The sequence below is a fragment of the Lutra lutra genome, chromosome 1 (genome assembly GCF_902655055.1).
Source record: "Lutra lutra chromosome 1, mLutLut1.2, whole genome shotgun sequence".
Taxonomy (NCBI): domain Eukaryota; kingdom Metazoa; phylum Chordata; class Mammalia; order Carnivora; family Mustelidae; genus Lutra; species Lutra lutra.
In genome coordinates, this window is record NC_062278.1 from 221,308,841 (window position 1) to 221,373,716 (window position 64,876).

Sequence of the window (64,876 nt, forward strand, 5' to 3'; positions counted from 1 at the left end):
TGCTTTCTAGGAGCTCACAGTCCAAGAGGGGAGACAGCCCAGTCCTCTGCTGGTGGCAAGGGGAGCACCAAGTCCAGTCTCTGGGAGTTTGCTCTGTGCGGGGCCAGGCTGAGGGCTGCTCAGGTACCATCTCGTTTAAAAATGGGCCCCGTCTCTGCCATTGTACAGATGAGAATACTGAGACCCCGAGGGGGCTAGGGCTCTGGAGCCTCCTCAGGTGTCCGCACCCGGCTCCTCCCGGTCCCCTGGGAGGCAGGTTTCCAGGCCTCCCCCGGATCTTCAGGTCTTAGCCCGCTCCCTCAGAAAGGCCATTTCTGACCCTAGCTGTCCCCACCCCATCACGCTGCTCCCCACAGCGGGCCCCCAGGTATTTCTACGCTTCCTCGGCTCTCTCTTTGGGGCCCTTTTCGGGAGGGAGGGGGCGGCGACGGGGGATGGGGAGCCGGGCGCGAGCCTCAGTTTCCCCACCGGGCACCGGCCCGGGTGGAGGGGCGGGATGGGTTCCCGGGGGCGCCAGCCGGAGGCGGCGGGGGCGCAGCGGGCGGGCCGGGTGGGCGGGCCGGGGGCGGCGGCGCCACCTTAAGGCGGCTCTGCCCGCGGCTCCCGGCCGAGCCCCGCCGGAGGGAGGCGGCTCCGCGCGGGGCCCGCCGCCCGCGCCTCCGCCGACACCCGGCCGCGGCTCGCGCGACCTTCCGCGCCGGCCCCGTGCGCCCCCCGCCCGGCCCGCGCCCCTCGCGTCCCCGCCCCCCGCGCGCGCTCGGGGGGGGCGCGGGCGCTCCGGGGTCCCGGCCCCGCGCCGCCGCGCCCCCTCCTTTCTCCGGGCGGCCCCGGGCTCTACCCCACCCCGACCCCGCCGCCTCCTCGCCACCCCCCCACCAACCCCCCTCGGGATCGTCGGGCCCCGGCGGCGCTGGGGGCCTTCGGATCGGCAGGATGTACCCCCAGGGGAGGCACCCGGTGAGTGGGGGGCCCGGGCTTCGCCGGGCGGGGGCGCGGGCGCCCGGGAGCTCAGACCCCAACGTGCCCCCCAGACCCCGCTTCAGTCCGGCCAGCCGTTCAAGTTCTCGATCTTGGAGATCTGCGACCGCATCAAAGAGGAATTTCAGTTTCTTCAGGCTCAGTACCACAGGTGAGGGGGGGGGGGGGCGCCCCGCCCCGGGGGACCCGGGAGCTCACCTGGGAGCTCACCTGGGAGCCCCGGGGAGAAGGGCGGGCCTCTGGGGGCCCCCGGGGGCGCTGCCAGGCGGGGGCGGGGCCTCCAGGGAGCCGGGAGGAGGGACGCCCCCCCAGGAGGGAGGGACGGCTTCCGGGTGGAAGGCAGGTGAGGTGCCTGGGGACACTCAGTACTGGGACACTTTGAGCCTGAGAAGGGGCGGGAAGGGACTGGGACCAGGAGGTGGGGCGACGATAGGGAAGTGGGGAGAGGGGAAAGAGCCAAACCCATCACTTTGGAAAGTGGCCCAGAGGGGGTGTCCCTGTGTCCTTCACAGGGTGGGGTGGGGTGGGGGTAGGGTGGACAGAGGCAGGGCCCAGTGGGACCCCATGCCCCATCTCCTTCCCAGCCTCAAGCTGGAATGTGAGAAGCTGGCCAGTGAGAAGACAGAAATGCAGCGACATTATGTCATGGTGAGGGGTTCATCATTGCCAGGACTGGGCATTGGGGGGGGGGGTGCTCAGCTGTGAGTAAAAGCGGGAGGGGTGTGAATGCAGCTCACACTGCCACTGCCGGCCTCATTTTCCCGGTCTATGAATGGGGCTGGTTGGGATTCCAGGCTGCCTTTATGCCTGCCTTCCCAACTCCTACAAACAATGAGACAAGGATGTCCTCTCTCTCCATGGGCATCTTTGAGGGGCCAGGGTCTCTGGGCACCCCCTCCTGTCCCCCTCCCTGCTTCCTCCCCTGGTCTTCCCTTCTGGGCTCCCATGGGGCTGGGAGGCTCTGTGCCCTTCTTTGATTCCCCAGCCTGGGGACTCCTGGAAGACCCAGCATTGGACTGGCCTAGTAGACATTCCCAACTGGCTTTTCCTTTGCAGTACTATGAGATGTCCTACGGGCTCAACATTGAAATGCACAAGCAGGTAACTGTGTTAGGGGGTCAGAGTGTCCAGTAGGAAGGGCAAGGGTCTTGAAGGTCCCTTTCAGCTCAGGGAGTCTGATGTTTGGAGATAGATCCTGATGGTCTGAGGTGGACCTCAAGCTTCTGTTGGTGCTTTGAAGGGTGTGACAAGGGCCCAAATGCTCTGAGGTTCTGAGATTCTTGTCAGTTTCTGCGTGGGATTCAAGGTTCTAAGTTAGACCAGGAGGTCCTGAAGTGGACTCCAGCTGTTCAAGATCAACTCTGAGATGGGGCGCCCGCATGGTTCAGTCGATTAAGCATCCGACTCTTTGATTCTCGGCTCAGACCTTATCTTAGGGTCTTGAGTTCAAGCCCCACGTTGGGCTCCACACCCAGCACAGAGCCTCCTTAAAAAAAAAAAAAAGAAAAGAAAAGATTAACCCCAAGAACCTGACGTTGACCTCAAGTTTCTCTGAAAGATAAGAGGGGCCCTGAAAGATTGGGAGGTTGATGGACTCTTAGATTCTGTCCCTTAGGATATGAGAATGATGGGTAGAGCCTAAAACAAGGTGGCTTCTGAGTGGGTGGGAAGGGGAGTGGGTGGGCTGAGAGTGTGGGCTGCCTGGGGGGTGCCTTTCTGGGTATATATGGGCTCTGTTGGCCCTGGTGTGGGCTGGAGAGGGGTGATCTGGCAGGAGTAGGTTGTGGTCCCATGGGTCCATGAAATAGACCTCCTTACAGGGCCCCGGGTAGTGGTCAGGTGCTAGGGCCCAGTCTCTGCCCTCCCAGTGGGAACTCAAACCCAGTCCAGCACCCCTCCAACCCAAGCACAAGCAAAGCTGACCCCACACACAGCTCAATGTGCTATACCTGTCCCCTTCCCCACCCCACTTCTCTCTGTTTGGTACCCCTGGCCCAGACCCAGTCTCCAGTGAAACCTACAAGTAAAACAGCATTGTCTCCACTCCACTCCCTATTCTAACACCAAACACGTGGGTTTCTGCATACCGATCAGTTCTCCAGCTCCCACACCAGCAGATGTCCAGCCTGATTTGGACCCTGTGTGCCTGGTCAGCCCAGACCCCAGCTTCAGGGCTCAGTCCCACTGGCCTGGCCTGTTTCAGATACCAAGCAAAAGTCTGGGTCTCTGGCCCAAACTTCTGACCACCCAACTCTATGTAAATTGAGGGTTCCCATAATTCCCACCTTGGGCTCAATCATTTGCCCAAACAGTCCACAGAACTCAGGAAAACAGTTGACTTACTAGGTTACCCACTTATTAGACAGGACGGAGCTCAGAAACAGCCAGACGGAAGAGGGCAGAGGCCAGGCACGGGTCGCACAGCGTCCGTGGCCTCTCTGGGGGCGTCCCTCTCCCAGCACCTCCATACTTGGACCCACCAAAGCTCTCCACCAACTCTGTTAGGGGTTTTTATGGCGGTCTCACTGCATAGGCCTGAATCCTCGGCCGCTGGTGATTAACTCCATCCCTCTAATAAAAGCAGGTATGGCTGAAAGGGGGTTACTGAGAGCTGCAAATGACGCCCTCCCCTACCAGGTCCCTTACCCATCACAGAAATCCCAAGAGTTTTAGGGGCTCTTTGCCAGGACCTGGGGACAAGGAGCGAAAGACGGATTTCTTCTTATGAACCCACCCCCACAAAGCCCCTTCCCGGAGGGGGGTGCGCTGGGGGTCTCTGCCTGGTTGTGGCCCCAGGTTGCAGAGGAGACCCAGAGAGAGCCTGTGCCCAGGGGAGACGGCCTGGGAGGGCCACTCCTTTGTTCATGATGACCCCCAGGCCCCTCTGAGTGGGGCGGCTGTGTGGCTGCTTCCCGGGAATCTGTTGATTGAGTCTGGCGGCTGGTGGATCTGTCCCCGCCTTCCGGCTCACGGCTGCCCTGGGCATCTGCTCAGTAGACTGCTTGCTTCCTTAGCAGCCCCTTGGGCTGCTCCGAGCCTCTGCCTCTCCGGCTGCAGCGTCCCCCGTTTGCACCTGCTGGTGACGGCCCCTGACCTCCTGGCTCTACTGAGACTTCTTATGTCTGGAGTGGAGGGTCTGGACGGAGGGTCGCCCCTCCAAGCTTGCTCCCCACTGTTTCCTGCCAGGCTGAGATCGTGAAACGCCTCAGTGGTATCTGTGCTCAGATTATCCCCTTCCTGACCCAGGAGGTGAGTGGGCCCTGCTGGGGCAGAGGGGAGCTGGAGGCTTGGAGGAGGGCGGCTGGCTCAGAGTGGTGGGCACTGGTTCCACTGGGTGGCCCGGGGGGAGGGGGGCACTGGGCTGGAGCAGGGGGCTTCAGGGACCAAGGGGGCTGGTGGCTGAGGGTGAGGACTGGGGTTCCAGCCCTGCCGCCAGGCCTCCTGGGTCCTAGTCCTGGCTGTGTGCCCTTGGCTGCCTGCTGTGTCTGTGCCTTTGTGGAGATGTTTAGACAAATGAACACACAGCAGGGTGATAGTTAAGTAAGCACCCAGTAAAAAGTTAGCCCTTCTGTGTGCTCAGTGAAAGCAGCTCGTCACCAAAGGACAAATGCTGTCCACTTCCTCCCCCAGGAAGTCCCTGGAGGAGACCCATGGTCCATAGAGACAGAGAGGAGAGGGTGGGAGCCGGAACTGAGGGAGGAGATGGGGAGTCAGTGTTTTGGGGGGACAGAGTCTCCATTTGGGGAGGTGGAAAGTTCTGGAGATGGAGGGTGGGGGTGGTCGCAGGACAGTGTGAGTCTGCTTCATGCCGCTGAGCTGTGGCCTTAGAGATGGTGACAGTGACAGTGACGACTCTTAAATATCCATAACCACAATAATAATTTTAAAAAGATAGAGCCATGGCAGGTGACGTAATAAAGCAGTATGAATACCTCCCTGAATCTTAAAAAAAATGTTAGTCCTTGTAACAATTCAAGTACCTGCCAGCCTTAGGACCTTTGCACCAGCTGTCCCTGCTTCTGTCTGGAGCATTCTCTCCGTAAGAGGTGTGAGGGCAGGTTCTACTGCAGGAGGGATAACTGGGGGGACCCTCGTTGTGATGGGGAACAGATGTTTATCTCGCTTTGGACCCCACTGAATCTGAGATTTTTCTGAAAGCTTGGGATGGAGGGATATCCTGGCTAGACTGAAACTGTAGAGATGATGTCTGAGGGCAAGGGTAGGGACAAGATGGCTGTGTGAGAACGGCAACATGGGAAGAAAGGAGGATGAAAAGACTAGGAAATGAATAAAGACACACACGTGTGCTCTGGCAACTCCATTCTAGGCCAGGAGTCAGCAAACCGTAGTCCGAGGGCCAAATCCCACCCTCTGTCTGTTTTGTAAATAAAGTTTTATTGGTACACCGTCATGCCCACTCATGTACGCGATCTCTGGGGCAGCGTTCCCCATCAAATGGCAGATAGAAAATCTGTGACAGGCTTGCAATGCTGAAAGTACCTAGTCTGGGACTCTTTACAGAGAAAGTTTACCAACCCTCGGCCTAGGCACACTTGCACACGGGTGTGCCACACACAGCAGCTTCCTGGTAGCCTCTGACAGGTCCTCGGTGGGGACAACGCAAGTCCCCGGCCTCAGGAGTGTGCATAAACAGCCGTATGTCGTGTGTTCCCATGGGAGCTGCCAGCCACGTGTGGGCCCTCGTTATACATTCATCTGTATTTCGATTTCAATATATTAAGTTTCTGTGGACGTTTGTATTAAATTAAATGAAACATTTCGTTCTTCACTTGCACTGGCCACATTTCCAGTGCTCAGTGGCCACGTGTGGCCGGTGGCTCCCTTACCCAGCAACGCAGGTCGGGCACCGTTTGTCATTGCTCCAGGTAGGGAGAGGCAGGAAGAAGGACGACAGGATGGGCAGAGGCACCGGGGGCTCTCGGGGCTGCCCGTTTCTTCTCTTTGACCCGGGTCCTTCAGCTGGTGCTGATTTAGACCCTGGTTCCTTGCTGGAGGGGGGGGGAGCGGCTGCCCCAGGGCATGCTGGGCAGTGTCTGGGACATGGGTATGGAGTGGGCGGGGGGTCGGGATGCTGCTCGGCCCCCCGCAGCGCCCGGGACGCCCCCCAGAGAACGACCCCGCGTCCACAGTGCCCAGGGACGTCCTGATCCTTCGGCCCTGACTTAACGCTGACTGGTTTTCACTGCCCCGTACATGCTTTGTTTCTTTGTCTCTGTGTTTGACTCACAACTTAAAATGGAAAAGGGGAGAGAGGGGAGAGAGACACCAAGTGCTGGGGACAAGGATGGGGGCAAGCAGGGGTGCTGGGGGTCAGAGGGCTCTGCCTGGGAGGCCGGGGGCAGTCAGCAGATGGGGAGCCCGAGCACACCCTTCCCGGTACCCCCACCTCCCAGCATCAGCAGCAGGTGCTACAGGCCGTGGAGCGGGCCAAGCAGGTGACTGTGGGGGAGCTGAACAGCCTCATCGGGGTGAGTCCCCCCTGCCCTTCCCCTGCCCTGGGGACACCCCACCCCCGGGGCCCTGGCACCCAGTAGGTGCTCAAGCTGGGGGTGCCGGGTGGGCAACCGGCCTGGGCTCTGGCCTCCCCGGAGACTCTGGGGCACAGACTCTGTGTGGGCTCTGGGCTGCCCCTGAGGCCAGCGGCACTGCTGGGCTGCGGCCTGGCCCTGGCCCACCCCTCCTCTCTCCAGCAGCAGCAGCTCCAGCCACTGTCCCACCATGCTCCCCCTGTGCCCCTCACCCCTCGCCCTGCTGGCCTGGTGGGCAGCAGCACCACGGGGCTGCTGGCCCTGTCCGGAGCACTGGCCGCCCAGGCTCAGCTGGCTGCGGCCGCCAAGGAAGACCGGGCAGGTGGGGAGGCCGAGGGACCCAGAGGTAAGCGGGCAGCACAGAGTGGCAGGGGCTGGGGGACAAGGGTGGGGAGGAGGACTGGCAGGCCACCCTGTCCAGAGCACCAGACTCACCGAAGCGTGAGGGAGTGAATGATAGGGCCTGTAGGGCCCTGGGGGTCAACTTGACTCCCCAGCAGCTGCGTGTTCTTGGGCGAGTTCCCGCCCGTCTCTGGGCATCTATCTGGATGGCTGGGGGGGAGGGACAACCCACTCCTTTGCCAGGGTGTTGGAAAGAGAAGGGAGGTTCTAAGCTGGGGAGAAGGCTCTAGAAGCTCTGGAGGGGTGTGCCCTCTGGCACCATGGGTTATGAAACCCTCGTCTTCTCTTCTCTCTCTTTGCCTCTCCTGCAACCTGCCAGTGGAGAGAGCCCCGAGCAGGGTAAGTTGAGGGCCGCGGGGAGCTTGGGTGATCTTTGCTTTGTACTGGCACGTGGCTGAAGCTGGTGGTTCTGAGCTGATGGGGTGCTCAGAAGCGGACCCACGTCGGGTCTTTCAGCTGGGCCCCCGGGAGCCTCGTGGTTGTGGGAGGTGCCCCTCAGGCGAGAGTGTTACGGATCGAAAGTTTTCTAGCTCGAGTCTTTTTTTGCAATGAATACTCGAATGCGGGCCAGCGGCGGCATTCCCTGCAGCCTTCCGTCCGGTCGTGTGTCCATCCTACCTGCAGCAGTAGCTGCCAGACTGCTGCCCGGTAGAGCCTGGGAGCCCTGTGTGGCATTTTTTTAAAAAAACTGTTTCATTTTGGAACAATTATAAATGCACAGGAGGTTGCAGAGAAAAGTCGCTTGGCCCGGCGCCCCCCACGGTGCAGTCTCGCATAAAACGCAGCATCCGGTGTAGGAAACCACGATTCCTGTCGGCCGGAGCTGTTCTGGTGCGCGTGCGCCCGGCGCGTCTACGCAGTTGCGTCCGAGTTTGCGCTTGCGGGTTTTCCAGGAGCCCGGTTTAAAAAAGGCAGAGGCTGTGAACTCGGAGTCTGTTCCGCTTAACGTGTCCAGGCTGTCTCAGCCGTCGCGCGCACCAGTTATTGCCGGCGCAGGTCACGGTCTTTTCGTGGTGCCGAAGCTCCAAGATCCAAACGCATTTTGCTCACAGAGCTTGTCCCAGCTTGCGCCCGCGCCCGGCAGGCACCACCATCCGTGGTGCCCGCGACCGCCTTGAGTCCGCCCTCCGACGGTCCCATTTCACAGAAGCGGAGCTGGAGGCCCAGATCTGGAGAACCGCGGTGGGGACGCTCCGACTCGGCTGCGCCCGGAGATGGGCGTCTGTCCCTCTCTCTGTTACATGTAAAACGCATGTTCGCACATGTTCAAGTCCAAGACAGGAGGTAGCAGTGTGTGCCTCGGGGGTCCTGCTTGTTTGACAGAATGTGCCGGAGACCAGGCCTCCCTCTCTCACGGCGATAGCGTGCAGTGGACATCACAGGAACCAATCACTTCTGCAAAGACCCTGTTTTCAGATTAGGCCCCATCTCGAGCTTCTGGCTGGACACGTAACTGTGGGGGATGCTGTCCAACCCAGGAAAGGGACCGTGGCTCTTCCCCGGCCCCCCCATCCAAGTCCCCTTTCCTAAAACGACTCCTGTCCTCAATTTGAAGGGCTGCTTCTCCCCGGTGTCAGGTGTGCCCCACAGGAAAGAGGGGATGTCAGATGAGACATTATGCCCCTGGGGACACCAGGCCCTGTGTGGGGACATCTGTGGCTCTAGCGACTGGGGGAGCACCAGGCATCAAGGGGATGGGGGGGCGAGATGCTACTCAGCCCCCCAGCATGCCGGTGGCGGCCCCACAAGGCCGAGGCGAGAGACCCTGGTGTGCAATGTGGGTTTCTGTGTCCGCACACACACGGGCTGGTCCTCCAGAGAGCCCGGGGGGCACTCGCGGCGGGCCGGGCGCTGGCTTAGGTCCCGCCGAGCAGGGAGCCTGACGCGGGGCTTGATACCAGGACCCTGGAATCATGACCTGAGCCCCAGGTGGACCCTCAATGCGTGAGCCACCCAGGCTGCCCTCTTTCTCTCTTTCTTTCTTTTAACATAATATTTATTTGAGATTTATTTCTTTATTATCAGAGATCGTATTGTTGGCGTGTGTGGGCTGGCTTTGAGTCCTGTCTCGGCCCCTAATTCACTCTACAGCCCTGTCTTCCCTTAGGCTCAGTTTCCCTGTCTGTACCATGGGATTAACGATCACTTGCCCACAAGCTTGCTTTGGGGAAGCCTGCTTCTCCCTCTCCCACTCCCCCTGCTTGTGTTCCTTCTCTCACTATCTCTCTCTCTCTCTGTCAAATAAATAAATAAAATCTTTAAAAGAAAGAAAGAAAGTTGAGACGTGGCAACGTGGAAAGCTGGCCACATGTGTCACTGAAATAAAGCAAGCACGGCACGTGGCCGTGGCCTTGGCCTTTCTCTAAGTCAAGGGCTTAACATCGAGTCCAGCCTTGGAAGGTCCCATTTCCCAGACGGGGAAGCTTGAGGCACAGATCCTCATAACAGTGTTGGGGACCCCCAGTTTTGGCTCAGCCAGGATGGAGTCTGGGGCCCCAGGAGACTGACCCTTCGTCCCATCCAGCTCTCATCTCTCTGCAGAGCGCGTCCCCCTCACCCCCTGAGAGTGTGGTGGAAGAGGAGCGACCGGGTGGCCCAGGGGACAGTGGGAAGCAGCGACCTGAGGACAAGGATCTATCAGGACCTTATGTAAGTGGGGGGCAAGCAGAAGACTGGGGTGGGCCCTCAGTCTGGCTCCTTAGAGCCTCCCAGAGCCCAGCTCTGGCCACGACTCTCACTCTGCAGCCTTCCATAGCTCCCCATTGCCGGGGAAGCCCTGTGGGGCCAGGGAAGCCCAGCTCTGGTTGCTGTGTCTCTGTAGCCTCGGGACCGGGCATCGGGACTGGGCATCCGTTTTCCCACCTCCTGGCTTTGGCCCAGCCTGTCTACAATTCCCCCTCCCCCTGCCTCTCTGTGAGGCCCAGAGTGCTCTTTGCTTCAGGGGGCTGTCCCGGGCCCAGACCCCCTCCCTCACTGGAGGAGCACTGCACCTGTACTTTCTGCCTCTAGCACCCAGGGCCCCTGCTGAAATGTGGGGGCTGGGACTGCGGCTGGCAAGGAGACACTTATCCCATCTGTAGGGACAGCCTCACCCTGGTCCCAGCCGCCTGTCAGGCCCAGTCTCGGCCAGAGCTGCCTTTGGTCTTCAACCATCATAACAGCTTGTTCTATGTGTCAGCAACTCCTTCTGTCTTAAAGAAGAGAACTGGGGGTGGTTGGGCGGGGCGGTTAAAGAAACACCCCGCTGCTGGGAAGATGCGGCCTTCCGACAGGCTTTGGTCTTCCCTTGCTTCTCAGCTAGACCAGAGGGTGACCCCAGACAGCACTGTTTCTCCCAAGGGCGGTGGGGAGCAGCCGCAGAAGGAGGTAGAATAATTGTGGGGACAGGTGTTAAGAAATTCCCTCCGGGGCAAGCTTGGAGGACTTCCTGGAGAGGGCAAGGCTGAAGGCCAGGAGAAAGGAGGGGTGAGGTCTCTGGCGGATGGGTAGACAAGACAGACCATCCTGACAGGTCTGGATGAGTCCTGGTCTCTGGCTTTCCCCTCCCTGTGCGAGCAGGAAACAGACCCAGGGAGGGCTGGGGGGGGCGCTCAGGGCCCCCCAGCTCCATCCCCCTCGTTTTTCTCCACGAGGGACCCCCCCCTTCCCCTCCCTCCCACCTCCCCGCTGCACCTGGGCAAATGGCAGCCTTCTTTCTAAACCAAGCCAATGGGCCTCTGAAGCCCTGGACTCCTGATCAGACGGGGCTGGCCCTGTGCACACCCCCGCCCCTGAGAATGAGTCAGAGGCCATGGAGGCAGGGGCACAGCCAGGGTAAGCTCCCCTCCGCCCCGTATCCCCCCAGGAGAGCGATGAAGACAAGAGTGACTACAACCTGGTGGTGGACGAGGTGAGTCGGGGTCCGACCTCTGACTTCCGGGACTCGGAGGTCGGGGCACAGCGAGCAGTAGGTTTTCCTGAGTGCTGGGGGGCCCAGGGGGAAGGAGGGGTCCTGCCCCCATCCCCCCGTGGATGGCTGGGATGAGGGTGGCATGGGAGAAGGGGAGTAGGAGATAGGGGGACACCTCAGGCCGACCTCCTCTCCATAGTGCAGGTGGGGAAACTGAGGCCCGGAGGACCCTGGGGATGGGCAGCAGAAGTGACTTTAAGCCCTGGCTCACTGTGTGACTGGGGAGTGTGCCCCCCCATGGTCTCCCTTTCCCCATCTGTTCGAGGCAGGTGGCAAAAGCAAGTCCTGCCGTAGCCGCGGCTCTGTGTGCTTATGGGCTGGGACTATCAGTCCCATTTTACAGATGAGTAAAGTAAGGCATGGAGCCAGGGGGATCATAATCCTCTCAAGGTGGACCGCAGATGCCCAGTCTGGAGTGTGGGATGGGGTCTGGGAGGGGTATAGAGAGGGGCTCTCCTCCTTCACCCACTTCATCTCCACTTAACGTCACCTTGTCGAACCCAGGACCAATCCTCGGAGCCCCCCAGCCCAGCTACCACCCCATGTGGAAAGGCACCCATGTGCGTCCCTGCCCGTCGGGACGTCGTGGACAGTCCAGCGTCCTTGGCCTCCAGCCTCGGCTCCCCACTCCCCAGAGCCAAGGAGCATGTCCTGGTAAGGACCAGGGGAGGCCTTGAAACTCACTTTGTTCATCCTGGGGACCTGGAAACAGATGCCACCATGCTGGATATGGAGTGGACAGAAAGCAGCCTGGCTCAGATTCTTTGCCACCTTCTGAAACACCGCCTCTCCTCTATCTGAGTGTCTTTCCCAAGTGGACTGGCGCTGTGGGTAGGAAGAGACCACTCACCGTCTTGTAGAGAAGCCAGGCATCTCTCGCAAGAACTAGAAAGCCCCCTGGATATGAACACAGGGAGCTGGAGGAGGGAGGCTCTCTCGAGGGCCACTCCAGGCCCCCAAGTGTTAAAGTCTTTGCCAGGCGCTGGAGACACACCAGCCCCACCTGAGCTGCCAGGTCCCTGTCCCCAGAGACAAGAGGATTACTATGGGAACAATCTTGTTAGTGCCAGCTATAGGACCCCCCCTCCACAAAGAGCTCCCCCCCAACGTTCTCAGTTGGGGTCCGTTTGTCCCACCCCGTCCCTCCCCCAAATCTTTCCCAGACCCCTGCCCTGCACTTACCCAGACAGTGTGTCGGTTTCTAGGCCTCCCCTCCCAGCAGGTTACTATGGCAACCGCAGAGGCTGGGGCTCCCGAGGCATCTTCGGTGACCTCCTCCACTCCAGGAGACCAGAGGGGGAGGGGCAGCTCTGTTCTCCGGGATAAGCGCGCCCCCCCAAGGCCTCCCTGTCCCACGTGGTCACCACCCACACCCCATCGTGGGTGTGCGCCTGTGGCGGGCACAAAATGTGGGATTGTCTAGTGGAAAGAGGGGACAAGGATGGGAAGTTCTTGAAAGGCCAAGGAGGTGCAGCAGAAAGAGGGCGGAGGGGGGAGCTGGTTCCTGAAGGCCAGCTTCCCCTCCAGAGAGACAGCTGCGGGGCGGGGTGGGGGTGGGGTGGGGTGGGAGGAGGCACACCCTGACCCTTGGACCCTTGGGAGCAGGTGGGGGGCCGGGCACCTGTACTGAGTGCTGGTCCTTCATCCGGGAGCTCATCTGCCCCACCCCCCCCGCCGGGAGTTTCCCATTCCTTGTCCCCAGAGGACGGGAAAACCTCCTGACTTCCTGTCCCCCTCTCCCTGCAGGCGTGCCCCTGCTCAAGGCCAGTCTACACCCGCACTCCTCACTCGGTATCTTACTATACAGGAGCACAGCCTGGCAGCGGGTGCCGGCTCCCCTCCCCGGCCTGTGCGCAGCCGTGTGGGCAGATGCCCACCCCTTCTGCTCAGACGTGCACCTGGTGCTCCCATGTGCAGACCCTCACCTGTCCCCGTGTTCAGGGGACCAGCCGAGGGGCCCGCACCCCTGAAACCGCAGAGGGGCGCTGCTTGGTGCCCTGGCCTAGCAGGGATATACCCACTCTCTCCTCTCACCTAGTTTCTCACCCCTTCATGGGCTGCAAGGCGCCAGGTGCCAGGGGGTCCTCAGTCCTGACCTTTCTCCCCAGAATGACCTTCCCGCCAGCACTCCTGCCCCCAAGTCCTGCGACTCCTCCCCGCCCCAGGATGCATCCACCCCCGGGCCCAGCTCAGCCGGGCACCTCCGCCAGCTCGCCGCCAAGACAGCGCCTTGCACGGACAGTGTTGGTGAGCGTCTGCTGGGGCATGTCAAAACAGGTCTCTTCTGGCGGGGGTGGGGGGGTTGTTCTAGAAAATGGTAGGGAGTGGGGGAAGCAGGAGGTTTGAATCCAGCTCGGGCATGGCCTTGGCCCTTTCCATGCCTCTGAGCCCAACACTGACTCCCTCTGGACTTCTCTCTTCTTATGGTCTTGAGTTGACAGGTGGGGAAGCTGACGCCTAGAGGGGAAGTGATTTACTCAAGAGCTTTAGCTTAGTGAGCCCTGGCAAGATGGGCTTCGGAGTCAGGCCGCCTTGGGGTTGAGGCCAGCCTTGGCTACTCAGCAGCTGTGTGACCGTGGGCAAGTGGCTCAACCTTTCTGAGCTTCAGGTTCCCCATCGTTAATGTCGGGATGACCGTGTTCCCCTTTTCTGTCTTATGGCCCTGGAGCCTGCCCTCGAGATGCTCCTAGATGGTGGGGAAGGAGACCCAGACCCCAAAACTGGCCGTCCTGTGTGATTGTGGCTAGGGTAGAGGGAGGGAACCAGCGTGGACAAGGTTAGAGGTGAGGGGTGGGGTGAGGAGGCTCAGTGATGTTCTTGAGATATGGTTGGACCTTGGGTCTAGGTTGTTGGTTTTTATTTTTTTTTTATTTTTTTTAAAGATTTTATTTATTTATTTGACAGAGAGAGATCACAAGCAGATGGAGAGGCAGGCAGAGAAAGAGAGAGAGGGAGGCAGGCTCCCTGCTGAGCAGAGAGCCCGATGCGGGCCTCGATCCCAGGACCCTGAGATCATGACCTGAGCCGAAGGCAGCGGCTTAACCCACTGAGCCACCCAGGCGCCCGGTTGTTGGTTTTTAAAAAAAATTCTTTTAAAGATTCTATTTATTTATTTGACAGAGAGAGAGACAGTGAGAGAGGGCACACAAGCAGGGGGAGTGAGAGAGGGAGAAGCAGGCTTCCTGGATCCCAGGACCCTGAGATTGTGACCTAAGCCAAAGGCAGACGGTTAACAACTGAGCCACCCAGGCGCCCCTGGGTCTAGGTTCTGAAGGGTGAGTAGGAGTTTAGCCGCTGAGGAAGGAAAGGGAACAGCATGTCAGCCAGAGGGAACAATATATTCTCAAACATCTGGAAACATGAGAGGCTGTGGTGGATGCCGGACCAGAGCACAGCAGCCCCGAATGACCAGCCAAGGCTGTGGAAGGCGGGATCTGGGCCCGAGGTGTCTGAAGACCTTTGTCTCTTCTTGCTCAGCCCTGCGGAGCCCCCTCACGCTGTCTAGTCCCTTCACCACGTCCTTCAGCCTGAGCTCCCACAGCGCCCTTAATGGGGACCTCTCTGTACCCAGCTCCTACGTCAGCCTCCACCTGTCCCCCCAGGTCAGCGGCTCTGTAGTGTATGGACGGTCCCCCATGGTGAGTCCTTGGCGTGGGGGCACCAGGAGGTACCAGCAGGGTGCAGGGGCTGGGGGCCAGGACAAGAAACCACTTACGTAAGGAGAGACAAGGGAATAGGAAAAGGGATGGGAATCTGGCTTAGCAAGTCAGTGTGCATGTGGGGAGCTGATCTGAGGGTCTCAGTAGCCCGCAAGCTTCATACAGAGAAGCACCTATAACCGGCAGAGGCAACAGTGAGTATGCTGCCTTGTAAGGAGCAGAGAGCCCCAGCCACAGGGCTGAGGGTCCCATTCAGGGTCCTTATGACTCTGCGGTTCTAGGATTCCCTGGGCAGAGACTTTGGGGTTCCCGCAAGTGAAAGCCTCCACTCTCCTAGCTGCAGTGTGGGTGGAGGACAGAGCATCTCTGGCCTTTTGGGGAGGGGCACATGAACAGATTGGGGTCCTCTGATAAACGGAGAAGTATGGCAGGTGAGTTTGGGGGAAGGCACAGGTGGGCTGGAGTTCCCTGACCCGTGACACCCCCTCTGGCATTTTGGCAGATGGCATTTGAGTGTCATCCGCATCTCCGAGGGTCGTCCATCTCCTCCTCCCTGCCCACTATCCCTGGCGGAAAGCCGTGAGTATTGGCTCGGGGCCCCCATTGTGGGGTGGGGGCTGGGGTTCCCCAGCTGCCTTTCCGGAAGGTCTCTGAGCAGCTCTCTGGAGAGAGAGGTGTGTAACAAGCCAAATGGAGACCACTCTCTCAACGGGAGGGGAGGGATTTTGCCCTGCCCTCGCCCCAGCCCAGGACATTTGGCACTTCTGGTGATATTTGTGGTTGCCACACCCACGTCTGATCCCTAGTGGGTGGGGGCCGGGGGTAACGGCTGCCCACCCTGCAGTGCGTGGACCCAGAGATGGAACCAGCCCTGAGTACCCAGAACTTTCTGCCCCGGTGGGAATGCTCTGGACGTACAGCTGTCCAGTGATTGCCATCGCTGCCGGCCACCTGTGGCTTTTGCCATGGAGGAACTGAAGTTGTACATGTACTGACATTTGATTGGCCCCTGTGGCTGGTGGCTACCCCTGGGTCCCATTCTCTGGAGCTCTTCCAGCATCTCCCTGGGTCCCCTCTACGCAGCACTTACTCTGCACCAGGCGGGACGCCGGGCGAGGGCTAGGACTCCCCCTCTCTTGTACCGCGCTGTTGGGTCACCGGTGATCACAGGGCTCCTTCCCCAAACGCACGGGGGCACCGGGCAGGGGGAGGGAGGCGGGGGCGAGGGCGCGGCGGGCGGGCCGCTCCCCCGCGTCACGGCTGTCCTCCTACTCCTGAGGCGCAGGGCCTACTCCTTCCACGTGTCCGCCGACGGGCAGATGCAGCCGGTGCCCTTCCCCTCGGACGCGCTGGTGGGCGCGGGCATCCCGCGGCACGCGCGGCAGCTGCACACGCTGGCGCACGGCGAGGTGGTCTGCGCCGTCACCATCAGCGGCTCCACGCAGCACGTGTACACGGGCGGCAAGGGCTGCGTCAAAGTGTGGGACGTGGGGCAGCCGGGCGCCAAGACCCCGGTGGCGCAGCTCGACTGCCTGGTGAGGGCGGGGCCCGCCGCCTGGGGGCGGGGCTTGTCCGATGGGGCGGAGCCCGGGAGTCTGCGGGGGACCGGGGCGTGGCTCGCCCGGCGGAGGCGGGGCTCGCGGGTCAGACGGGGCGTGGCTCGTCTGGCGGAGGCGGGGCTCGCGGGCCAGACCGGGGCGGGACCCGCAGCCTTGGAGAGCCGACCTGGCGCGGGCCACCAGAAAGCCGGGCGGGAGAGCCAGGCCTACACCCTCGCCTGTCTTCCGTCCCAGAACCGGGACAACTACATTCGTTCCTGCAAGCTGCTGCCCGACGGCCGGAGTCTGATCGTGGGAGGCGAGGCCAGCACCTTGTCCATCTGGGACCTGGCGGCGCCCACCCCGCGCATCAAGGCAGAGCTGACTTCCTCGGCTCCCGCCTGCTACGCCCTGGCGGTCAGCCCCGACGCCAAGGTCTGCTTTTCCTGCTGCAGCGACGGCAACATCGTGGTCTGGGACCTGCAGAACCAGACCATGGTCAGGTGGGCGTCGTGACCCCCCCCACACACACACACCCGCCTTGGCTTGTACGCTGTGGGGGGCAGAGGAGTGGCCTGGGAGGGCCCAGCTCCTCGAAGGACCCTGGCCCTTCTCCCTGCAGGCAGTTCCAGGGCCACACCGACGGCGCCAGTTGCATCGACATTTCTGACTATGGCACTCGGCTCTGGACCGGGGGTCTGGACAACACGGTGCGCTGCTGGGACCTGCGGGAGGGCCGCCAGCTGCAGCAGCACGACTTCAGCTCCCAGGTGCTGCAGTGGGTTGGCTGGGAGGGTCATAGAAGTTTCAGGAATCCGGAGACCCCTCCTCCCCACCCAAGGCACTCATTTCCACAGGCCGAGTGGGACCAAAGGCCTGCTCTCTGTCCTCCGGACAGATCCACAGGCCTTCCCCCTAAATTCTCCAGGGACAGAAGGAAGCACAAAGGGACTGATTGATTTTTAAGCTGTGGGCCTACTAAGACCCTCAGATCGCTTTCCCAGATGCTTGTGCCAAGCCACTCCCCCATTCTTTCCTTTCTCCTCCTGGCCTTCAATCTCTTGGCCCTACCAAGAGTGTCTGACCACCCCTGGGGCTCGCCATAGGGAAGCCACTGATCGGGGGGACAGGTAGAGGTTGAATGGGAGTTGGGCAGAGAGGTCTCTGTTGATGGCATCGTGGGCGTCCAGGCTGAACGATGTGGTGAAGGGGCCGAACAGAACCAGGGGGCTCCTCAGAGCTGAGCAGAGTCACCCAGATCCTCTCTCCCCCTGCCTTGGGGGCAGGGCATCAGCTCGTTGGCCTGACATTTAAGGCCTCCACGCTCTAGTCTCAGGCACAGCATGCCCTGCCACACCTCGACCTCTCTTCTGACAGCTGGTTCCCTCTAGCTGACATGCGTTCCTGTTCCTTTTGCCAAATGGGTGAGCTCCTACTCATCCTTCAAAGCCCATCTCCATTTTACCCCCTTCCTTGAAGACTGGGGGTAGCTAACTCCCAAACTCCTTTGGTTCTACCTTCTCTTCAGCTTGAAAGTTGCTTTGATAAGGAAGTCAGGGTGCAGGGGGACATATCCATCCCTCATCCCTGAGACTTAGATGGGAGGTTCTCTGGGGATCCCATGGTGAGTGTCACCCATCCCGTGGGGTCCCCTGTCTTTTAGTTAGTTATTTGACGGAGAGAGAGAGAGATCACTAGTAGGCAGAGAGGCAGGCAGAGAGGCGGGGGAAGCAGGCTCCCTCCTGAGCAGAGAGCCTGGTGTGGGATTCGATCCCAAGACCCTGAGAGGACCTGAGCTGAAGGCAAAGGCTTAACCCACTGAGCCACCCACGTGCCCCGCCCCCTGTCTTTATATAGGAACACTTCTATATGGCCAGGAAAGAAGTTGTAAGCCCTCCCAGTCTTCTCTCTGCTCTCAGTTTATGGTTCTTCCCACAAGTGTCCTCTCAGTAAGACTTTGAGAAGTTTCTGGGGGGGAACAGGGCCTTATACTCTCCTGTGCCTCACTTGGCCTTGGGCACGGCAGGGTGAGGCCACTGAGCTCTTTCAGATCAAAGTCAGAGGACGCGTTGGCAGGCAGGGAGAGCTCCAAGCTGGGAGTCCGAAGGCCCCGATCCTTTACGGATCCATGACCTTGATCTTGCTGGGGTCTCAGCTTGCTTCCACCATCTGCTCGCGGGGGGGCGGGGGGGACACGACGACTGTCCTCACCCGGCTTCATGCTCTCCCCGCTTCCCTCCCTCCCAGAGCTGTTGTGCGTTCGGAGCGGATAATGGATGTGAGGCCCCAGGGTTCCGTGTAATTCTGATTAATATTAATGATTCGACATGCAGTTGCCTGCTGCGTTCCAGGCCCTGGGCCAGCTGCCTCTCCGTGCGGGGCTGCGGCGAGAGAGCACTGGACCTCTCCCCTCCCCTCCTGGGCGTCCTCCACCATCTGAAGGGGGTTCTGATCTCCCCTCTTCCCTCTGCACCCCCCAGATCTTCTCCCTGGGCCACTGCCCCAACCAGGACTGGCTGGCCGTGGGCATGGAGAGCAGCAACGTGGAGGTTTTGCACGTCCGCAAGCCCGAGAAGTACCAGCTGCACCTCCACGAGAGCTGCGTGCTCGCCCTCAAATTTGCCTCCTGCGGTGGGTCTTCGGGCTTGGGCAGGGCTCCAGGGCGCTGGGGCGGGCTTGCCAACACCAGCACACCACAGACAGCCCACATGGCCAAACGCAGGATGCCAGTAGGATTTGAGTCTTAGCAGATCATTTGTTAGTGTAAGTTTTTCCCAAGTATCGCACTTGTTTGTTCGCACAAATAGATCCTAAACTGTGCGTGAGATATACTTACACTTGAAAAAAAAAAAAAAAAAAGCCAAATGATTTTTAGTGTAAGTAAGTCCTGAGGATTGCCCAGGACACACACATACGCTAAAAATAAATAATAAATCGTAAGATACGGCGCATCTGTACTGAAAGCGATTTATGATTTTTTTCCGGAGATTTAAGCGTAACCGGACATCCCAGATTTTATCTGGCCGCCCTCTCCTGGGGGCTACCCCTGCTCAAAGGCCAGGTGGAGCCCCGGGGGGCCCAGTGTTCCCGTGCCAGAAAGGGAGCGGCCAAACCCCCCCCCCTTGTCTTCAACACGCCCCGCCTCCCTTCCCCAGGGCGCTGGTTTGTGAGCACCGGGAAGGACAACCTGCTGAACGCCTGGAGGACGCCGTATGGGGCCAGCATTTTCCAGGTAGCACAGCGTCGGGCGGGCAGGCGCTGGGCGGGCAGGCAGCGCCGGGCAGGTCGCCACGCGCCTGGGGCCCCAGGGTGGCCTCGCTGGGGGGGCAAACCGGAGAACTTCCCCGGGTCCTCCCATCCCTCCTTCCACGGCAACCCCAGCCAGCAGGCACTAAAGCAGGGTCTGCGCACTGGCCCGTGGGCCGTATCTGCCTGCAGCCTGGGTTCTTTTTTTTGTTTTTAATTATTTGTGTACTTAACTTTTTAAGACGTAAAATTTGCCATCTTAGCCATTTCAAGTGTACTGTTGAGTGGCACTAAGTGCATAAGCACCGTCCTGCAGCCACCCCCACCACCCGTTTCCAGAATTTTCCATCCCCCCACATGGAGACTCTGTCCCCACGAAGCACGGACTCCCAACCCCTGCCCCAGCCCTGCCTCCCACCCTCTCCTCTCTGGTCTGTGTGGACGGGACTCCTCTGGGGCCCTCCCGGGAGTGGGGTCCTGCGGGACGAGAGCTTCTGGGTCTGGCCACTCTCATTGAGCCCCGTGTCCTCGGGGTCCCTCCGCGTGATGGCAGGGGTCAGGGTCCTTCCCTTCCTGAGGCTGGACGGTGTTCCCGCGTGGGGACAGACCTAGCAGTGTTTGTCTACCTGTCGATGGAAACGTAGCACTTGCAGGCTCAAAACTGTCCACATCCTCACCAACACTAGTGTGTCTTTTTTGGTCCCAGCCATCCTAGTGGGTATGGGGGGACTTCTACATTTTTTAAGGGCAGGAAAACAAAAGGGGAATCATGTGACACAGATTTGGCCTCTGGACTTGCTGGCTAGAGATGGATCTGGACCAGCCTGAGAACTTCGTGCTGGGCCCTTTCAGGGAAGGTTTGGCGCCACTGGTCATTGTGCCGTGAGCTTTAGCTGGCCCTCTGCAGTGCTGTGTGGCCTCAAGCCCACTGCCCACGCTCTCTGAGCTTCCTCCAAAGGGGCAGGGCTGCAGTTCCATCCCTCTCGGGGTCAAGAACACAGAGGTCCTGCCCTTCCCAGGAGCACTGTCACCTGTCCAGAGGCTCAATTCTAGTGGACCTTCTTCCGGAAACATGTGTCATCCTCCTTTCCCCCAACTGGGAGAGTCCTGGCGCCCCACCATGGGCTCCTGTGTCCCGTGTCCCGTCTTGGCCCCGGCTCATCCTTGCGGGCAGGCTCTTACCCAGTCGCCCTGCCTCTTCCCTCTGAACATTGTGCAGGGCCCCGTCTCACCTTCCCCTTCTCGCCCTCTCCCCGTCCCTGCCCACAGTCCAAGGAATCATCCTCCGTGCTGAGCTGTGACATCTCTGGAAATAACAAGTACATTGTGACAGGCTCAGGGGACAAGAAGGCCACCGTGTATGAGGTGGTCTACTAAGACCCCCCGCCATCTCCCGGCACCCCTGGCCCTGCTCCTGGGGAAGGGGCATCCCGGACAGAGACCCCGACACCCCCTCTCCATTCATACCTGTGAGTGCTGTCTCGTCTGCCCTCTGGCTGACTCCCTTCCACCTTCCCTTTCTGGATGTGGGGCTGGACGGGCAGGTGGACTTTGGGGAAATAAATGTATTTATCACAACTGCCTTTCTCTCTTGGGCTGGAGAGCCAGCGACTATGGCTTTTCTCACGCACCGTTACTGGGGAGGGGTGAGTGGCTGCGGGTGAGTGGCTTTCCTCCTCTCGGCCTCCCGTTCCTTTCCTGGATGATGAAGGAACCGGTCCTGCCTCAGCGCGGAGTGCGCCGTGAGCAGCTGGCGTGGTACAGGGCAGCACGGCTTAAGGGACACCCACGGACCTCCATGGCTGAACACAATGGACCCTGATCGCTCACTCTTGTCCCCGGGCTGGTGGGGCTTGGCTCCCGGTAGACACCCGGGGCTCCAGGATGGTGGACTTTCTGCCGTCACGACATACAGCTTGGGGGTCTAGCGTCACAGGGGGAGGAAGTCACACAGGTGCTCAGGGCTCTGGCCCCAGAGAGAGCTGCCTGGATCTCTTACTGGCCCCTCTCTGGACAGAGTCCTCCCAAGACACTGCACACGTACAAGGGGCCGTGGAACATAGGGGAGCACATGGCTCTTGGGGTGCTTGCCTTGGAGACCCTCGGATGATTCCAGGCCCACCCTGAGGGGCTGAGTGAAGCCCATGGTCCCAGAGGAGGGGACGGTGAGCGAGAGCTGACCCGGAGAACGGCCACTGTGGGGGTCGTGCAGGTCCGTGTAGGAACAGAGGGAGCGGCAAAGGCATGGAGATGAGGAGTGTGGCCGGGTGGAAACCAGGCGGGCCGGGTACTCCTCCTCCTGGAACAAGGCCTCCAGCCCAGGCTGAAGCAGCCTACAGGAGGTGGCCAGCCTGGGGGCACTGTCAGCGGGAGGCCAGGAGCCAGCAGGGGCAGGGAGGGGTGGGAGGGTTGCCAGTGTGGGTGGGGCAGGGGTCCGGGGGCACACGGAGCAGAGCCATATACTCAGGTCTGTGTTCTGGAAGCTCTTGTGAGCCTGGGCCGCAGTGGAGGGGCTGGGTGTGAAGCCGGGATGCTGCTGGGAACCTCCCGGACGGAGATGGGAGATGGTGGGGACCCCAGGGGAAACAAGTCACACCCAGGTGGAGTTTTGGAGACACTCTTTGAGGAGAGGGTAATTCTCTGGGTAGGGAAAGCAGAGCGGTGGGCACCTTCTGGGACACCTCTCCTGGAGGGGCAGGTAAGCAAAGGTGTGAGAGCCGCCAGCACAGAGAGGCTGGATGAGAAGCTGTCAGCGACCCTCTCCTGCAGGGCACTGCCGACACTGGGACCCATCACTCTCTGGGGGGTGGGGAGGGAAACGTCCCGGGCACTGGGGGGCCAAGCAGCACCCCTCTAAAGTCATGATGACCACCAGTGTCCACAGACGTTGCCACGTGTCTCCCCTGAGGGATGGGTTCACCCCCAGGTGAGATGCACCGGGGTATCTTGGGAAGGGGGGGGACCCCATCCCTGGATCGGAAACCCCCTCTCTGGGAGGTGAGGGGGATGAGCTCAGTGGGACAGGGAAATTGGTGCATGTGCACCCCCACTCCCAACAGGGGTCCGCGGCTCGAGGAGAGTCTCCGTGCATGTGGGCTCCGGGCTGGGAGACCCAGCCAGCCAAGTCTTCCCAAACTGCTACAGGATGGGCGGGCGGCAGGAAAGGACGCACCCAGACCCACTCTGCTTCTTCCAATTGCTTTACTACCTGTGCAGTGGGGAAGAGACCTGGCCCCCCCCACCCCTCCACCTTGTTGGGGGCAAAGGACAAAAAAAAAAGGGTCCCGAGTCAGGACGACAGGGCCAGGCCCCTCAGTAGGTGATCTGGTAGACCGCGGTGTGGTCCTCCGACCCCGTGACGACCAGGCGGTTGTTGCGGGACACATCACAGCACAGGATGGAGGCGGTCTCGGGCACCTGGGGAGGTGGAGGGCCAGGATGAGCTGCGGGGAGCTCACCCACCCCTGCCCCTACCCTCTGCCCTGCAGCTCAAGCCTGGTCCCTCTCAGGAGCCGTGCACCCAGCACCCGGAGCTGAGCACTGCCCCCTGCCCCACGTCTGGCCCACGGTGGTACCTGGAACACCACGGTCCCCGCGGGCATGCCATAGATGCTGACCAGGTCATCTGTCCCAACGCTCACCCACCACTGGCCTGGGAGGGGGAGGAGGGGACAGGGTCATGGGAAACTTGGCAGCTGTGGGCAGGGCCTCTGGGGACCTGGGGCACAGAGGGAGACCCCACCTCCCTCATGCCCCCGTGGAGAGCATCACTGAGTGGTTTCTGCTGATGAAGGGCAAGGGGGGCTTAGGGAGGGTGGGGCAGGACCCCAGGGGAGGCTGGGGGCGACAGGGGACTCCCCCACCCACTCCCGGCCACTCACCAAATGGGGAAAACTTGAGACCCAGGATGGTGCCGTCCTTACACCCCACCATGTGCTTCTGGCCCCCTCGGGTGGGCTGTAGCCACTGTTGGCCACTGGCTGTGCCCACCAGCACCCAGTCTTCCTGGGGACTGGGGGACAGGCTCATTATCTGGGGGGGGCGGGCAGCAGGGAAGAGGCCGGTCAGGTCCCGGCCGGGCCTGGGAGGTGGTAGGGGCACAGGGACCCGCCCTGGGGGCTGACCTCTGGCCAGCTTCCTGGCTTCCTGGCCCTGACGAGCAACTTCACACCTCTGGGCCTCAGTCTGCTCATCTCTAAAGTGGGTTGGTCCTCTCTGCCTTAAGCAGTATTGCAGAGACTAAATGGGGCTACGGGCACCCAGTACAGAACATAGACACGTCTAATGTTATCGGGGCCTGGGGGGAGGACATTCTCCTGCTCCACTCCTGCCAGCACCGATCAGACGTGGGGTGTCACTACCTCCCTCCTCCCAACATCCACCTCCTCTCTAGCCCAAGGCCCAGCCCAGCCCACACACCTGAGACTCGAATTGGTATTCCAGGGGCTCCCCGGGGGTCCTCAGGTCCCAGCACCGCAGGCAGGTGTCCAGCCCCCCCGTCCAGATGTTCTGGTCTTTGACAGCAATGCTCTTGGTTCCGTTTGGGGGCCCCGGCAGGTCCCTGGCCAGAAGGGGTATCGGCAAGGGGGCAGGGCCGAGACTCTGAGCCTGGGCCCCAGGAACACCACCCAGCCAGTCACACCCAGGTGACTGATGGGGAAACGGAGGCCAGCCACAATCTGAACTCAGGCCCCCCACTCTCTCAAACACAAACCGAACCAATCAGGGGATTTTAGCCTTCAGACCGCTGCATCCCTGCTTGGGGCCGGGGGTGGGAAGGGGCTTTTCGGGATGAGCCCACGCACCCCTGGGCCTCACCTGACAATGCTCTGGTCCCGCAAGTCCCAGATCCTGACTGTGCCGTCGGTGAAGCCTGCGAAGGCCAGGGTGGCCTCGGGGCCGAAGGCCAGGGCCTGGCAGGTGAGGCCTGCGCAGGGCAGCTCGCCGCTCACACGCAGGGAGGGCGCGGTCAGGTCCCACACGCTCACGCCAGCCAGGTTGTGGCCGCCCGTCAGCAGGGTCGTGCTGGTCGGGGACAGCAGGCAGGTGCGCAGGTAGGCCTGGGGGTTCTGGGGCGGCACGGGTGCAGGTGACTGTCCTCTGCGGTGGCCGGGGCTCTTCCGGCTCCCATGAGCTCTGCCCCCAGAGCCAGCCCCTCTCCTACCTGTACACGCAGGTGGCTCTCGGGGAGCCGGTCCTCCAGCCCCCCGCCCACCAGGCTCCACACTTTGACGCCGCCGCGGCCGCAGGTGAACGCATGTCGCGTGCAGCTGCTGACGGCCGTGGCGAGCACCGGCTCCCCGTGCTTTAGCGTCCGCATCTTCTCCACTCCGTGCGGGATGGCCGCCTTCTGGGATTGCCAGGGCAAGGCATCTGGTCTCTTCCACGTGTCCTCGAAGTCCTCAGGGTCCCAGCATCTTGGGAGGGGAGGCCTCAGGGTCACCAGCCTGCCTGTGAGTCTCTCTGCCCGCAGGGGCCCCTCCACCAAGCCTGAGGAGCTTCATTCTTCAGAAGTTTTCACTCAGGCTCGGCTTCCCAACTACACCAACTTCCCCCAGGTGAAGCCCCTTCGAGGATTCTCCCTCTCCTAGAAACAAACATCACTGCCTTCCACCTAGAATGCTTTGCCCCATTCTAGCAAACTCCTACTCATCTGTCAAGACCCTAACCATTATGCCCCTTCCCTCCAGGAAAGCCTTCTCATCCCCCCTGGGCTCCGCCAGCCTCCAACCACATGCTTGGGACGGTCTGGATCTCCCTCAACACCCTCTTTCCATGGGAGTTCTCTCCTCAAATCCCTGGAACCCAGTACTAGTCATGTGGGGAGAGACGGTGACGCTGGCCTGACTGTAACTACCCAGCCCCCTCAGCTCTGGGTATCGAGGACAGTAGCAGGGTGGTGGGGTAGAGAGGAGACACACTCTCCCTGTCCCCTCTGCCAGGGACAGAGGTACATGACAGGAGGGACAACACAGAGACTCACATGGGCTTCAGGAACCGGTAGGCTCTCCCAGCAGGCTCCTGCGGTGGGACCAGGATCATGCAGAGCCTTGTCAGCTCCCTCCGCCCCAGCCCTCTCAGCCTTCATGGAGGCTGCAGCTCGGGAAGGGGCCTCACCTGGGCTATGCGGAGGGAGAGCATCCCTTCGGTGTCCAGGCCTGGCAGGCCTGGCTCTGTGCTCTCTTCTCCGGAGCCCTCGGGGGAGCTGGGGGAGGGCTCGGGTGGGCTGGGCACTGGATGGAGACAAGGCAGATGAATGGCAGGTGTGGGCTTCTCAGGGGCAGGCTCCGCCCCCACCCCCCCACCGTGCCCCCTCGCCGCACTGGGATTACCCAAAGCATCTCTGCTCCGTGGTTCCAGTCCTGAGTCCTGTGGTCCTGCGTCCTGGCTCTCCTGCCCACGGGAATTGGGGCGATCAGTTCAGACCAAGTTCAGTTCAGTCTTTTTTTCAAAGATTTTATTTATTTATTTGACAGACAGAGATCACAAGCAGGCAGAGAGGCAGGCAGAGGGAAAGGGGGGAAGCAGGCACCCCACTGAGCAGAGAGTCCGACGACAGGGGGCTCGATCCCAGGACCCTGAGATCATGACCTAAGCCGAAGGCAGAGGCTTAACCCACGGAGCCACCCAGGCACCCCAGTTCAGTTGTCTTAGACCCGGAAAACCTTGGGGAGGCCCAGGCAGTGTAGATAAGACTTAAGACTTATCAACAGCCCCAAGTCCTATCTTGGGCACTGGCCTGAGTCCTCTCAGGGCACCCGGGACGGAGGACAGAAGCTGTGGACGACCTCACAGGAACCCAGACACCCCAACCTGAGGACCCCCCCCCTCAGGGTACCACAGTTACTCACCAGGCCTGGCAACTGCTCTGTCACTGGGACGGGGCGGGGGAGGGCAGGGGGGAGTAGGACATGATTCAGTGGTGCTGTCCCCAGGCTGTCCCCGACACAGCCCCAGGCCGCCGCCATCCCCCACCCCCAGGGAGACTCACTCCTGCGGCGCTGGTCCCTCCTGTGGGTCCCCGCAAAGATCTGCCAGAGCTCCTTGGTCAGAACGTCCTGCCAAAACCGGGGCTCGGGGTCCCAGGGGGACTGCGTGTCCGGCGTGGGGGGCCCGGCATCCGCTCTGGAGGGCTGCCTCAGCCAGTCTGAGGACCTCGCGGCCAGGATGTCTTCGAAGGGTGGTCCCTGGAGCCCAGAGGGCTGTGGGGTCTCGGCCTCTGGATGCAGGGAAGCCTCGGGGCTGGCCTGTCCCACAAAGTGCTGGGTTGCCAGGGGCAGGAGGTGTGCCTCGGAGCCGGTCCCCTCCCTCCTCCAGGGCCCAGGCACCCACCTCCGCAGGCTGGAAGCCCCGGGCCTGGCTCCAGGTCTCCACTGTCCGCAGGAAGTTCTCCGTCTGGATGGGGAAGGAGCGGGGGGAGGACACATCCCAGCTAAGCCTTTGTCAGGAGGCCTGAGCGCACACCTTGACCAGCAAGCCGGCTTCCCAGTGCGTGAAACAAGGACACACGACACGGGGCCTGCCTTGAAGGTTCTGGGGGTGGATTCACGATGATGCGGAGCCTAGAGCCAGTTAGTTTTTCATACTCAGAACTCCGCAGCCGAACCCTGAAGGCCGGCCATCACCCTCAAGGGGTAGAAAGCGGGGTCCCATCTGGGTTCCCCTCCAGTTGCTTTTCTTAGGAGGTTTGAAGACTAAAGCCTTGGAGCGCCTGGAGGCTCAGTCAGTGGAGCCTCTGCCTTCGGTTCAGGTCATGATCCTGGGGTCCAGGGATGAGCCTCCTGTCTGGCTCCCTACTCAGTGGGGAGCCTGCTGCTCCCTCTGTCCCTCCCCCCACTCATGCTCTGTCTCTCAAATAAATAAACAAAATCTTTAAAAAGCAAGCAAGCAGGCAAAAGCTTCAACACCCCTCTGCTTAAAATGGCTTCGAGAAGCAAAGTCGTTGGTACCGGTGTTGCTCTGTGTACCGACATCTGAACTTAAGTGTCGGGAGGACACTCAGAAACCAGTGATCACCTCTCATGGAGGAGGGCCAGTAGCAGGACAATAGGGGACCCCGTGGGAGGGTCACAGCCCTTTATACTTAAAAATCAGGCCACGTGACTAGCAACGATTCCAAATCTAAGTGAAGAGTTTCCATGGGCCTCGAAGGGCTTGAGGGCTCTAAGTCCCCCCCCACCCAATCTGACCCGCAGGCATCGGCCTGTGCCTTTAGAAGACACGCTCCTTCCTTGAGATGCAGCGACCAGCCACAGATGGTTATTCGATACACAGTGAAGTCCGGTTAAAAGTGCAACGTCTCCAGCCCCACTCAAGTGCTCAACGGCCACGTCGGCCCAGTGGCCGCCAACATGGATAGCACAGGCGCCAAGAGCACAGGTACCCAGCGCGTGCCTGGTGGCCAGGCGGAGGGCAGTGTCGGCGATGTGGGAGCCTCCTGGCCAGGGTCCCCAGAAATCCAGAACAGGGAGACCGAGCTTCTGGGTCTGATGAGCAGCCCTATGGGGACGCGCGTGTGCAGCTCTATTTAGTGAGTGCGAGAACGTTCTAGGCCTGTCTAACACGGTAGCTGCTGGCTTCGCGTGGCTGGTGAGCACGCCGAATGCTGCTGGTTTGAAGGTCAACTTCAGTTTAAATAACGCACGTGTCCCATGGCCACCAGAGATCTATGTGCCCTAAGCATCGCCCTTGGGCCTCAAGGAAGCACGCCCCTCGGTGGTGGACGCCAGGAAGCTCCCCAGAGTGGGCCGGACCAAGGCAAACTCCCCAGGCCTGGGGACAATCCTGATTCACAAGAAAGAAGGAAGGAAGCAGCCTGAGGGCCAGCTGCGGTCGGCCCCAGCTCCCAGAAACTCCTGGCATTCCCATTTTGCAGAGGAGAAAACAAAGGCCCACGGTAGCAAAGCCAATTTTCCCAAGTCAGGAGGACCAAGGGCCAGGCCGTGTTTCCTGCAGCCTGGGCAGGCAGGCAGAATGGCGAGGGAAGAGGGGCCGGGCAGCGGGACCCCCCCACCTCTCTGAGCCCACGGCTGGGGGGGCTGCCTCCTGGGGCAGCTGGTGATGGGTTCCCCAGCTGGGCCTCCCAGCAGCACAGACCCAGGGGAGCCTTCCCCAATCCGCCCTGGCTCGTTAATGCGCAATTTACTGGCACTTGAACGCACTCAGCATGAAAAGTGCTGCTCCCTCCTGCCTGCTGGCTGGCTGGCCCTCCCCGGGGAGCGGGGAGCGCACGTGGAGCAGGCAGGGCCACGGAAGGCTGCTGGGATTTTAAATGCACGGCGGGGAGGCTGGGAAAACAAGGAGCTGAGACAGAGGGGAGAGGACAGAGGGGAGTCTCGGCGGGACGCCAGGGCCAGCAAGGCCCCTGGGTTGAACAGCGGCTATGTGGGGCAAGACCCACCCCTCCGCACACCCCTGAGCTCACAATCTCCTCTGTTCTCACCACCAGCTCCTCACCTAGATGGTCCTGTTCTCCCGCCCTGCCCAACTCTCTCCTCCAGAGGGCGCCCGTGCGCACAAGTCAGGTCCCCCACCCCCACCCCAAGGACTCCTAGCTCCCTGGTGGAAAAGCCCAAGTCCGCTCCAGGGCCCCCAAGATGCCAGGGCACCTGCCCTGTCCCCTCCTCACTGCTCCAACCACAGGGGCCTCCTCTCTGTCCCTCCAACACAGCAGGTGCTGTCATGCCCCAGGACTTTTGCACGGGCTGTGCCCTCTGTCCATTCTGCACCTCCCATCCAAGGGAGCTGCATGCCCTCTGTGATCCTTCAAGAGTTTGCTCAAATGTCACCTTCTCAGCAGGCTTGCACTCCCACCCCTTCCCCCGTGTCCCCTGGGGCTGTGCAGAATCCATCCCCGCACCTTGCCCAGCCCTCACCATCTGACACTTCTGTTTACCAAGCTCCTGTCACCCCAAGGGCAGAGGTTTGCCTGTGTCCTTCTCCGCGGTTTCCCTGGCGCCTACAACGGCACTTGGCAAGGAGGTAATGGCTAGAGGACTGCTGAATGGACAACCGTGTTCTGGTTGCTTCCTGGCCCCCCTCATTCTGGATCCGTCTCTCCCGGTTCCCCGCGCTGCCCACCCCGGGCCGTGCTGAGCTGCAGACACGGCCCTGGCCTTCCGCCAGTCACATCTGGCACAGACAGAGAGTCCTGCCAGCACCCAGGAGAAAGGGGCCAGGTGGCGGGAGGACAGGCAGGACTGCAAGACGTGCTTCAGCTTGGGCAAGGCGCCCTGTGCCGGGAGACGGCACCCCCTCCCCGGGGCCCGTGCAGACCTGCCTCCCCACCAACCCCGTTCACGTGTGAGACACCCTCGAGAACACTTGGTTGCCCGGAAGGCCGTAATCCGGGTGCGCCTGGCACATGACAGGCCCTCACGGCGGAAGCAGCGGACGCGAAAGTGCTGGAAAGGGCCCTGGCTTCATCTGAGCCACACGGGGGAGCTGGGAGCGGGCCAGGAAGGAAGACACTCCCCCGGTGGGGGGGCGCGGGGAGGGCCCCCCTCTGCCCACGGCCCTCCAGGGCTCCCACTTCCTTAGGGGTAAAAGGGCCTCCCCGGTGTCCCCGCAAGGGTCCCCACAACCAGGCCTGGTCATGACTTCTCACCCTATTTTTCCCTGCCTTTCGAGGAAGGGGAGGCGTACCCCTCCTTGGGTCCTGGTGACCCACTTACCTGCTTGTGATGCTCCTGGAGACCCTGCCGGATCTTCTGGAGCTGCAAGGGAATGGCAGGGATGGCACCAGGAGCTGGGGTGGGGGGTGATGGAGGGGGACAAGGGTAAGAAGTTGCATGCCGGGCATGCTTCTCCCCAACTGTGTGACCCTGGGCAAGCCGCTCGCCCTCTCTGGTCACTACACTCATCAGCTAGAATATCCCCTACCACACAGAGTGAAAGCTAATCAGAGAGACCCTTGGTTTCATTCTCAATGTGAAGTTCAAAGACTCCCCATAACTACCAGGGCCCTGCACCCCTGCCCTGTCCTCTCCCTGCCCTCCCCTCCTTCCTCTGCTCTAGCCACAGGGGCCTCCTCGCTCATTCCTCCAACACACCCAAGCCCAGTCCTGCCCCAGGGCCTTTGCACAGGCTGTGCCCTCGGCCTGGAATACCCTCCCTTCCTTGCTCTCTCAGGGACGGTAGTACCTCCTCACCTTCCCTATCTCCCTGTCAACCTCACCTCTTCCAGGAAGCCCTTCCTGGACTCATGTCCATCTCCCCATCTTCTGTCTTCTTCAAGGAAGTTACATTTTGTGAATCCTCTTTCTCTACTTACTTGTCTCTCTCTTCTCCCTAGCGGTGCCCTGTCTATAGGGCTGGCCCCTAGTCAAGTGTGGCTATTTAAATTTAATCGAGTTAAAAATTCAGTCCCCTGCAAGTTCTCAGTAGCCACATGGGCTGGCGGGCGCCATATTGGGCACGGTTGATCTAGAACATTCTCGTCACTGCAGAAAGTTCTAGAAGACAGCCCCACACGGGCACCTACATTCCTCCTGAGCAGGGACTCCCGCTACCTATTGTTCCGTGATGAGCCGTCAGTCACAGAAACACTTCCTGTAAATACAGAGTTTCTAACTTTTGCAGCAACATTAGCACTCATGAGGAAAAAGGCTCTTGAAGAAGCTGGACTGCGTGCGTGACCTCACGCGCCCAGAGGAAGCAGAACCGAGTCAAGGAAAGGGTGTCCCCAAACCCCGCTCCCAAGGCCTGAGGAAGCAGCCCCTCCAGGCTGTCTGGGGGCTGCTCACCGCCAAGTTCATGCTCTCCACCTGTGCCGCCAGGTGAGGGGGGAACCTGAGGGGAAGAGAACCCAGCAGAGCTCAGGAGGCCTCCTGGGAGCCAGCCCCAACCCCACCCGGCCCGGCCAGCCCCCTTTTCACAATTAGGCAAGTGCAGTGTTTTTAAACATATAATCAGTGCAAGTAAATTCACGCTAAACAAGGACAACTCGGAAATTTAAATGAAGGCCAGGACGGGTGTTGGTGGCTTTCCTTTCACTTTGGGCTCCCCCATTCCTAGCTCTGTCTTTCGGGCCAGGGGCTTCTGGCCACCCCCCACCCCACCCCGAGGGACCAGAGCGGACGCTCTCCCTCCCTCTGTGGGCCACAGGGGGACCTCCAGTCCCCGAGAGTCACCCTCACCTGGGGAACTCTCGCTGGAGCTGATCCAGGACAGCCCGACAGCTCAGTTCAGAAGGAGCCTGGGAAGGTGACAAGAGGTGATCCGCACACCACTCCCCCTCCCCCGCCTCCCTCCTTCCACCCTCCAGCCACACCCCTAATCAGCCCCCCCAGGGGGTGCGCTGGGACCTCCTGAAACCTGAAGGGACTTAAGTCCCCAAGGAGTAGCCTCCGTTTTGCCTCTTGGCCTAAAGTCTCAAATCCGGAGTCTCTGGAGAGCCCTTGAGAGAAAGAAGCTGGCCCGGCCCGGCCCCAACTATTGGAAAGGGACATCTGTGCAGGAGGGGGGCTTCTGCTTGCAAAATACTAGCAAGGACAATGTGGTCATGTGCTTTAACACCTGGGTGATGAGAAGCAGGTTTAATTTAAAAAGAAAGTGCCCTGGCACCTGTCAGTAGGTGTGGTGGGTTAGAGCCCTGCAGCCAAAAGGCCTGGCCACCTGCCTGCGTCCCTCCATCAGCAGGAGAGCAGGGTTTGAGCCCAGCTTCCAGGCTCATATCCCCCAACACAGGGGTTAAGGACCTCCTCACCAGAGTTCCTGGGGGCCCCATCATCCCTGGAGGGTGCTTCTGGGGGCTAGGATGGCCCCAAGAGGTGATCTTCAGGCAGGGGGCCCAAGGACTCTAAAATAACAAGGAGAGACGCAGGTTCTGAGAGCAGAAGTCTGGGCAGCCAGGGACAGAATCAATCCCCCCCCAACCCCCCCCCAGCCTCCCCTCCAGGACCCAGTCCTGGATCCCAACCCCCTCCCTGACTTCTAGCACCCCACTGCATTTGTCAAACTCTGGTGCCTCTGGCTGCCCCAGCTAGTAGTGGGCTCCAGGGAAGTCCTTCTATGATGTGGAGGGAGACAGTGACAAGACTCACACTCCCTGCCAGGAACTGTCACCGCTGGGGGACCCCATGTTAGGACGCTAAAACTCAACCTTGGTTTTGAGACAATTTCCTAAAACATAGATGAAGATCATTGGGAAGGGGTTTTGAAGGATGAGTAAGAGTTGGCCAGGTGACTTAGGAGGAATTTTCAGACAGAAGGAAAGAGACCTCTCTCCACCCGGTCACTCCTGCGCTAAGCCCCTTCTTTGCTTCGCTTCTACCTCTCCACGGCCTTCAGCCTCCTCCCCCGCCCGGGGGGGACGCTGGGGTCCTCCAGGAGACCCGTCTGCCTACTCACCTCCCTTAGGATGGAGGCCCAGGACAGCGAGGAGAAAATCGCGGAGGGTCAACCGAGTTCAGGCCCAGAACGAACGCCCCTCCGCACCTCCCCTCCTCCCGGGGACCCTTTGACCCGTCGGGCCCCGCCCCGGCCAGCCCCGGCCCCGCCCCCGCCCGCCCCGGCCCCGCCCGGCCCCGCAGCCACCTGCACCACGAGGACGATCAATGAAAGAGCAGCAGCTGCACGTGGGCTCGGACACCGCGGGCGGCCGCTGCAGGCACTGGCCAATCGCTAGGCCACTTACCCACGTGGGCCGCAGGCGCTTTCGCTGATTGGCCGGCTCTCCCCAGCCGCCGGCCGGGCTGTCAATCAGGGCGCCCGGCGCCTGAGCTTAACCCTTGCGGTACCGCTGTAGGGAAGGGCAGCGTGCAGAGCCAAAGGCACTTTGGGGTCCAGACTGGGGCAAGGATATTGAGAAGGGCTTGGGGCTTGGGGTCAGAGGGTGCAACCTGGGAAGGGGCTGGGCGGCGTGTAGTTGCATTGTTTAGTGAAAAGCTGGGCCGTTTTTAGCGGGGCCGGAGCGGCTTAGGGCTAGGGGTGGGGCTAGGCGTCTGGGCAGAAATCTTAGCCCTCATTCCAGGGCTTCCACAGGGCCTGACAACGTTTTCCTCAATATTAGTAACGCAGCTCAAAGGAAGCTTCAAGCCCCTATACTGGGGAAAACTTAGCATCTCCCTTTCATCGGGCAACAAGCCTGGGGCTCTGTATTTCTGTCCATGAATTCTCCCAGCTGTCCCCCAAGCCCAGGATCTGAGAACCAAATGCAGGGACTGCAGAGGCCTTGAAACTGGCACAGTTCTTCCAGGCTCAAGGCCAGGGTAGGAAGGGGTGGTGGGTATTCCAGGCCTGGGGATGATAGAAAGATAAGGGGCTGGGGTTGTAGGAGGGTGTCCTGGGATTCTAGACTTGTGCTCTGCCCGCCCCCCCCCCCCCCCCCCCGCCGTTTGCACTGCCTACCCGCCCACCCCAGGGTCTTTGCACTAACCATTCCCTCCTCTACCAGGAATAGTCTCCCCCTGACAGCCACTGGCTTGCTCCCTCCTGCTCAGAGGCTGCCACTTCTGAAGACCTCCCCTCACATCCCTTTTAAAAATGAACTTCCACCACCCCGCCTCTCCCTTACTTAATTTTTCTCCAAACATGGTTTGAGTTGGCCCTAATCTTGTTGTAATCTTAGTAGCTGTAAGTCCTGCTGTGTTCAGAATTCACCTGGGGAGGGATGCTGGGGTGAGAGCCACAGGAGGGAGAGGATGCTCTGCTTGCCCCTCTTCTGTGCTTTGCCTGGGGAGGGGCACATGGTTCAGGTCTTGGGATGCAGTCCCCGGAGATTATCATGTAAACACACAACTGGGGTTTTGCGGCTGGTCTATGGAGGGCAAAGTGAGGGCTGCCAGGTGTGAGCCACAAAAAAAAAATAGGTTTTCACCCACGATCCCTCCACTGGCCCTTAATTGAAGCATATTTTATTTATGAGATGGTCAGCTAATTGCCTCTGTGCACTTGGCTCTCTTCCTCCCGTGGTTGCTGGGCACACCAGCTTATCCGAGGCGGCCTCACCCAGTATCCACTGGGTACCTGTGGCAATTTAAATTAAAACAAATGAAAAGGAAACAAAATTAAAAACTCAGGTCCTTGGGCTCAGTGTCCTCATGTCATTTGCTCAGCAGCCACACATGGCTGGGGATGACCATCCCCACGGGAGAGTGCAGATCTAGAACATTCCCACCCTGGCAGAAAGTTCCAGCGGGCAGGACAGGTCTGAGGTCTAGATCCGCGCACAAGTCAGAAGCATTTCACAGGAGCCGTCCTACGTTTTCCTGCTGAAGCCTACAGGTGGGTGGGGTAGGAGCTGGGACGGCGGGCCCTGTCCTTTCTTTCACTGTCCCCCAAGTCCCTCAGTCTGGCCTGTAGGGTAGGGTCACAGCCTTCCCTGAGCCCTCTGGAAGGCCTAGGACACAGCAGAAAGGAGGGGAGGCAGCAAAGATTTCCTTCTTGGTTTTTGAGTTGTGGCCTTGGAAGCCCCAGGTCTGGAAGAGAAGGGTTTGCATTTCCAAAGCTGTGGAATTCCCTGGCAGGCCCTGGCAACCTCAGACCAGGCCCCCAGAGGCCCAGGGTTACGTGGGTTGGGTGCAGGCCAGGCAGAAGGCTCAAGGGAAAGCCCGGGGTACAGAAGGGGCCAAGCAGTGACCACAGGGTGGTGGTGGCAGCAGGGAAGTGGTGACCACTTTCTATCCCCTGACACCCCTGTTCTCTCCCCCATCCTCAGGACATGCCAGTGGCCCCCGGCCCCCCGTAGACAAGTGACGGAGGGGAAGCAGCAGCTGCAGAAAGCCTGTAGGTGGAAGGACCCTGGTGTCCAGTCAGTGGATGAATGACGGAGAGGCGGAAGGACAGGGACCCTCCAAAGACCGTGGCCGCGCCGGGTGATGGATACTGGATGGCAGAATGGCCCTCAGCTGCCCTGCCCTCAGAGGCCGCTGGAATGCCCTTGAACTTAGACTTGGCCCCAGGAAAAGTGAATTTATTGAATTACCCAGAATTGATCGAAGTTTGCCTTCTGCCATCTGGTGGAGAGAGGCTGTTCATTTCCGGGACTGCTTTGACAAATGACCGCACGCCCGTGGCTTCAAACAGCGGACATCTATTCTGTTGTGATCGGAGGCCGGAAGCCCAAGCCCCAGGCGTCCAGGGCTCTGCTCCCTCCGCAGGCTCCTTGGAGGATCCCTCCGGTTGGGGGGTGGGGGCACCAATCCTTGGCGTCCCTCAGCCTCTAGACACATCCCTCCAGTCTTGGGTCTTCCCCTGGTGTGTGTCTGGTGTCCGAAGTCCCCTCTGCTTGTAGGACACCAGTCCCCGGACTTCGGGCCGCCCTGCTCCAGTACGACCTCAACCCTAGCAATTTCACATGAAATCATCCTATTTCCAAGTAAGGTCACATTCCCACGTGCTGGGAAATTAGGACCCAAGCAGACCTTTTTGAAGGGCACCATTCTACTCTCAACTGGCTCAGAAGGAAAAATGGAATAGATGCACACACACCCGCCATCTGCCATGAATCTGGCCAGCTTCACTTACCTCCCCGGGTCGCAGAGCTACTAGAAGGCTAAGCTAGGATTTGAACCTGTGTCATCTGGCTGTGGGATGTACCCTCGTAACCCTGATGCCATAATGCCCAGATCTAAGTTAGGTTCCTGCCATCGAACTGCCCACGTCGCAGCATGAGGTGGGGGTCCGCCACCCCCAGGGACCCGAGCTCAGAGGAAGGTGCATCCGTCCCACAGCGGCCTTTTGGATCCCCAGACCCGGCTGTCACTCCTGGAGACACCCAGATGGATTAGGTAGCCACCGCTGCATCACAAATTGTCCCCAAAGTTAGTGGCTTGAAGGAGAAGCCCTGATCATCTCCCAGGGATTCCGGTGATCAGGAATCCGGGGGTGGCTTTGCTGGTCACTTCTGGGGGCGCTGACCAGCTGCTATCTGCACTTCAGCTGCTCTGTCCCCCTTCCCGGTGAATGCGTTCTGCCAGCAGGAAGCGGATTTGAAAATCTCAGTGAGACCCTGTCCAACGTCACTCTGTCTCCCGGGACTATCCCTGACCCTACTCACCGCCCAGTGGGTTTTGTCTTTCTCACCAGCCGGTGCTTCGTTGTTGTACTTGGTTCTTCTTTCTCTATGTGTGTGTGTGTGGACACACGCGTGTGCATGTCGCTGAGAGGGCGGCTGGGTGGGTGGCACACGCTTCCATTCAGGGGCCTTTCTTCTGCTTATTTTCCCCAAATATCTTTGTCTCAGTTGTGGGGTCCAAAGCGGCTTTCACCTCCCCGCTCCCTGGAACCTGCACACTTCCAACATGCTTCCCCGTCAGGGCTGGGCAGGGGGTGGTGACCAGGGTGTCCTCTGACCGGCGAGTGGTGTGCGTAGCCCTTTGTCCCATCCTTCGCATTTGTCCCAATTTACACTTTGCCTTGAAGGGAGCTTTCCTCTGGGACCCGGGGGCAGACACACGTGCCCTGGATGAGGCGCCAGCGTCGCGGCTTCCGACACTCGCCCATCCAGCCAGCTCGTGTCTGGTCAGGACCAGGAGTGACCACCGCTGGCTCGCCGGGGCTCCGGGCTGCGGCTGGCTTCCCAGTGGACTCGCAGCGGGCCCGTGTTCATCCCAGCGATGTCATCCCAAGGCAGGCAGTGGCCTTGACCCAGGGAGCCCCCAAGGCAGGGAGAGGCCGCAGAGGCCTATCGTGAGGGTCCAGCGCATCGCCTCCGGAGGTGGGCAGCGGGGAGGGCGGATCCCCCGCTCGACCTGCGCCCAGGCCGCTTCGGAGTCGAACCTGTGGTCTCCGGCGCCCTCTGCTGGCCACATCTTGAATTACAGCGCCGTCGCCGCGTCCTTTCCCGCCCGTGGGGTCACCTGTTTCACAGCACGCCCTGCGCTGTCGCAGGATCTTTAGTAAATTTGTCCGGTGGCACAACCATCACCACAGCCGAATCTTGGAACATCCCCATCACCTCGGACGTGTCCCTCTGGTCCGTTAGGAATCATCCCCCAGCTTCCTCTCCCTGGAGAATCTCCTTTTCTAGAAACGTCCCTCGCATGGGCTTCTAAGTGTGAGTATTTTGTGTCTGGCTTCCGCTGGGTGGAGGTTTGCCTGTTTGCAGTTTGGGCGGCGGCGGACACAGCTGTGGCGGACGTCCACGCAGGTCTGTGTGTTGGAAGGGGTCGATGCCTCCCCGTGGAGCCGCGAGGTGTGGTGTGGCAGCGGGTCTGTCCACCATCTTCTGGGGCTTCCAGGCTTCTCCCCAAAGTGGCGGCACCGTGTTGCCTTTCCACCAGCTGTGTATGAGCCGTGACTTGTTCCACGCGCTTTTAGTGGGGAAACTTCTAAATGACGGGATTCCCCGTGGCAGGACCCTTGTCCTTCTACGAAGGGTCTCCTGGTGGCCAGCTGGTCCTCACCAGGCCCCGGGCTCCCTGCTGCAAGCCGGAACTTCGCTTCTGCCTGTCTGCTGAGACTGGATGCCAGGGGGGTTTGGGATGTCCCCCCCCGGCGTCCTTGCGTTGGGTGAGGACCTCTCCCTCCCGTGGCTCCCTCTGTTTATCCATCTTTCCAGTATCACTGTCTACTGATACTTTTTAAAACGTTCCTCTAAAGAACTGCATGGACGCATTGCTTCTAAGCACAAAACAGACCCGAAGATTTCAAATGGAAAATTACCGTCCCGGCTGCCGCGTCCTCGGCGGGGCTCCCTGGCCTGTGCCACTCATCCCACAGTCGTGGTTCTCCAGCTGGCGGGCACCACGATGGCCTGGGGGGGGGTGTTGAAATACAGACCACTGAGCTCCAGCCCCCAGAATTCCTGATGCAGGGGGTCTGCCGTGGGGCCCGGGAATCCACATTTTTAGGACACTCCTTGGAGACGCCCAGCGGCAGGTGCAGAGACCTGTGGAGAGCCCCGCTCTCCGCGGCGTGGCCACGAGGGGCCAAGGGCCTCCATGTGGTGATGGTCACACCGAACCCTGTCTCCCCGACCGCCTCCCTCCCTTACCATCTAGTTTAGTTACGTGGACCGTGGACCGTGGGCATTGATGTCCCATGACCGTAAGCACCGTGACCCGTAAACACCGCCGTGTTTTGGGCTCTGCAGTCCAGGGTGCTGTAGCGATGTGCTGGCGGAACCGGGGACATGGGTGTCTCATTTTCTTTGAGTTAAATTAATTAAAGTTTAGGAGAACCTGGGTGGCTCAGTCCTTACGCGTCTGCCTTCAGCTCAGGTCATGATCTCAGGGTCCTGGGATGGAGCCCCGCATTGGGCCCCCTGCTCTGCAGGAAGCCTGCTTCTCCCTCTCTCACTCCCCCTGCTCTCTCACTGTCTCTGTCTGTCAAATAAACAAACAAAATCTAAAATAAATAAATAAATAAAAGTTTAAAATTTTTTTTTAATTTATTTGACAGACAGACAGAGATCACAAATAGGCAGAGAGAGGGGTGCGGGGGGGAAGCAGGCTCCCCGTCTAGCAGAGAGCCCGATGCGGGGCTCGATCCCAGGACTCTGGGATCATGACCTGAGTGGAAGGCAGAGGCTCAACCCACTGAGCCACCCAGGCGCCCCAAAGTTTAAATTTTAAAAACGACCCTGAATTAGGGCGGCTCAGGGTCCCGGCGTGCCCGGCAGGGTGTACGGAGCCAACCAGGACCCGGTGGTCACCCCAAACATATAGGAAAATGTTTCCATTTGGAACAGTTCGGGTATGCAAATCTGTCTGCCGGTAGGTTTTGTGACACCTGAACGCAGATCAAGGATTTGTGATGACAATTAAGTGTCTGAATCGAGTGTGTGATGCACTGGGGATTTCGAAGACTTTGTACCCAAAAAAAGGGTAAAATGCTCATGAATATTTTTCATACTGATTATGTTTGAAAGGAGACTATTTCAGACCAATTGGGTGAAATATACTGTTAAGGTTAATTTTACTTTTTTCTTTTTTTGTTTAAAATTTTTTTTTTTTTTTTTTTTAAGATTTTATTTATTTATTTGACAGAGAGAGATCACAAGTAGACGGAGAGGCAGGCAGAGAGAGAGAGAGGGAAGCAGGCTTCCCGCTGAGCAGAGAGCCCGATGTGGGACTCGATCCCAGGACCCCGAGATCATGACCCGAGCCAAAGGCAGCGGCTTAACCCACTGAGCCACCCAGGCGCCCCAAAATTTTTTTTTATTTTAAAGATTTTTATTTATTTATTTATTTGACAGACAGAGATCACAAGTAGGCAGAGAGGCAGGCAGAGAGAGGAGGAAGCAGGCTCCCTGCTGAGCAGAGAGCCCGATGCGGGGCTCGATCCCAGGACCCTGGGATCATGATCTGAGCCAAAGGCAGAGGCTTTAACCCACTGAACCACTCAGGCACCCCTACTTTTTTCTTTTTAAAAAATGTGTCTAGAAAAAAAATTTTGAAAGATTTTCCTTATTCACATTAGAGGTAGATGGAGAGACAGAGCGAGAGCATGAGCAGGGGACTAGCGGGGAGAGGGACAAGCAGTCTCTGCACTGAGCACAGAGCCCCATAATGGGCTCAATCCTGGGACCCCGAGATCCTGACCTGAGCCGAAACCAAGAGCCACATGCTGAACCCAGAGCCAGCCAGGTGCCCCCAGGGGATTTTACGTTGCATGTGTAGCTCACAGCGCACTTTCCTGGGACACCTCTGCTCCAGGAGGCAAATTTTTCAGCCTCCTCTTCCTCTGTTTTGCTCATGATTTGTTTCATAAGAAACTCGTTGAGCTGTAATTCCCATACTGTGCAATTGACCTGGTTAGTGTAAAATTCAGTACTTTTTTAGTACATTCGCAGGGTTGTGCAACACACCACACCACAATCGACTCTAGAACATTCCCTCACCCCAAAAAGAAACCTGTCTCCATCAGTAGTCACCACCCCCTCTCCCCCCCAGCCCCCGGCCGCCACGAGCCCCTTCCCATCCGTGGAGGAGCCTGGTCTCGGCATGTCACACACATGGATTCACACCCCGTGTGACGTCCTGTGTCTGCTTCCCTCCCTGCGCATCATGGGCTTGGGGTCCGTCCCGGGGCCACGCGGGGGCCTCCCCCTACTACTGGGCGGGGACGCTCTCGTTCACCACTTCACAGACACGTGGGGGCTCACTTCAGGGTTCAGTTGCCTTTTTCTTCCTTTTTCCTTCTCCTTACAATATATTCCTTTTTAAAAAAGATTTTATTTATTTATTTGACAGAGAGAGACAGTGAGAGAGAGAACACAGACAGGGGGAGTGGTAGAGGGAGAAGCAGATCCCCACTGAGCAGAGAGCCCAATGTGGGGCTAGATCCCAGGACCCCTGGATCTTGACCTGAGCCGAAGGCAGAGGCTTAGCCATCTGAGCCTCCCACGCGCCCGTCCTTATAATATATTCTTAAGAAACAGCCATTTAAACATTGAGTGGAACCCTGTCCGTCCCCTGCCCCATTCTCCTCCCAAAGCTCTCCCTCGGACTCAGAGCCCAAGTCCTGAGAGGGCTTTTGAAAGCCCTGCAGGGTCTTTACCACTTTCTGATTAATCCCGGGTTACAGTCCGCTCCCTCCAGCCACAAAGACCTTTCTGCTCTTGCTCACAGGCTGGCACAGGACCTTTGCACGGGCTGTCCGCTCAGCTGGAACCCTCTTCTCCTTGACGGCTCTGTGACTCGCTCCCTCAAGTACTTCCTGTTTTAGCTCGGTCACCTCCTCAGAGTGGCCGTCCCTGACCCCACCTACAGGAACCTGCACCCTACCTCAGCCCGAGGAGTCTCCTTCCAGTCCCCTCATCCTGTTTGCACACCAATTTCACCATCGGGCAACAGTGTATTAATTTGGACACTTGGAGGCAAGAGTCATTGGAAACCATTCCAGAAGCTATTACAGTGGATGCTTCTTGCCTGAAGCAGGTTTTGTACCCCGAGTGCTCCCCACATTCGCCAGTGGGCCCTGTGTCCTGCTGTAAGCGAGAGCCTTCCCTTTCCCCCATGAATCTAGTTATTATTGGTGTGGACACAGAGAGTCCCCTTTTTTAAAAAAAGATTTTATTCATTTATTTGACACACAGAGAGAGAGAGGTCCAAGCAGGCAGAGAGGCAGGCAGAGAGAGAGCGGGAGCAGGCTTCCCGCTGAGCAGAGAGCCCGATGTGGGGCTCGATCCCAGGACCCTGAGACCATGACCTGAGCCGAAGGCAGAGGCTTAACCCACTGAGCCACCCAGGTGCCCCCCATTTTTTTTAATGGCTTCTAATTCATCGTTCTTCTTCATTTTGTGGATGGTCCCATGGTCTAAGGGTTGCCCGGATTTCAAGCGGGTTTCTCTGCTTTTCTGATGCCCCAGCATTCTTCCGAGCACCTCCTGGCTGGCAGGCAGGACTGGAGGGTCCAGGCTCCTGCTCCTCTACCACCCCAGCCCTGGGGTCCTCTCTGTAAACATGCAGATTTCCGAGCCCCAGCCCAGCAGGTGGGGGAGCAGGGGAAATTAGGGATTCTTCAGAGAGTGAGGATCTTTTTAGAAAGTTTCCTGCTGGGAGAGGGTGGCCTGAGAGCCCGGAGGGAGGGGGAGTGAATATAAAGAGTGTTCTGGATCTTGGCTGTGGCTGCATGAAGCTACCTGGTTCGGTAAGTGTATGGAGCTTACACACACATACACACACACACACACACACACACACACACACTGGAAGGGTCGCATCAATGTCAATACCCGGGTTGGGACACTGAACTCTACTTTTGCAAAATGTGACCACTAGAGAGAAAGTGAACACGCTTTTGTACAACTGTAGGTGAATCGCCATTTTCCCCATAAAACCCTCAGTCAAAAAGTGACACACTACCGGGATCCATGGTGCCGCCGTGGGCGTGCCAATACCCCAGAGAGGCTGGACCTGTGGGCTGCAGCTTCCGAGCAGTGACCTTGTGTAGTGAAATGAATGACTTTCCCTGTTCTCATCCTACCAGCCCTACAGAAAAAAGGCAAGGCTAGCATTAGGGATGAAAAACAAAAAGGAGTGGGTCCAGGTGACTTGGGGAAATGGCTTTCTTCGGGACCTGCGGTTTTCAGCGTCAGAGAAGCCATTCTAAAATTCCTGGAAGGAACGGTCTTACTTGAAAACCTTTTCTTTTCTTGAAAACCAGCAGCAAAGCCAAGGACAGGCAAAAGAATGGAAGAAAACGGTTGCAAACAATTAGAATCGCTCCTCCCTTTTCTTTGACCGTTCGCTGGCTAGCTACATGCTTGTGCGTGTGTGCATGTGTGTGTGCACGTGCGTGTGTATACACACACACAAATTACGGGCAGCCCCCCTCTTAACTCTGCGCATACATTGCAACCTGTGCCCCTTTATCCTGAAATGCTTCTGCGGTAGGTTTTGAGGGTGAGGGGCGCCCTCTTGTGGTCACACTTTTTCTCCGCAGAAAGACTTCCTTCTGGATTCTATCTAGAAACAATCACTTTGTTGGTCTGTGTTTTGCCAGTATTTTCTCCTTGTTGCCGCTTGCCTCCTCGTTTGCTTCGGAGTGGCATTCAAAGCGCAAATACTTAAAATTCTAATGACCCCCTTGATCCTTTCTTTGTGTGTGTTTGTCATATTTCGGGGACTACCTAAGAGGTATCAGCCAGGCCCCAGGTCATGAGGATTTTCCTCCTGGGTTTTCTTGGAGATGTTTCGAGTTTCTGAGTTTCCGCTCCTGCACTCAGGTCTACGCTTGGCTGAGAAGCAATTGCGCACACTGTATACCACGAACTCACCAGTTGTGAGTAGACAGGCCCGTTCTTGAAGCCCTGGAAGAGTTTTCCAGTCGCCTTAAATGGAGCCTGTTAATTTAACGCAGTTGTAACCAGCTGTCCCCGCACATCTCAGCTGCCAGGTGTAGCCCATCAGAGCTTCTCCGGGTCCCTGAGATGGCGGCTCACAGCCAGGAGCTGCCCACAGAATCCCCAGGCCTGCCCCAGCCCCTCCTCAGGCATCTTGGACCAGCCCCCAACCCCCAGCAGAAGCATCCAGCCTGGAATCTGGAAAAGGCTGGGGCTGGTCCCCAAAAGGGGGAGCTGGGAGTGTGGGGAGGGTGTGGGGATGGTGGGGGCTTCCCTGGGAGGGATGGTGATGTAGGAACAATGTCAGGGTTCGAACCCAAGGGCCTCGAAAGAATTCTTGAGACTTTTCGGTGTAAAAAGGTGGTTTTATTAAAGCACGGCACTGGGGTCATGAGGAGGGGCCCATGGGAGGGGGTTAGGGAGAGCGTCAGTCTCTAAGGAATTTTGGAAACCAGGTTTCCAGGACTCTGAGGGGGCTGTTGTTGGGAAAGGGTCATTTATTGTCTAGTGAGACCTTAGTCATGAGACCCTTCAGATGCATATGGGTGGGCCATACGCTTGGGGGGTGATTGCCAACACGTACGGGGGATTTAAAGATAAAGTTTCCAAAGGAAAAATTTTAAAAACATTTATTTGACAGAGAGAGAGACAGAGCACAAGCAGCAGGAGCAGGAGAGGGAAAGGGAGAAGCAGGCTCCCCACCCAGCAGGAGCCCTACGTGGGTTCCGTCGTCCTGGGATCATCGCCTGAGCTGAAGGCAGTCCCTCGGGTGCCCCTGAGGAAGCAGACTTTCGGGATCCTGGGGTCGGGCTAGGACTACCGCCTGCTCTTAGCAGAGTGTCAAGGTTGAGGCAGTCGGTCCCTGGAGGAATATCACTGTTTCAAGGGCTTGTCAAGGGGTTTAGAGAGCAAGGAATCTGGTCATTGTTGTTCTGCCTTTGTTTCCCACCCCAGTGGGAGCAGGAGAGTGGCGCAGGGCCCGGGCGCAGCAGAAGGCGTGGGTGCTGCCCTCCCTCCCATGTGCACTGGGGCATGTTCTCGTGTTTATTACCCGCGCCCTTCATCGACGCGGTTACCATGTCTGTCCCCCCAGCGGCGACCTCAGACGGGGTTACCAAGTCTGTCCCCCCACTGCGACCTCAGACGGGGTTACCGTGTCTGTCCCCCCAGCAACGACCTCAGACGGGGTCACCGTGTGTGTCCTCCCAGCGGCGACCTCAAACGAGGTCACCGTGTGTGTCCCCCAGCGGCGACCTCAGACGGGCGCGGGCAGGGATCGTCGTGTCCGCTCTGCACGTGCCCCGGCGCAGGGAGCCGGCCTGGGTCTGGACGGACGCCTCCCGGCACCCGCTGGGGCAGCCGCGCGCCGTCCCCGAGGCCGCCCCGACGACCCGACATCCGCGGCGCAAGCGGGACGAGGCCGCGCCCGCCAGGAAGAAAACGGCGCGCAGAGAAATGCACAGAGCAGGACCCAGCTCGGGATGAAACCGGAGGCGCCCCCGGAGAAGCAGCGCAGCGGCGCGAACGCATCCTCACACCCGCGCGCCGGCGCCGAAAGTGCGGGGAAACGAGCGTTTACTGCACACGGATCCGGAAGGGGCTGCTGGGCTCAGTGGCCACGCCCCGACCACGCCCCCAGCCAACACCCCTGGGCCGGGTTCCTTCTGGCTTCAGACCTGCCCGAAGGGGGCGGATCCGGGACTGGACCCAGTCGCGTTCCAGAGGGCGGGGGGAACTAGCATCTCTCTGCTCGCCGATTGGAGGACGCATCTCGCTCCGCCCATCGTTGAGGCTCCACCAATCCCGACACCTAGGCTTGCTTCATTTTCCGCTCCCGGCAGCCCCGGAACCGGTAGCGGAAGCGTCAGCCGGGCCACGGGAAGGGGAGGCTGTTGCCCTTCGCCGGGGACGTCCGCCTTTCCCGGGGGTCCACGGCGGGTCCCGGCCCCGTGCCTGCTCGAAAGCCGAGGTTGGGTAAAAGGGCGAGCCCAGCCCGGTCGGAGGCCCCTGGGACGGGGCGGGCGCTCCCCGGCCCCCGGGACGCTGGGGCCCGGCAGAGCCCAGGCTGCGGGAAGGGCGGGTACGGGGGCTGCGGCCCGGCTTCGGTGGGCTCGCAGCGGGGCGGGGCCGCACGGTCCCTGCGTCGGGCAGGCTGACGAGTGCTGCGTCAGGCGCCGGTTGCTGTCGGTACGTCCGCGCACGATCGCGGGCATCCTCGTGTTCCAGTCCTGGAGCCCTGACTTCGGTAGCGGGGGGACGCGCGCTTGTGACCCGGGCTTCGACCAAGTGAAGGTCGGACGAGCCAAGGGCTCCCACCCGAGGACGACGTCACCCCCGGGCGACGTTTGACAGCGTGGGAAGACATTGCGGGGCTGACACTTGGCTTACAGGGGTGCTGCTCGCGTGGGGCGTGCGGGCTGGCGCTGGGGCTCAGCATCCTCCGGCGAGCAGGGCGGCGCCCCGCGCGCTGAATCTGCCCCCCCGGAGACGCTGTGTGCGCGCGGGGTCCGTGTCACCAGGCGCATCCTGTTAGTAGGGATACTGTGTCGTTGATGAGTTCTCCTGGAGAAAGGGTTGTGCAGATCCGGGTTGTTTCCTGGATCTCAAGGAGGCAGCCAGACTTAGTGGAGTCGCTTTTCCACGAAATAATTTTCAAACAAAAGTGCGGAGGTGATATGTGATTTTAGCAGGTACTGTGTTTGCTACAGATGTTTGTACAGATAAACAGTGCATAGAAAACAAACTAGAAACAGTACTGGTGTTCCCCGGCCTCCCTGCAGGGAACCAGTTCTGTTTTTGTTTTTTTTTTTTAATTTATTTATTTATTTGAAAAAGAGATCACAAGTAGGCAGAGAGAGAGGGGGAAGAGGCTTCCCGCTGAGCAGAGAGGCCCGACGCGGGGCTGGATCTCTCGTGACCTGAGCCGAAGGCAGAGGCTTAACCCTCTGAGCCAAACAGGCGCCCCTGGAGGAGCCATTTCTAATTTCACATGTACCCCCCCCCCCCCCCCCCATTCTAGTCCATGTTTGTGTAGGGCCATTTTTTTTTCCTGCGTGTGTGTATGTGCCCCTATACAGGGTAATTTTTTTGTATTTTTCTTAATTACTATAATGGAATCCTATATCCATCATCAGCTTTTTTCCTTTTTCTTCAACGTGATTTTTCGGATTTAGTGTTTTTTGTTTTTTAGTTTAAATTCAGTTGGTTAGGGGCACCAGGGTGGCTCAGTGGGTTAAAGCCTCTGTCTTCGGCTCAGGACATGATCCTAGGGTCCTGGGATCGAGCCCCACATCGGGCTCTCTGCTCAGCAGGGACCCTGCTTCCTCCTTTCTCTCTCTCTGCCTGTCTCTCTGCCTACTTGTGATCTCTCTGTCAAATAAATAAAATCTTTTAAAAAAATAAATTCAGTTGGTTAACATATAGTGTATGACTAGTTTCGGAGGTGGAGGTCAGTGATTCATCCGTCTCCTACAATACCCAGTGAGCCCTCCTTAATGTCCATCCGATTTAGTGTTGATAATACATCAGGGTTTCTCAAACTCGCTGCCTCCCTGGCCCCCGCCCTCCAGACACCAGTAGCAGTCCCACTGGTGACAACCAGAATTGTCTCCAGCTGTTGCCAATGTCCCTGGAGGGCAAACTCACATGAGGTCGAGTCCCAGCCCTACACGGAGGTGTGGTTAGGTCCTTACCCCTGCCCTATGCACGACATGACTGATTTAACTGCTGTTTTGGTGGTGGTGTTTCAGTCTGTTTTTTCAGGGTTTTACTTTTGCACATAACTGCCCGTCCCTCCTCCGGAATCCTGCGGGAGGGGTCCAGGCGAGGAACTGCACAGTTTGGCGACTGTAATTCAGAAGCTGCATGCTTACAAGTCTCGATTTCTCTGGAACACTCACGTGACTTGAACAGCGGTGCAAGAATATTCCCCTTGTTGGGGCGCCTGGGGGGCTCCGTGGGTTGAGCCTCTGCCTTCGGCTCAGGTCATGATCTCAGGGTCCTGGGATCGAGCCCCGCATCGGGCTCTCTGCTCGGCAGGGAGCCTGCTTCCCTCTCTCTCTCTCTCTCTGCCTGCCTCTCTGTCTACTTGTGATCTCTCTCTGTCAAATAAATAAATAAAATCTTTAAAAAAAAAAAAAAAGAATATTCCCCTTGAGAACAGTGGGGGAAAGTGCAGCCCCACATGGTGTCCTGTGAAAACCAGGTCTCCTTCCCCACCAGTCCCTAGTCGCTTAGTCGGGCCCCTGCAAAGCCACCCAAACCCCCAGTTGCTTGTGTGGGTTTTCAGAGCGCGGCACACACGACTCCGTGTTCTTTAAGCCCTAGGAGACTATGAGTGTGTACATTGTACATTCAGTGTAAACTGCCAGACTGTCCTTGGAGTGGCCTGCAGGGCCTGAGAAGAGCTGTTTTTACCCAACGTTGGCCAAGACTTGGAAGTACCATCCATCGCTCTCGAGTTCTTTGTCACCTGGAAGGGTTGACCCAGTTGTCACTGGGGTGGCTGTTCAAATTATTCACTGAAGTCCCTGTCCCTTTGGAAGCTGCCTTCCATGGCAAGATTCCCTGGCCGGGTTTTGCAGAACTCACTTGTCAAGATTTGCTGCTTCTGTCATTTTTAGGCATGCTTGTTTTTTCCAGTCATTTCTCAGAATTCATTCTTGCGCTTCTCTGTGTTCCCCGCAAGCTGTGATTTTTGTGGTGTTTTCTTTCAGCAGTGTGTGCTGTCCCACGTGGTAGCCACAGGAGGCCGTTTCAAAAAATGGCATTTTTATTTCAAGAGTTCGGTGTATTTTTTTTTTTAACGGCTTTACTGAAATATGAAGTGTAAAATTCAGTGGCTTTTAGCATCCACAGAATTCCACAACCATGGCCACAACTTTAGAATATTTTCATCACTTCCAAAAGAAGCTCTGTACCCTTTAGCTACTACCACCCTCTCTCCCTGTTCCCCAGCCCCAGCCCTAAGTGACTACTCATCTATTTTCTGTCCAGAGATTTCCCTCTTTGGGATATTTTGTGTGAAGAGTCATTCAATATGTGGTTTTCTGTGATGGGCTTCTTTCATAAACTTTTCAAGGTTTATCCACACTGTAGCATAGATCAGTGTTTTTTTTTTTCTCTTTTAGACTGAATGACAGGGCGCCTGGGTGGCTCAGTCAGTGAAGCATCTGCCTTTGGCTCAGGTCCTGGGATCGAGTCCTGCACCAGGCTCCCTGCTCAGCGGGAAGTCTGCTTCTCCCTTTCCCTCTGCCCTCCCCGCTTGTGCTCCCCTCCCTGCTCTTGCTCTCTCTTGCTGTCTCTCTCAAATAAATAAATAAAGTATTTAAAAAAAAAAAGACTAGATGATATTTCAGGGTATGGTTGGGCCATATTTTTTTCATGCCCTCACCTGCTGGTGGACATGCTGATTGCCTCTACCTTTTGGCTGTTGTGAGCAATGCTACTGCGAACATTTGTGTACAAGTATCCTTTTGAGTTTTCAGTTCCTTTGTTAGATGCTGTTGAAGAGACAGCAGGACCGGAATGGAGTCATTTGTGCCAAGCCCATGTCATCAAACAGGCATAATAGCTGACGGAACTATGGTTCAGCCTCTCCCAGGAACGTAAGCTCCACCAGGCAGCTGGGAGTCTCCTGGCTGGGTGGTCTTTCTGATAGGCCCCTTATGTCCCTGAAAGGCGACCTTACCTGAAACCAGGTCCACTCTGCTAGTAACTTCCTTGTGTCTCTCCCCCTTTCCATGAAAACCTTCCATTTTGTACAGCTCTCCAGAGCTCCTTTCTATTTGCTAAGATGACAGGTTGCTTCATTCATGAGTCATTAAATAAGGCCAGTAAGAGCTTTAAAACTTACTCAGATAACTTGTGTTTTTCAACAATACCTAGGAGTGGAAAGTCTGGGTCATATGGAAACTATGTTTCTTTGTATGAGGAGCCACAGGTCCCTGTTTCCCAGAGCAGCTGTACTGTTTCTCATTCGCACTAACAGTGAGTGAAGATTCTGATTTTCCATATCATTGTAGACACTTGTTACTATCTTTTTTATTCTAACCATCCTAATGGATGGCAAAGTGATATCTACGTGTGGTTTTCTTTTTTAAAGATTTTATTTACTTACTTGAGAGAGAAGAGAGAGATCACAGAGGGAGAGGGAGAAGCCAACTCCCCACTGAGCAGGGAGCCCGTTGTGGGGCTCGATCCCAGGACCCTGAGATCATGACCTGAGCTGAAGGCAGAGGACCAACCGTCTGAGCCACCCAGGCGCCCCCTCTTTGTGGTTTTCCTGGTGGCTGATGATGCACAGCATCTTTTCATGTGCTGATGGGCCCTCTGTATATCCTGGGAGAAATGTCAATTCACACCCTTTGCCTCTTCTGATTGGATGACTTATCCTTCTATTACTAATTGTGGGAGTTCTTTATGTATATTAGATATAATTCCCTTGTCAGGTATATAATTTGCAAATATTTGCTTCTGGTCTGTGGATTGTCTTTTCACTTTCTTGAATATGTAAACATATCCCCAGGCCTGCCCCCAGCCTCTCCTCCGGCACGGTGCACCAGCCCCCCAGGCACCAGCCGCATCCTGCCTAGAACCAGGAAGATGCTGGGGCTGGTCCTCAGATGGGGAAGTGGGGAGTGTGTAGGGGGCAGGAGGCTATGGTAGGGGCTTCCCTGGGAGTGATGGGACTCACAGCTGTGTGAGACCTGGGGGAGGCCGCAGAAGGGATGGGCCCTCACAGTCCCTCTCTGTTCACATTGGGATATATTATTTATTACATATGCTATTTATTAATATGGTTTTTTGGTTGTTGTTGCTCCCCACTGGGATCTAAGAAGGATGAAGGCAAGGATTTTTGTGGCCATTTACTCTATCCCCCAGTGCAGAGAACAGTCTGGGTCATAGAAGATGCTTAATGAGAACAGTTGACCCTTGAACAACCTGGGTTTGAACTGTGTAGGCCCACTTATATGAAGATTTTTAAAATAAACATTGTGTGGAAGTGAAAATGTATTTTCCTTATGATATTAATATTTTTTCTCTAGCTTACTTTATTGTAAGAATACGGTTTATAATCATATAGCATACTAAATACGTGTTAATCGGCCGTTTCTGTTATCAGTAAGGTTTCTGGTCAACAGCGGGCCATTATTAAATTTTGGGGAAGTCAAAAGTGACGCATTTTCAACTGGGCAGGACATCAGAGCCCCTAACCCCCACGTTGCTCAAGGGTCAAGTGTATTTACTAAAGGAATATGTATACTCATTTTTTTTTTAAAGATCTTATTTATTTATTTGACAAACAGAGATCACAAGGAGGCAGAGAGGCAGGCAGAGAGAGACCGGGAAGCAGGCTCCCTGCTGAGCAGAAAGCCCGATGCAGGGCTCGATCCCAGGACCCAGAGATCATGACCTGAGCTGAAGGCAGAGGCTTAACCCACTGAGCCACCCAGGTGCCCCTGTGTACTCATTTTTGAGTAACATTTTGAGTAACAGCGTCGTTAGGAAGGGTTCTGGGGGTATTCAGATCGAGAGGGACTTTTTATTGGCAATGGATTGCCACCCCAAAATCCATTAACTCTAAAAGGATACCTCCGTGGTGGTTTGGGCAGATTATCGTATTGTACGATTTATTAAGAAAAGTTAATTGCAAGGGCGCCTGGGTGGCTCAGTGGGTTAAGCGTCTGCCTTCAGCTCAGGTTATGGTCTTAGGGTTCTGGGATTGAACCCCGCATTGGGCTCTCTGCTCAGCCTCCCCCCCTCTTTCTGCCTGCCTCTCTGCCTACTTGTGATCTCTCTCTATCAAATGAATAAATAAAATATTTTTTTAAAAAAAGTAAAAAAAAAAAAGAAAAGTTAATTGCAGAAATAGTGTGTATGAAATAATTTCACTTGCATTTAAAAGCAATTAAAAGGCCACGGGAGGGGCGCCTGCGTGGCTCAGTGGGTTAAAGCCTCTGCCTTCGGCTCAGGTCATGATCCCGGGGTCCTGGGATCGAGCCCGCATCGGGCTCTCTGCTCGGCAGGGAGCCTGCCTCTCTGCCTACTTGTGATCTCTGTCAAATAAATAAATAAAATCTTTTTAAAAAATAAATAAATAAAAAGGCCACGGGAAAAGTTCTCAAGACCAGTCACCTATTCCTGAGACACGCCCATAACTACACCTGGGGGAGGAGCCAGGCCACAAGCCACGCCCACCGCATGTTCTAGCCGCTCCCACGGGCTGTTTTGTTTACCCAGACCTAGATGTCAGGATTCGGTCCTGAGCCCGACAGCGTTCCTGGTGGGCGGGGAGTAGAGTGTTTCCGCCCGGTGATTGGAGGACGCGGTCCGCCCCGCCCAGCGGTTCGGCCTATCCCGGTCCCCGGGAGCCTCACCCCTTTGGACCCCGGAGCCGGAAGTGACGGCGGCCGCTCATGGCTCCGGTGTCCGGGGCCCTGGGCTCGGCCCGTGGGCGGTACCGGCAGAGCCCGGTCGGAGGCTGGGGAGGGCTTTCAGGGCAGCGGGACGGGTCTTTAGGAGGCGTGCCCGGCGCAACCCCGCGGACGAGGCGCGGGAGGCCGGGGGCTCTCGGCACGGACGGGTGCGTCCCTTGCGCGTCCGCGTACCGGGCCCGGGCGCAGGGGACCGCGGAGGAGCCGTGGCGGCCGCCGAAGTCCCGGCGACCCGCAGGCGCCTCCGCCGGAACCGGAAAGCGCTTCAGACGGGAGGGGGACAGCGGGAGCGGGGCCGTTTCCGGGGCGTGCTCAGCCGAGCCTAGCGGAGGCCCGTGCGGGGCGAGGGTCCGGGGTTGGGGACGCGCTCGGGGCTCCGTGTCCTGTGGGCCTGACCGAGCCCGAACGCTGTCGGGGAGACGAGGCATAGCGCGGAGCCCCCGGGGCGCGCCGTGCGACCCCGGCGTGGAGGCTGAGGACCGGGCCGCGCGGCGGTGGCTGCGCGCTGGGTCGGCAGGAACGCGCCATGGCTGCCGCCCTTCGGCCGCGGGGCTTGGGCAGGGCGGCCGTGGTCCGTGCTGTCCGCCGCGTCTCGGCTGCGGCACGGCCCCTCGGCTCTCGGGGGGACCGGGCGGGGGAGGAGCCGAAGGGGAGCCCGCCGCGGGGACGCGCGCTCCTCCTGAGCCGACGCGCTCGGACCGGCTGTCCGCGTCTGGAGCCGCCGCCGTCGCACCCGTGCGGACCGGACAGACGGAGCGCCCCGGAAGCACTCAGTAGGGGGCCACACGGGAGTCCCGGCCCGCGCGGCGAGGGCCGCTGCTTCGCGCATCGCGGCTGCCGCGTCCTGCGCAGGAGACGGGCCGCTCACAGGCCCGCCGGCGTCCAGCACCGACCCGGGCAAGGCTGGGCCCGCCCAAGCCTCCCTCCGCGTCCGCGAGCCTCAGCCCACAGCCCGGGACGAGGCTTCCCTCGCTCCCTCTTCCCGCCGGGCCCCGCTGTCTGCGAGGTCGTGCGCGCTCTGGCCGCCCGAGGGACCCGCGGCTGTGCTCGCGCGGGGCGTTCCTGCGGCCTCTGCCCGGGCACGCGGGGCCCGGGCTGGTGCGGAAGGGCTCGGCCATTGCCGCGTGGTGGTCCTTGTACCGGAGCGGCTGGGTGTCCGCAGTCCCCGGCACCTGCGGAAGGTGCGCAGTGAACCCCCAAATGGCGAAACCTCGTTGTTGTCAGTGGTGCATGTGGACGCAGCGAGGTTCGAAGACGCCGGTTTCGTTCTTGAATCCGTGTTCAGGGCGTTTAGAATACTCGTCGGTACGTTCTTTAACGGGAAGTAGTTCAAGCAACGGAAAGCTCGGAGTCTAATACAACAGATTCCCTATATTTGCCGCCCAGATTAATAAAATCTAACCGAGGCGTTCCTTTTTTTTTTTTTTTTTAAAGATTTTATTTATTTGTCAGAGAGAGAGGGAGAGAGAGCGAGCACAGGCAGACAGAATGGCAGGCAGAGGGAGAAGCAGGCTCCTGCTGAGCAAGGAGCCCGATGCGGGACTCGATCCCACGACGCTGGGATCATGACCTGAGCCGAAGGCAGCTGCTTAACCAACTGAGCCACCCAGGCGTCCCTAGGCGTTCCTTTTTTTTTTTTTTTTTTTTTTTTAAATTTTATTTACTTACTTGACAGAGATCACAAGTAGGCAGAGAGGCAGGCGGGGTGGGGGGGGTGGGGAAGCAGGCTCCCCGCGGAGCAGAAGCCCCATGCGGGCTGGATCCCAGGACCCTGAGATCATGACCTGAGTTGAAGGCAGAGGCTTAACCCACTGAGCGTCCCGGTGCCCTGGGTATAGAGCTTTTGAGTGGTTTTGGAGAGCTTACCTAAAATGCAAATGGTATTGGCCTTCATATAGCTGTTTTCTTTTACAACTATGAACTCGTCATTAAAATTGTAGATTACCTGACAACACAGGGAAATGTTGTATCGCTTAAAGATTGTATTTTTGTTTTGTTTTTAAGATTTTATTTATTTCACAAGTAGGCAGGCAGACAGAGAGAGAGAGGAGGAAGCAGGCTCTCCGCTGAGCAGAGAGCCCGATGCGGGACTCGATCCCAGGACCCTGAGATCATGACCCAAGCCGAAGGCAGAGGCTGAACCCACTGAGCCACCCAGGCGCCCTAAAGATTGTATTTTTAAGTAATCTCCACACCCGACATGTGGCTCAAACTCATAACCCTGAGGTCAGGTTTCATGTTCTCCTGACTGAGGCAGCCAGGTGCCCCGAAAATCTGTTAAAGAAAAATGTTACAAAGCAGTATGTATAATATCTTATTATTTTTAAAGAGGGAGTGTGTGCAAATGCAAATGGGTGGGGGAGGAGTGGAGCGGGAGAGAGAATCCCAAGCCAGCTCCACACTCACCTCACAGCCCAGCACGGGGCTCGATCTCACCACCCTGAGGTCCTGACCTGAGCTGAAATAAAGAGTTGGATGCTTACCTGACTGAGCCTCTAATGTAATTTAATTGTGTTTAAATTTTTGTTTAAATTAGCAGACTTTATTTTTTTAAAGCTTTTATTTGTGAGAGAGAGTGCAAGCAGTGGGAGCAGCAGGCAGAGGGAGAAGCAGGCTCTCCGTTAGGCAGGGAGCCTGATGCGGGACTCGATCTGGGGACCCTGGGAGAAGGCAGATGCTGAACCGACTGAGCCAGCCAGGCACCTCGGTAGACTTTATTTTTTAGAGTGGTTTTAGATTTATAGAAAATTCTAGCAGAAAGTACTGCTTTCCCACACGCCCTACCCTGCCTTCCCTCTGTTGTGAACATCTTCACTCCTGGTAACTCGTTCCCAGGGGTACTGAGCCGATACTGATAGGTTATTAACTGAAGTCCTATCGATGTTTGGGTTCGGACAGATGTGTGACGTGTCTCCACCACTGCTGTATCCAAGTAGTTCCCTGCCCTCCACGTCCATGCGTCCCTTCCATGAGCCCCACAGCCACCAATCTTCTTGCTGTCTCCCTAGTTTTGCCTTTTCCAGAATGTGGCAGAGTTGGAATCGTAGGATTAGCCTTTCTTAGTCGTACGTGCTTCAGATTCCTGCGTGTCTTCTCATGGCTTGGTAGTTTGTTCCTTTTCAGGGCTGAATAATATTCCCCTACCCCCCCCCCCCCGCACAGTTCATTTATCCATGCACCTAGCAAGGGGCATCTCGACTGTTCCAGGGTTTGGCAGTGAGGCATAAAGCTGCTGTCTGCGGCCCTGTGTGGACACGAGCTCTGCTCCTTTGGTGGACACCGAGGAGTACGACGGCGGGGTCGCGGGGGAAGAGCCTGTCCGGTCGTGTCAGAAGTCATCGGAGTGACTGCGGAGTGGCTGACCAGCTTCGAGGCTGCGTCTCCTCCACCTCCTCACTGGCGCTTGGGGACCCTGGCGTCTGGATGTGGGGCATTCCAGCCGCGGGGGGCTGGTGGCTCCTTGTTGCTTTCATCCCTGTCCCTGACGGCGTGGGAGGGGGAGCATCTCTCTGTGTGTCTTTCGCCTTCCTGCATCTCGGGGAAGGAGTCTGTTTGGATCCTCTGCCTGCTGATGGAGTCCTTCGTTTTCCTGTTGCTGACCCTTAAGGATTCTCCGTGTGTTTTTAGTCCACGTCCCTTATCAACACGTACATCTGTCGTGCATTCCCTCCAGCCTCCGGCCTGCCTTTCCTCTCTCCCCCAGTGCCCATCCCACAGATCTGGAGGTTTTGAGTGAATTCTGGCCATCAGTTCTGTCTCTCCTGGACCGTGGGGTCGGGGGCAGGTGCAGGATGCCGGGCCCGGGCTGCTGGGGTGGGGGGCAGGGCTTGGATCGCACTTGGGGCGCAGCTGGCAGTCGGCTTTTCAGGGGGTCTGTGTACAGGGGGAAGGCAGGGCACGCTGGAAGGACAAGGGAGTCAGCTGGGGGTTCTGGGTCGGCAGACGCAGGGTCTGAGCATGGGAAGGCCCACGGACCGGGATGGCATGCAGCAAGGGGAGCTCAGCCCTCCCTCGGAGCCAGGGCTCACGGGGCCATGCTCCCTCTGAAGGCTCCAGGGGGGTCCTTCCTGCCCCTCCTCACTTCAGCGGGCTGACCGCCATCCTGGGTCTGATAAGGACACCCGGCACCGGATAGAGACCCGCCCTCTCCAGTGTGATGTCTCCTAACTGGTGACCTCTGCAGAGACTCTGGTTCCGGGGAAGGTCACGGGCTCACACAGCAGAAGCTTAGCAGGTGCACCTCCCCTTTCACACCGCGGAGGGGAGACCCTTGCAGGTGATGACAAGGGGGGCAGGCATGGAGGATGGAGCACGGGGCCCTCCCTGTCAGGGACGGTGGACCCTGGATGTTGGAGGGTGGGAGTCCGGGCCAGAGGGAGGAGTGGAGTGGGATGGGGAAGGGTATGGGACGGGGAAGGGTATGTGACAGAGGCCAGACAGGAAGCCAGTCAGGCAGCCGGGAGGGGCTGCCCCAGGAGAGTAGCAGAAGCAGGGTGGGGGGAGACTTTGCCGATGGGTCAGGACCAGGTCTCCTGAGCCCCGGGGGGGGGGGGGGTCGCGGCCTTGTGCTCCTGGCAGACCTAAGGCAAGTGAAGGTCCGTGGAATGGAGGCTGGAGGTGGGGGGTGGCTTCGAAGCTCCTCCTGGGTCTCCTCCCTTTGTCCTCCCATCTGGACACTCTCCCACAGTCACTTAGGGTTCTTGGGCTCAATTCCCACGTTTGAGGGGAGCAGCCGTCAGCCCGCACGGGGTCCGTGACCTCTTCCCCAGGTTCCATTAATTTATACAGAACTCAGAAGCACGTTTCCCCCTCAGCTCAAGGCTGTGAATCAGCAGCCGCGTGACGAGATGAGCTGCCTCGGGCAAGGTCCCACACAATGACGTTTCTGTCCCCGCGGAGGTGGCTTGGCGGCAGGGGGAGCATCCTGGCTCCCATGGGGGAAAGCTGTCGAAATAGAAATGCCAAAAACCTGTCATCCCGGCTTTTCTTGGAGGCTTCGTTGCATAGTCGGGATTGACTAAGTCTCAGGGCTTTGGTGGCCTCACGACTCCTGCCCCGGCCCCCCCCAGGTTGAGGGGGGTTGGGGGGACTGAAAGTTCTCCTGGCAGCCAGCCAATCCTCAGGTGACAGAAGGGCTTTCCAAAAAATCAGCTCAATAGCATAACGAGACAACACCATCAACCTTTTAGGAAATTCCAAGGGCATTAGGAGCTGTGGGCCACCAGCCGCGGACAAGACCACATATATATGAGGGGTATGTTCCTGATGAATAAAATGCATATATATGTATTTTTAAGTGTATTTATTTTATTTAAGTTCTCTCTACACCCGTCGTGGGGCTTGAACTCAGGACCCCGGGACCATGACCTGAGCTGAAGGCAGATGCTTCACCCACTGAGCCACCCAGGCGCCCCACAATGCCTGTTTCTTACGAATCAGGATCCCATGCGTGCGTGTGGGCTCCCTGATTGGCCGTGCTGCGTTGACCCCATGTGTGGTCCCGATGGGATTTATTCTTCTCTCTGGCCTTTTGCAACCTGAAGTTCTCATCGCTTTGATCCTGTCATACCCACACTTAGTAACTGCTGCGGCCTGAAGGTCTATGTCCCCCCAGATCCCTGTGTTGAATTTTGACCCCCGGGGGGACGGTGTGGGGAGGGTGGGGTAAGCGATCCCACAGAGCTCCCTCACACCAGTCACCGCACGGCGATGGGCATCGACTAGGAAGTGGACCCTCACCAGACGTGAGGCCACCCGTGCCTTGATCTTGGACTCCCAACCTCCCAACAGTCTGTGTGTAAGCCCCCAGTCTGCAGCGTTCTGTGATAGTGGCCGGAGAGGACTGAGACAGGACCCACCTCTCAGATGGGGAAAGTCCGTGTGCCCGTCTGCCCCACGTGGAGCTGCTGCACGAGGCAGAGCCGAGCCTGGTGGCCGACGGACCTGGATTTACGCCTCCCACCTGGGCTGTGCCGCTCGCTCTTGAACCCAAATCCTAGTCTCCCCTTTGCAGGGCGTATGGGCTCAGTTGTGTCCCCCACAATTCCTATGTAGAAGCAGTCACCCCCCAGGACCTCGCGAGTGTGGCCTTACTTGGAGAAGGGGTCTTTAAAGAGAGATTACAGTAAAATGAGGCAGTTCATGTGGCCTCTCATCTGATCTGACCGGTGTCCTTAGAAGAAAAAGAGGTTAGGGTACACCTTGACTCCCAGGGAAGGGGTGCACAGAGGCATGGGAGGGGCCGTCCGCCAGCCAGTGGGGGCCTCCGGAAAACCAGCCCTGTCCACACCTTGGACTCCGGGCCTCCAGACCCATGACAAGTGTCTGCTGTTGAAGTTGTTCTGTCCATGGGATTCTGTGTTGGTGGCCCAGGCTGACCACTTGCACCGGCTTATTACAGAAGTTTAATGAGCCTGTCTGTGCCGGGTTGCCACCCCGTGGCCTCATGGCCGCTCAGCGGGGTCCCTCATTAACAAGCCTGTGCTCCATTTTCACATTAAACCTACTTCCCCGGGATGGGGATGGCTCTGAGGTTGGGTCTGGTTGGCGGCCAGTGGATCAGTGTTACACACAGAACTCCAGAAAGCACACTCCCCAGAGGGGCCGCAGGACGGATGGGGCATCCCGGCGTTGCCACTGTCCAGCCCTGCAGCCATCCGGCTGCTGACGTCCCCAGATGGGTGCCCAGAGCGGGTCCCTGGGCTTGGTGGTGTGGGCGTGTAGGCATCGTCCCATCACGGGGTGGGGGGTGCTTCATGGTCCTGTCAGGTTGGCTGGACGAAAGCCCCAGCGCCCCGCTGGCTGGTGTCTGAGATGCGGAGGGAGTTATTTTTCGGGGCGGGGGGCAAACCGGAGCCCCATTTCTGAGCTCATTGGCCTTCCTGGCCTAGTCAGCAGCCAGTTCACTCTGAGCTAATCTGCCAAATGGGGACATTGTGGCCCCTCCATGGGCGGTGCATGCCCTGAGTGTGGTGGCCTTGAGGGCTGGGGGGGCCTGGGCCCCCCTCTCCCTGCCTGCCCCCAGGCCCTACCTGCCCAGCGCCTTGTGCTTCCTCATGGGGGGGAACGCAGGAGATGGACGGTTGCTGGTTTCTCCGGAGCTGGTCACAGGTGAGGGCAAAATCAACCCCTCCTTCCTCAAAAGGACCTTCTTTTCCTCCAAAGATGCAGGTGCCTCCTTCCGAGGCCTGGAGATGGGCAGCCAGGCAGGGCTGGGCTCCACTTCCCTCCCAGCTTGGAGCCGCACGGCGGTGGAAGGACTGCTCCCCCCCGGACATGGAGGGTCTTGCTCAGACTTGTCCCTGACCACGTGCTGTGCCATGTCCTGGTGGGGAGCCCGGACGGGGGCCCAGGGCCCTCCATGGCTGGAGTGTTGCCTCCAGGCCCCCAGTGTCCTTGGCCCCTGGGGGACCCAGACAGGTCTGGGTGCAGCTGGTCGAGCTCACTTTCCTAGCAGGTGTCAGAGCAACCTTTATTCATTTTATTTTAAAAAATATTTTATTTAGGGGCGCCTGGGTGGCTCAGTGGGTTGGGCCGCTGCCTTCGGCTCAGGTCATGATCTCAGGGTCCTGGGATCGAGCCCCGTGTCGGGCTCTCTGCTCAGCAGGGAGCCTGCTTCCTCCTCTCTCTCTGCCTGCCTCTCTGCCTACTTGTGATTTCTCTCTGTCAGATAAATAACTAAAATCTTTAAAAAAAATTTTATTTATTATCAGAGAGAGCACACACATGGGCTGCGGAGAAGGGGCAGAGGGAGAGAGAATCCCCAGCAGACTCCGTGCCCCACACGGGGCTCGATCTCACGTCCCTGAGACCATGACCTGAGCTGAGATCAAGAGCCAGACGCTTAACCCACTGAGCCACCCAGGCGCCCAGAGCCTGGAGAGACCACGCAGGGAAGGCTCTGAGGCCCATGGAGTGTGGCAGAACTGGGTGTCCTCCCCGGGACCCCCCTCCCTCCGGTGGAGTTGCTGGCCTCTTTCCGGACAATCTCTCTGTAGGGGTGTGTAGGAGATCCATAGGAACCCGGCACCGCCTCGTAAGGCCATCCTCACCCCATGTCACCCAGACCAGGGTCTCTCCATGCTGGCACTGCCCACATGGATGCCAGCAGCCCCCCAGGAGCGATGACCACAAGTGTCTCCTGGGGGCAGGCTTACCCCGTGAGAATAGCTGTCACGATTCTCACAGGCATGGGCCAGGGTGAGGAGCTCAGGGGCAATAGCCCAGGGTCCTGTCCTTAGGGAAGCACAGGGCACAGCGTCCTCCTGATGCCGGGGCCCCGTGTGAACCATGAGTTGTGTCCATATGGGTGTGGCCCCTCCCTGCTTCTCCAAAGTCAGACTTGCCCTTACCTGGTCCCTGGAGTCCGGGGTTTCAGCCCCGGGTTGGGGAAGGATGTGGGATTCCTTGCCATGGCCTCCCATATTCCACATCTTCCCACAGGATTGGGGCATCAGTGCCTCTGACCTCCCGGGGTCTCTGAGAAGAGCAGAGGACATGGGGGAGGAACTGTCCGTGGCACCCGGGCATGTGAGCATTCCTGGACTGCACACACCCAGCAGGCTCTCGGCTGTCCCCACTTAGGAGGACACCTGTCCTGTCGGATCAGGGCTCACCCCTCTGACCTCCCTTTGTCACCTCCCTAGAAGCCCATCTGCAAATACAGCCATGCTGGGGTTGGGACTTGAATAAGGGAATGTCGGGAGCGGAATTGCTGGGTCCTGTTGTCACTCTGTTTCTGACTTCCTATGCAGAAAGTTTTCCCGAAGGGTCGCACCATTTATACACTCACACCAGCCGCGTGCAATGTGCTCCAGCTTCTCTGTGTCCTGGTCAGCACTTGTTATCATCAGTCTTTTTGATAATACCCTTCCCAGGGGGTGTGAAGTAGTGTGTTATAATTTTGCATTTCCCTAATGAATAATGATGGTGAGCGTTTCTTCATTTGCTTATTAGCAATTTGTATGTCTTCTTAGGAGACATATCTATTAACATCTAGTGCCTATTTTTCATTTGTTTTGGTCTTTTTATTTTTAAAAAGTTTTTGAAGATTCATTTGAGAGAGAGAGAGAGCACATGAGCTGAGGGAGGGGCAGAGGGAGAGAATCTCAGTTAGACACCCCGCTGAGCATGGAGCCCGATGCAGGGCTGGACCCCACGACCTGAGATCATGACCTGAGCCGAAACCAAGAGTTGGACACCCAACTGACCGGACCATCCATGCACCCTGTTTGGGTCTTTTTATTGTTAAGTGTTGTTACTTTTTTCTAAGACCGTAAGTATATTTTTTGGGGTCCATTTTATTTTAGAGTGGAAGAAACAACTTAAAATCAAGGAGGCAGGGGCGCCTGGCTGGCTCAGGCAGTAGAGCAAGGGACTCTCGATCTCAGGGTCATGAGTTTGAGACCCATGTTGGGTGCAGAGTTTGCTTAGGAAAAAAAAAAAGTCAAGGGGCCAACTTCTAAACAGGATATTCATGGACAAAGGATGTTCAGTGGCGCGCGAACGGTAGATTCACCATGGGTCGGGTCCTTGTCCTTTGCTGTCGGAGAAGTCAGTGCCAGAAGTTAGGGGAGAAGCAAAGGAGCAGGGGAGACGTGTGAGAGACGCGGCTTTCGTTCGAGAGGCATTGTATCTCAGGAGAGAGTCTGTGAAAAGCATGAATTGGGAGGAAACAACACAAACCTTTCCTGTCAGAGGCAAGCCGGCGACTCCTCCTGGCTTGCCGCTGCACGTTTTCTGGGACAGGTACTCGGCTGTGCCCCGCACCCTGAGATCAGCCGCAGACCGTCCACGCGGACAGACCTGGCTGTGTTCCAACACAACTTCGACCAAAGCAGGCTGTGGGTCGGATTTGGCCTGCAGGCCAGCCTTTGACCTAACTCAGAGGTCTTTTTCTGAGTTCACCACAAGTGGACATTTCCACAACATTCCTTGGACTGAATGAATCTTTGGAAGAAAAATCAGGAGTAAACAGTGACCCAAAAGCCAAGCCCTGGGATAGTCATGACTGTGACGATTCCTCCTGGTGAACCACCCACACACCCAGGGCTGGGGACCTTTGCCCCAGGGCACAGGCAGGGTTCAGGCCCCTGGTGCCCCAGCAACAGCTGGGTGGGGACCCCACAACCACCATTCCTCCCTTGTCAGCAGGTGCAGCAGGGTCACGTATGGCATGGGGAGCCCCCGGAAGGAGCACAGACCTCTTGAGAGCTGGTCACCACACACCCCTTGGCACAAACGTGCTCAGGGGACCGAGCCACCAGGCAGCCCTGTTTTCCACTTTTAGTGCCACATCCTGCATTGACCCCCCTCTCCCTGTGCTGAGGGCACAAGGCTGTCCCGTCATGGTCTCATCCATTGTTGTGCACAGAGTCGCTGGTCCAAAGGAATACACAGGCATTGTGAGACACCATCTGTTTTCATCGTCTCCTTCTGACTCACTGGTGAGAGAGCGACCCCCAACCCCAAGGTCACGGGGACAACCAACATGCAGCACCCAGCACTGGGCGATGAGATGAGACCTGAAGTCATTTATTCGTCACGTGGACTCAGAGCCTGCGAGCAGGACCGCACAGGCCCCTTGGGCCACACAGGGGATGCACTCAGGGACAGAGTGACCACAGGAGCTGTGGGAGGTGGGCTTTGCAGGGACATGGCAGTGGTGGCCCTGTTCCTGGGGAGGATGAATTTGGCTCTCAGAATGATTCCGAGGCTGCAGAGGGAGAAGCAGGAGGTGTGACCCACCCCTGGGGAGGGGGCTTTGGGCTGGGGGACTTGGTGGTGGGAGCAGAGTTGGTGCCTGGGCCGCTGCTCGCGGCTGAGTGACGGTCCCGCGGGTGGTGGCCGTGCTGTGTACCTTCCTTCATTGACCTTCAGCTTGTGAATCCCGCCGCAGCGGACACTGACGAGCAAGCATCTATTGAAACCCCGTTTCCAGCTGCTGTGGGTGTGCACCTACCCCTGGGATCGCGGGGTCACAGGGTCACTTTAGGTCCAAGCCTGGAGGAGCCACTGCACGTTTCCACAGCGCTGCGCCCCTTTCTGCTCCCGCCAGCCCCGGGGTGACCATTCTGGTCTCTCCACACCCTCACCGACGTGCGCTCCCGGCCGTTGATTTCCCGGATTCCGATGCTGCCGCATCTGGGGCCCCTCAGGGGTCACCAGTGACACACAGGGACAGCTTGTCCACAGCACGCCTCTTACATGCAAACTAGCCAATCAAGCCCGCGCCCCTCCCCCTCCTCTCTGGGGCTTTCACCGCGGCCGCTGTCCCCCGCTGCCACAGCCCAGACTGGCTGCCCTTACGCACGCTAGCCCGCCCTCAGCCTGCACCCCAGCCTCGCCTCTCTCTTCCCAAGGGAACCACAGTAAAAGCTCTTGCCCGCACTTCCCCCCTTTGTCCCTGTCCTCCCAATGGCCGCAGGTGCTCCCCCTGCGTGGCCATGTGTGGCCAGCAGCCGCGAGGGACAGATGACCTTCTCTTGGTAAGTTTGTGTGGCGATGGCCGGTGAGCCAATCGGGGCGGCAATGGTTTCTCAGGCCATACGCTGTTGAGTCATAGGTCCCGCACCTGACAGTGATGCTACATTCTGTGTCAACAGAGGAGCAGACTTCCCCCTGAGCAGGAAGCTGGAGGTGGGACTTGATCCCAGGACCCTAGGATCACGACCAGACCCGGAGGCAGCCGCTCAACTGACTAAGCCACCCAGGAGCCCCTCTAATCTCTCCTTGTAAAATCACCAGTCAGATGGGCGAAGGGCCCACCCTATGACCTCATTGTACCTTAATTACCTCTTTATTTTTCTTTTAATTTTTAAAAAAGATTTTATTTACTTATTTGACAGAGAGAGAGCACAAGCAGGGGGAGTAGCAGAGGGAGAGGGAGAACCAGGCTCCTTGATCAGCAAGGAGCCCAATGCCAGGCTTGATCCCAGAATCCTGGGATCATGACCTGAGCCGAAGGCAGACGCTCAACCTACTGAGCCCCCCAGCAGCCCCATGGATTACCTCTTTGAAGACCCTGTCCCCAAGTAATTGTCACGTTTTTAAGGCCCTGGAGGTCAGGACTTCCACATATAAGTAGAAGGTGGGACACAATTCATTCCCATAACACTATACTAATGCTAAGACTTATAGAAGTGCACACCCCAAAATTAAAATCAATTGTAGAGTCTAATATTTACAGAATAAGAAGCCAGACAATGCGTGGCTTGTGTTCGATCTTGGTTAGGACGACCATCCCTAGAGAATATTTTGGGGATAATTAAAGTAAATATAGATTTACACTAGATATAAAGAAATGATCATTTTCTTAATAATGATAATGAAGTGTTGTCTATGTTGTTTTTTTTAGTGGTGTTTTTTTTTTTTTAACTTGACAGAAAGAGAGTGAGCCAGAAAGTACAAGCCGGGGAGTGGCAGAGGATGAGGGAGAACCAAGCTCTCCATTGAGCAGGGAGCCCCATATGGGACTCGATCCCAGGACCCTGGGATCATGGCCTGAGCTGGAGGCAGCTGCTTAACTAAGCCACCCGGGTGCCCCCATCTCCCAGTTTTGATTTCACACTTAGTCTGGAAGAGGTTCTCAAGCCTGCGCGGGTCCCTTGGCATTTACTTTGTTTATAGGTGTAAGGGCAAATCACATCCAGAGGGAGACTTTTCATTCTTTCTTTTAAAAAGTAAGGAAACAGATTTCTCCCTCCTCCTCTCCTCCCATTTTGTTGTTGTTGTTGTTGTTTTAGCATTTCTTAAGAGAACTTGTGTTTATAAACCCTTTCTCTGTCCTTTGAAATGTAAGTAAACCTCGGGAAAACCCAGGAGTCTTTGCTGATAGCTCTCACTTCGAAATGCAATCATCAAGGTGGGGGTTTCCTCCAGTTTGTAGGGAGGGTGGGAGCCTAACCTGCTGTGGGGACCCCTCTCTCAGTTGCAAAACTACCTGTCATAAAGATAAGAGAAGTTTGTTGTTTTTTTTTTTTAAAGATTTTTAAAAAAAGATTTTATTTAGTTATTTGTCAGAGAGGGAGAGCGAGCGAGCACAGGCAGAGAGGCAGGCAGAGGCAGAGGGAGAAGCAGGTTCCCTGACGAGCAAGGAGCCCGATGTGGGACTCGATCCCAGGACACCGGGATCACGACCTGAGCCGAAGGCAGCCGCTTAACCAACTGAGTCACCCAGGCATCCCTTTTTTAATTTACTTATTTATTTGACAGAGAGAGAGAGAGAGAGAGGGAGAGAGCGAGAGAGAGATCATAAGTAGGCAGAGAGGCAGGCAGAGAGAGAGGAGGAAGCAGGCTCCCCGCTGAGCAGAGAGCCCGATGTGGGGCTGGATCCCAGGACCCTGAGATCATGACCTGAGCTGAAGGCAGAGGCTTAACCCACTGAGTCAC

The 64,876-nt window shown here is 58.1% G+C and overlaps 3 protein-coding genes across 12 annotated transcripts; 2 read left to right on the forward strand and 1 right to left on the reverse strand.

Annotated features, from left to right (window-relative positions):
• Window positions 1-747: 747 nt before the first annotated feature.
• Window positions 748-20,898, forward strand: TLE2 (TLE family member 2, transcriptional corepressor). 3 transcript variants are annotated; one of them, XM_047706671.1, is made up of 20 exons: window positions 748-957; window positions 1,032-1,129; window positions 1,563-1,626; window positions 2,035-2,079; window positions 4,165-4,227; window positions 6,393-6,467; window positions 6,690-6,873; window positions 7,249-7,268; window positions 9,471-9,578; window positions 10,774-10,818; window positions 11,383-11,532; window positions 12,987-13,125; window positions 14,356-14,480; window positions 15,040-15,116; window positions 15,823-16,072; window positions 16,331-16,578; window positions 16,698-16,845; window positions 18,556-18,706; window positions 19,231-19,307; window positions 20,591-20,898. In XM_047706671.1, exons 1-20 carry the CDS (start codon window positions 934-936, stop codon window positions 20,696-20,698), a joined length of 2,199 nt encoding a protein of 732 aa, XP_047562627.1. In that variant the 5' UTR covers window positions 748-933; the 3' UTR covers window positions 20,699-20,898. The 3 variants fall into 3 exon arrangements, with proteins under 3 accessions (XP_047562627.1, XP_047562611.1, XP_047562619.1); XM_047706655.1 differs by having other exon boundaries at window positions 749-957; window positions 14,356-14,516; XM_047706663.1 differs by having other exon boundaries at window positions 750-957; window positions 6,693-6,873; window positions 14,356-14,516.
• Window positions 20,899-22,511: 1,613 nt separating this feature from the next.
• TLE6 (TLE family member 6, subcortical maternal complex member) lies at window positions 22,512-32,797 on the reverse strand. 7 transcript variants are annotated; one of them, XR_007123334.1, is made up of 18 exons: window positions 32,672-32,797; window positions 32,028-32,120; window positions 31,459-31,517; window positions 31,066-31,111; window positions 29,995-30,036; window positions 26,654-26,716; window positions 26,313-26,568; window positions 26,173-26,201; window positions 25,654-25,714; window positions 25,439-25,554; window positions 25,305-25,342; window positions 24,486-24,738; window positions 24,140-24,390; window positions 23,741-23,882; window positions 23,446-23,536; window positions 23,203-23,353; window positions 22,897-22,973; window positions 22,729-22,738 (listed from the first exon to the last, which is right to left on the reverse strand). XR_007123334.1 is itself a non-coding variant. In XM_047706839.1 (17 exons), exons 2-17 carry the CDS (start codon window positions 32,049-32,051, stop codon window positions 22,634-22,636), a joined length of 1,707 nt encoding a protein of 568 aa, XP_047562795.1. In that variant the 5' UTR covers window positions 32,052-32,120; window positions 32,672-32,797; the 3' UTR covers window positions 22,512-22,633. The 7 variants fall into 7 exon arrangements, 5 of the variants coding, with proteins under 5 accessions (XP_047562795.1, XP_047562789.1, XP_047562804.1 ...); XM_047706839.1 differs by lacking the exon at window positions 23,446-23,536 and having other exon boundaries at window positions 22,512-22,738; window positions 26,173-26,195; XM_047706833.1 differs by lacking the exon at window positions 23,446-23,536 and having other exon boundaries at window positions 22,512-22,738.
• An 18,362-nt stretch (window positions 32,798-51,159) lies between these two features.
• LOC125087062 (collagen alpha-1(I) chain-like) lies at window positions 51,160-52,963 on the forward strand. 2 transcript variants are annotated; one of them, XM_047706953.1, is made up of 3 exons: window positions 51,160-52,135; window positions 52,177-52,278; window positions 52,358-52,963. In XM_047706953.1, the coding sequence occupies exons 1-3, from the start codon at window positions 51,470-51,472 to the stop codon at window positions 52,841-52,843; spliced, it is 1,254 nt and encodes a 417-aa protein (XP_047562909.1). In that variant the 5' UTR covers window positions 51,160-51,469; the 3' UTR covers window positions 52,844-52,963. The 2 variants fall into 2 exon arrangements, with proteins under 2 accessions (XP_047562909.1, XP_047562900.1); XM_047706944.1 differs by having other exon boundaries at window positions 52,177-52,963.
• The last annotated feature ends 11,913 nt before the right edge of the window (window positions 52,964-64,876 follow it).

Excerpts from the sequence above, each read along its gene's own strand:
- LOC125087062 (XM_047706944.1), top strand. The coding sequence starts at position 51,470 with ATGGCTCCGGTGTCCGGGGCCCTGGGCTCGGCCCGTGGGCGGTACCGG. Across the intron at positions 52,136-52,176 it reads CGGGCGGGGGAGGAGCCGAA|GCGCTCGGACCGGCTGTCCG; the intron begins GGGGAGCCCGCC and ends TCCTGAGCCGAC.
- TLE2 (XM_047706655.1), top strand. The coding sequence starts at position 934 with ATGTACCCCCAGGGGAGGCACCCG. Across the intron at positions 7,269-9,470 it reads TGGAGAGAGCCCCGAGCAGG|AGCGCGTCCCCCTCACCCCC; the intron begins GTAAGTTGAGGG and ends ATCTCTCTGCAG. Across the intron at positions 11,533-12,986 it reads GAGCCAAGGAGCATGTCCTG|AATGACCTTCCCGCCAGCAC; the intron begins GTAAGGACCAGG and ends CTTTCTCCCCAG.
- TLE6 (XM_047706833.1), bottom strand. The coding sequence starts at position 32,051 with ATGATGGGGCCCCCAGGAACTCTG. Across the intron at positions 23,883-24,139 it reads CGGGACCAGAGCATTGTCAG|GGACCTGCCGGGGCCCCCAA; the intron begins GTGAGGCCCAGG and ends CCTTCTGGCCAG. Across the intron at positions 22,739-22,896 it reads CGGGGACCGTGGTGTTCCAG|GTGCCCGAGACCGCCTCCAT; the intron begins GTACCACCGTGG and ends CCACCTCCCCAG.